The 72,089-nt window shown below is 38.5% G+C and overlaps 4 protein-coding genes and 4 pseudogenes across 5 annotated transcripts; 5 read left to right on the forward strand and 3 right to left on the reverse strand.

Moving 5' to 3' along the window:
- The first annotated feature begins 25,394 nt into the window (after positions 1-25,394).
- LOC104451900 (MDIS1-interacting receptor like kinase 2) lies at positions 25,395-29,128 on the forward strand. Its single transcript, XM_018875597.2, has 2 exons — positions 25,395-28,321; positions 28,680-29,128. Exons 1-2 carry the CDS (start codon positions 25,417-25,419, stop codon positions 29,063-29,065), a joined length of 3,291 nt encoding a protein of 1,096 aa, XP_018731142.2. The 5' UTR covers positions 25,395-25,416; the 3' UTR covers positions 29,066-29,128.
- Positions 29,129-30,169: 1,041 nt separating this feature from the next.
- On the forward strand, positions 30,170-32,686 carry LOC104449375 (annotated as a pseudogene). Its single transcript, XR_726547.3, has 5 exons — positions 30,170-30,349; positions 30,624-30,769; positions 30,859-31,077; positions 31,661-31,866; positions 32,165-32,686. The product of XR_726547.3 is annotated as an annexin D1-like (transcript).
- A 2,153-nt stretch (positions 32,687-34,839) lies between these two features.
- On the forward strand, positions 34,840-35,952 carry LOC120294440 (annotated as a pseudogene).
- Positions 35,953-38,793: 2,841 nt separating this feature from the next.
- On the reverse strand, positions 38,794-39,665 carry LOC104451902 (annotated as a pseudogene).
- A 3,344-nt stretch (positions 39,666-43,009) lies between these two features.
- On the reverse strand, positions 43,010-45,150 carry LOC104449376 (annexin D1). The gene is made up of 4 exons (XM_018875598.2): positions 44,983-45,150; positions 44,602-44,775; positions 43,873-44,064; positions 43,010-43,561 (listed from the first exon to the last, which is right to left on the reverse strand). Exons 1-4 carry the CDS (start codon positions 45,148-45,150, stop codon positions 43,265-43,267), a joined length of 831 nt encoding a protein of 276 aa, XP_018731143.2. The 3' UTR covers positions 43,010-43,264.
- A 7,193-nt stretch (positions 45,151-52,343) lies between these two features.
- On the forward strand, positions 52,344-53,874 carry LOC104451903 (annexin D2-like). The gene is made up of 3 exons (XM_010066461.3): positions 52,344-52,604; positions 53,196-53,408; positions 53,761-53,874. Exons 1-3 carry the CDS (start codon positions 52,344-52,346, stop codon positions 53,872-53,874), a joined length of 588 nt encoding a protein of 195 aa, XP_010064763.3.
- Positions 53,875-62,856: 8,982 nt separating this feature from the next.
- On the forward strand, positions 62,857-65,571 carry LOC104449377 (annotated as a pseudogene).
- Positions 65,572-66,519: 948 nt separating this feature from the next.
- On the reverse strand, positions 66,520-69,679 carry LOC104449378. The gene is made up of 5 exons (XM_010063510.3): positions 69,178-69,679; positions 68,968-69,041; positions 67,575-67,710; positions 67,179-67,484; positions 66,520-67,061 (listed from the first exon to the last, which is right to left on the reverse strand). Exons 1-5 carry the CDS (start codon positions 69,310-69,312, stop codon positions 66,789-66,791), a joined length of 924 nt encoding a protein of 307 aa, XP_010061812.1. The 5' UTR covers positions 69,313-69,679; the 3' UTR covers positions 66,520-66,788.
- Positions 69,680-72,089: the final 2,410 nt, after the last annotated feature.

The raw sequence follows: 72,089 nt of genomic DNA on the forward strand, positions 1-72,089 counted from the left end.
TCTCTTCTCTCCACCTTTTTTTCTGTTTGACTTTTCTCCTTCCCTCTCTCACAAATCGAAGCCCTCTTTTCTCTTTTTGCTCCCTTCACTTTTCACTTTTTTTTCGACGAAGATAAACCGCCCCCTTTGGTTCCGAAACCCTATCTAGCACCGACACCGACACCGATACGGACATGTGGCACGTGACACGACACGACATTACACGTCGACACGTCATTTTTTAAAAATAGAGAATTTCGACACGTATTAATTTACACAAAAATATTAAATAATATAATTCATTATTTTAATTTGTTACAATAATACACAAAACTTAGAGGAAAAAAACGTTGTTTAAATAAAAATGCTGAAATGATATTTTTAAATTTATTTATTTATCATATATAACATTTTTTATTACTTCTTTCAGAGTAAAATACTTTAAAAAAAATAAAACAATTCTAAAAAAATAAAACTGAAAAAAAAATTGACCCAGTGTGTGAATATTTATAGCAATTTTATTACTTATTTTATTACTTCTTTTGTGTATATTTATATTTTGACCCCTTAAGTATTAGAAATTTTTAAAATTGACCCCGTGCGTGTCAAAATCGCGTGTCGAATGGACTCGCGTGTCGGAGTGAGTCGGAAAAGTTGACCACGTGTCGGATTTTTCGACACTCGTTGACCGCGTGTCGGAGCGTGTCGGGACGTGTTGGAGCGTGTCGGACACGTGTCGGAGTGTCGGACATGACACGAAGGCTTCCGGAGAGTGTCCGTGTTACATAGCCGAAACCTCGCCCTTTACTTATAGAGGAAGGCTCAAAGTTATTTTTTGCGAGTGAGATATTCACTCAACAACTCCAACAATGAAAAGGCTTCAAAATCAAATAAAAACTGAATTTTTTTGAATTTTGAAATGAAGATATATTTTCAACAAGAAATTTCCAAAACCGAATTTTTATTTTATTTATTATTTTCTAAAATATTAGGTGTCAACATGTTGGATTTATATTTAACAAATAAATAACATTGAAAAAATCAATCAAATTAATATTGATCATCGCAAACAATTTATATAACATGCTCTGCAAATGAACCATTATAGTAAATCACCCATCATAGAAGGGAAAAACGGTATATGTTTAGAAGGTCCTGTTACATGACTGTATGTTTCAGCAATAAATATAAGGATAGGGTATAATGAGTGACTATTGTTATGATTAGTTATATGAATACGCATTATAACAAAATATTTTGTGGAATTGCATAGAAAAATGATATTAACAAATCAATAAAGAACTTATATAACGATAGATCATATTTAATAAATAAATGACATTAATATGTCTCAAATCTATGGTAGAAAACATGCTCGCAAATAGTTGAACAGTGCAGAAATATTTATTATAACATGATAATTTATATTTAACAAATAAAAAATAGTTAAAAATTTTATGACATGATATCCCAGGTATAATAAATAAATAAACAAATTTATACTAAATCTCTGCTAAAGTATCGATAATAACGTAACCCATCATCACAGAATATTGCTAGAACATATTATACAAATAAATGATATTAGCTAATCAACTAAAAAAAGTTACCAGTGCCTTGGTATTATTTCTCCAAGAAAGATGGGATAAACAACTAAGATGTCAATTTTCGTCGCAAGTGTGCTGGTTCACCAAGAAATGGCATATAAATCGGTATTTTTTCAGACTTGTCGTAGAAAAGATAAGGCACATCTTTTAAAGCGATGAAGACAAGTATCAATCAACGTTAACTGTATCAAATAATTATCTTGAAGTAACAATCTTTTAGGATAATAAGAAGTATATAGTGTCGATCCCGTGCAATGTATGGACATCTTGTTAACATATAAGAAAATGAGAATACTAGAACCTTCCTCTGTTAACGTGAAGTCATAAATGTATGAGAACATGTACATGTCATGCCCCGAACCTTCCCTCGTCGTGGGAAAATAACATTTGTAGGATTAATTTGCAACGTCCCACGAGATGCTACCGTCTCGTTACTTTTATATTTTAGTTAAGCACAAGCAAGAACGTGCAACTATAATACCCAACCAATAAATACTAAGCTGATAGTAAGGAAAATACATACACAAACACACTACTTATATTATGCTTCATTAGGATTGGAAGGTTGCATTTACAAGCTTGCTTAATTGGGCCATTCTGATTACATCCAAAAGGGATAGAAGGTTAGTCCTAACTCCTCTACAAGGATGGCGTCAAAAGCTAGTATCCCCATGGTTAGGCCGACGTCCTTATGGGACGAGGTCGGAATTAGTCATCGATTGTCTAGCGGATTCAACACCGTGACATCTGGTGAGGATTTGTCAAGGCCTTTAGGTGGTTCGACATATCTCGAAGGGTCCAAAATAACCCCCATTAAACCAGACATACCAAGTTTTGAACCAGTGAGGAACTAAATGCCCTACACCAGCTTCCACCCGCATCATAGTGGTACATTGTTTTAATTTTGCTGACAACCCATGCTCCAACGACATTTGTTGAGGTCAAATGTGGGGCCCTCTCTTGATTTAAGATTATGCCTTACCTTCTTCTTCTTCTTTTTTTGCTTTTCTTTGTTCATTTCGATCGATAATGATCGGACTTCCCGTATCCATACCCACTTTTGATAGTAAGTGCTCTATTTTGAGGAACAAAATTGGTGTCCCTCTTTTTCGAAAAATAGTTTATTTAGTAGATAGACGACTGATTATTATGTTAATGAGTTGTATATTCTCTTTTGTACTAGGCAATTATTATTTAAAAAATAACCTTAGCACGAGTAAGAGAAAAAACAATCATCTACTATTTTTAGTATGCATTTTTTTAATTATAATTTTTATATGCGTTATTACATTGTAGTTTGTATATTTTAACCTCTCTTCTTTCATTTTATTGAGAGAATCCAATAGTCCAATTTTTTGTTACTTTTCATGCCATCATTTCATGATATCCAAAATACGAAAAACTTGAGTACATAAAAAAATTTAAACATCAACTATTATCACAAAATGCAAAAGAAAATGCTCCCCAAAACATTGTTACGTATAATATTATCTTTGCTTTGATTACGCGATTGTTGACAAGAATTCATGACAACTGTAATGACACTACAAGACAACCCAATCAAACCATTTGCAAACTTATTTTTTTGTCAATTCTAAATGCATCGGAATTTTTCATAAAATCATCAATTAAAAGTAAAATTATCCTCAAGATACAAATGTACTGCAATAATAGCAAATTGCATATGCAACTTAATAAGAGATATTGTTCGTTCGATTGCTTGGCTCCCCTAAAAAAGTTTACTCTCGAAACTATATATGTATGTAGGAATAATTTTCAATGTTATAGTACCACAGCTCCAAATGAACTAGTTGACACGATTGATTGTTGTTCTCCATTCTTTGTTTCATCATCAACGGATATATTTTAAATATTTGGTTGCTCTTCAATATTGTCCTCCATAATGACTGGACTACAAAAAATAAAACAATGAAAGATGAGTATATTGTATATAATGTATTCATCAACCATAATATTCCACCTTTGAGTAAATTATGATAATTTTGTACCAAAAGTCGAAGTCAAAACATTGAAAATCATGATGATTTTATGGGAAAATAAAGTTAATAATTAGCGAAATAAGTTTAGAAGAAGACATATATAAAACGTTAAACTGTAATGGGTGTGGAAGAAGCAGACAGAGTGAAAAAAAAAGTTGCTTGAGACGATGTGTGTGGTTTTTTCTTTTAATAAAATAGATACAAAAGAAAACAAAGAAAAATGTAAGAAATAATCTTAAATCAAGAGTGAGACTCGCAATGAATAATGTAGTTAATTTAAGGTGAAAATAAGGGTGTCAAGAGCCAATAAACATGGATGAAATGCCTAGAGCCTTGATTTATCCTAATTTGCTGTTTTGCTTGTGACTTTCACACAGTTGTTCATTCCTATATTAGAAATTTGGACTTACTTTAAAGATTGCATTATCAATTATATTTTTTAAATGAACGTGTGTATGGTCCGGCAAGATCTCAAAACCCATGCGCGACCTGGCCCGCCCGTTAATCTGGCCTGAAAAATTTGTCCAAAGCCGGCTCAACAGGCCCGGAGGGGGCCTGCCTACCGCGTGCCTCATCTCCCTCATCTCACTCCTCGTCCCTCCGGTTTCCACTTCGGGAAGCCCGATGTAGGAATTGCACCGACACTCGTACCCCTCTCTCTCTCTCTCTCTCTCTCTTGTTCTCGCTTCGACGTGAACGCAGAGCCGGTGCTCTCCATGGCCGATGAATGCGATCAACTCCGAAAAGCATTCGCAGGGGCACGCTATCTCCTCGCCACCTTTCTCATTTCTTCGTGCTCCCCTGTCGTGCATGGTCCAGTCCGAGTGATCTTGTGGTGGCGATCTGATCTAGAGTTCTTGTGCTTTCTTTTTGGGGTGATCAGCTGCTAAGGTCGAGCTGTTTTTGGGTCCAGAAGTGATCAGGAGATGCAAAAAAATTCGATCGATCATTATGATTTCCTTTTGAATTCGACATGATTATCCCACTGTAGCTGCAACATGTTCACCAGTACAAAGTGAAGAAATTGTTTTCCTACCTTGAGCCCGGCATGTAGTGTGGTCTTGGAAAAAAAAATAACACTTTATTGTCTAATCTAATCTTTTCTCGTTTGATGATTCTCATGAACGACTTGAAGGATGGGCAACAAATGAGAAGTTGATCATCTTCATATTGGCTCATAGGAATTCGGTGCAGAGGAAGCTGATTAGGTAAACCTATGCCAAGAATTATGGCGAGAACCTCTTCAAGGCAGAAACTTGTATTTTGATACGGTTTGTTTGTCTCCTAGTTTTGTCTTCTTTCGAAAGATTATACAGCCATTGTTTTCAATTGTTTCTCATGAGAGACATTGGAGAAATACTATAATTGCTATCTATCTACTATTCTCATTTGAGACGTTGTATCTTAAAGGAAATTTGCCAGTGATCATTAGTAACATTGTGGGATAAATAAATCCTTAAAGAAAGTGAATCACGCCTCAAAATCCAATTTGATTGCTCTAGAGATCTGACTTCATTGTTCTACCCAATTTCAAGCCATATTTTTCCAGCAATTTTAAGGATTTATTTTGCAACAATGAAGTCAAGTGGATGAAAGTTATGAATCAAGCGCCGGTTGTCGACGCAATCCTTCATCGTCTGATCCACGCGTTCTTCGTCCATTCACAAAATCAATTGGATCTTCTGGTGGAGTTACTGAGGATCAAGGAAATCCGGAGGATCCGTGAGTCTTTTCATTTCTTTCCTTCACTTTTGTTATTTTTGCGCATGATGATTGGGGGACTCGATGACAAGAGAGATTTCGGCAAGAGCGATCCGCAACGAATTATGCGCACCGTGGGGGGTTTGATTTTATCGAATCCCGACATGGGTTGTGGGTCGCCATGAGGAATGTGCCAAAATGCTAATCTGAGAGTTCCTTCTTCTTCTACTTCTTCGTTCTCTCTTGTATGTTTCGGTGTTTCGTTGTTTTGTTACTGCAATTGGGTGTCTGCGATTTGATTGCTCTTCGTCTGGTAGACACTGCATCCGTTTAACTATGAATGTTTGGCTCGCTTCTGGAGATTCTCAGTCGGGATTCCCCATGGGTGGATGGTGCGGGATGCCTCAAAGTTGAAATGCCCCATGAGTTGGGATGCTCCGTGAGTCGGGATGCCCCGAGAATGTTGGAGATATAGAAGTAATAACGAATTAAATGCATTATCATGTGTAGAATATTATTTTAAATTAATTACCTTGTGCTAAAACATGGTATGCCATATGCATAAGTCTAGATGGAAGCATTGTTGGATGATGATTACTGTGATGTGTGAAAATGCGAAAGAAAAAGTCTACTCATGTTTTATCACATTTGCTAGATTGTTATGCATTTACTTTGTGTGCACCGGGTGAAGTGGTAAGAGGAATTTTCTAACTTAAAACTACAATATTTACTAGGCTTCGGCTCATTCCTTTATTTATTTTCATATGTGTAGGATGGACACAACTCAACCTTTGTGCTATGGAGTTCCTATCCATTATCAAGGTCTTTATGAAAGTTTGCTTAAACCTAAGTCTAGAATAGTGTATACCAAGTGTAGTTCTACTGCGTGGGTTGACGTGGGAGGTTTCATGGAGTGGGTCCCCTAAAGATTTGTCGCCTAGTATCGGAACCTGGACGGCGAGTTGGTTTGTCCATTGAAGGGCTTCGACCTTGATGATGGTGGCAACACAATGGAGGGAGAAGTTATCGATCCATGACTTTGGTCTGGACGTTTGTATAGGCAGGCTTTTGAAGTATAGTATGGAGATTGGTCTCCCTAACCCCTACCTAGACTTTTGTATCTAGCTCGTAATGTAGTAAAGTGGTGAACTTAAATGTGGTATAAATAAAAGAAGTATAATATGTTATCTATATTCGTACGGCTTTCTTTCTAATGGGATTTTGGAAAACGTTTGATTACGCTTCTGCATGCTAAAAGAGAATGATTTGTGCACAAGACTTGTTTGTTCTGGGCATCACACATATATTGGTAATAAATCTTTAAAAATAACTATTTATGTACAGATTATATATGGAATTATCTATATTTTATATATTTAAAAAGGCTCTCACTAATTTCATACCCAATTTAAAAACACAGCTTTAGCAGTTGAAATGTTTATAATGTCTTATGACCATTTCATGGTTATGATATCTTGTTCTCCACTGTCTCTTTTTTGTTATCATCTTTAATCAAAATCTCTCTCTTTCCCCCATCCTAAAATGACTTATGGTGCGAACTAGTTATAATGTGTATAGATTTAACGTTGATTAAACTAATTTGCACTGCTCCGTGATTAGCTTGTCTCATCTCCAAATCTTCACTATCTTAGTTCATTAGATATAAAACCCACTTGGGGAGATTTCGTGATGACTAGTTTCTACAGCTTGTAAGTGCCACCCAGAGATATATTCTTTCAGTATTTATGGAACCATTCTCATATCTTTAGAACATTTTGCAAGAGGGGTCGTTTGACCCCTCTTGACGCATCGATAATCTACCAATCATGGTTTTGTGGAGTGATTTTTAGAGCTTATATAGATGGAGGAAATTGAGGTTTCGAACCCAATTAAGATTTTAGCTTATTGGATCGCAATTGTAACTCTAGATCAAGGAAAGGAAATGCATTGGAAATTTGGGCTACTTTTTCGGTCCATGGAGCTGCTTCAGATGCAGGAAAATGATAGTGGCTGTTTCGAGGAAAGTGATGTTGAGGGTATTTGAGGAGTTTAAATTTAATGTGCTTGTATGCATGCATTTCCAGCCATTCAAGGTGGGAAAAATAAAAGTGTCCTTTAAGAATACTTGCTCATGATTAGGTTTAAAAGAGTTTAACAGCATCGAGATATTTATCTCTTCTTTTATTAATATTAATATATGAAGATCAATCTCATACTGGGTTAATACTTGACAAGTAAATAATACTCGTATATGAAATAGAAAATATTATAAGTTCAATCTCATATTGGATTCATTTTGACAAATAAGTAGCATTATAAAAATCAACAAAATATATATCCATCATCACAAACAATTTATATAACATGCTTTACAAATGAATCGATATGATAAAATCACCAAAGGGAAAAAAAAGTACATGTTTAGAAGGTTTCATTACATGACTACGTATATTTCCACAATAAGGATAGCATATATTGAGCAATTCTTGTTATGATTAAATGGTTATACAAATACCCATTATGACAAAATACTTTGTTGAATTGAATAGAAAATTGATATTAACAAATTGATAAAGAGCTTATATAAGACAAAAGACCATTCAACAAATAAGTGATATAAATGTGTCTAAAATATAAGATGCTCGCAAATAGCTCATCGATGTAGGAATATCTATTACGACATGGTAGTTTATATTTAACAAAGAGAAAATTGATAATATATATATATATATATATATATATATATTTGTATAACATGATAGCCCAAGCATAACAAATAATGATATAAATATGTGCTAAATCTCTGCTAAAGTATTGATAAGAATTTAACCCATCATCACAAAAATGCTAGAACATTATTTGCAAATAAATGAATATTACCAAATCAACAAAAAATATTACCAATGCCGAGGTATTGCTTCTCTAAGAAAGATGCGATAAATAACTATAATGTCAATTTTCATCACAAATGTTGCTTCGCCAAGAAATATCAAATAAATCGGCATTCGTTCAGGCTTATTGAAGGAAAAATTAGGCACATTTTGTAAGGAGATGAGGACAAATATCAATCAATATTAAATGTATCGATAATTAACTTAAAGTAACAATTAGTGCTCGATTGACGACCAACTTTTAGGAAAATATAAAACATATAGTGTTGGACCCATGCAATGCACGGGCATCTTGCTAATATATAATAATATGAGAATACCATAACTTTCCTCCATTGATGTCAAGTCGCAAAGGTAAGGGAATCCGTCGAAGTCCTTTATGTGCCGCATTTTTCTGAGTAGAGAATATCTTCTCTGAAATACAATATTCAACTTCACTGGGGTAACTCTTCTTGACTCGAGCAGGACTTTCTCGTTGCATTTTTGGAATTTCATCAAGCAATAGTGCTTTTTTGTTTTTGGGCATAGATATATTGGTTTAGCTTTCCCCACTTTTTTACCATTATTACATCCCAGTCCTTGCTCCAAAATGACCTATAAATCTTTGCAAATTAACAAAACAAGTTATGACATGAGTTGTGTGGATCCATAAGTAATATTTTTCTTAGCCGATGATTGTGGATTTATAAGTCCATTCACTCAATCAGAAGAAGAGGGAACGAAGATTGAATCACTTTAAGGTAGACCATATTATCGTTGATGCAAAAACCAAAATGAGCTTTGAGTAATTAAAGAAAGAACTAATAGAACTACCGAATTGTTTACTTGCACAGAATCGTGGCTTTTTAGAACCGTGACAAATTTTCAAACTTAGATACATATACAGGTGTTGATACAAATATCAATCCTGGTCGAATTGGGGTGGAGGTGGTTTTTCCAAGAGGATGGTGAAGAAATCTAAGGATATGTGGCATGGTGAGAGTTAGGACCTGTTTGATAATCATACTGTTTCTAAGAACAATTTCTGCTTAGAAATTCTTTACTATTTTTAATTCTGTTTCCTAGACAAGTTTCTAAGCATTCGAACGCGTTTAGTAACTGTCTAAAATTTCTATTCTCATAACAGAAAAAGAATTGGAATGCAAGGACGACCTTCAAATTTTTTTGTCATTAATTTTTTTTTAATTTATAAGTAATTTTATGAATTTTTTTTCTTCCCTTTTTTTTTCCCTTCTCTTCTTCTTCCTCCTCCTGCAGCGGTCGCTGGCAATCTTGCCAACATCAAGGGAGCCTTGTCGTCCCCTTTTTAGGTCGAGTCTCACCCTAGTGGATGAGGCTCGGCCTCACCATGGCCAAGTGAGTTGACCTCGTGGTGGCTGGGTGAGGTTGAGCCTCACCAAGCCAAGGTGAGGCCAACCTCGCCTTACCACAGCAAGGTCGAGCCTCGTTGAGGGCTAGTGAGGCTCCAGTGATGTTGTTGATCATTGCTGAGCCCGGCAACTAGCTAAAGGAGGAAGAAGAAGAAAAGAAAAGAGGGGAAAAAAAAAGAAAATAGCTTAATTTTAGAATTGTTCTAGGTAACAAAAAAATAACTTTTTTTCTATTTCTTGATTCTGTTCTAAATTTATTCCTAGGAGAAAAAAAAAAGTTAACATTACCAAACAAATTAATGTACTTTTTTTTTTTCAGGAAACAAAAGAACAGAAATAGCTAAGAGTTGATCGGTTACCAAATAGGCCCTTAAGCAATCATCGGATGAATTGGGGATAGCCCCCTCAAGATTCATATCCCCAAAGGTCACAAGGAGAGCAAAGTTACATTTGGCACTGCTTTGCTCCTTGGTGTTACATGATACCGCATATGTACACGTAAGTATATTCGGTACAAGAGAGGGCTCCCGCCACATTGATTCATTCAAGATCACTTCTATATGAAAATCTTGTACTTTCTTCAGGGAGGTCAGTTTTTGTAGATTCTGCTCCACTTATGAGAAATATTCTCGTCTTGTTTTCCCCTGTAAAAGCTTGGCATGATGAATGTAGCAGGAGGAATTCATAATTGCTACTTTGGCCGAAGCAAGAAACCCGATCATTTATTGAACCGAGGTACATTGCCCAAAAGAAAAACGTACTCAGGTATGTAAGAGTCGGTAGAATGAACAGAGAAAAGAATTACGCGTGTATAGCACTGAAGCAGAGATGTTTGTTGGCTTAAGAGAGAAAAAGCAATAGGAAATTTGCAATCATTTCAAGAAGACGATGGTGGAGGTGGAAAGGCGATGATGGGTCACAATCTGGTTTTTCCGGAAAAGATCAAATAAACTTTGAGAAAGCTAAGCATTGCTTTTAAACTTTAAGAGAAAGTGATCAATGGCTTCTCTACCTCTTTCTCTCTTTTCCACCACGAACTGCAGATTGATACGTGTCTGAAGGACAATTCTATATCCTCCAGCGGGGTGCTCAACAAAAGGATGAAAGGCCAAAAGAGGAAGAGAAGTAGAATAACGAGATGTCAGAAAGTTTTCTACGTCCACACTAAAAGGGGAAAATCACGCAGGAATTGCCTTCTGTAGACGTGTTGGAATTAAATAGGACGAGATATCACTTGTGGTTTTATTCTATATAATTTAGGACTAAGAAATACTCTAGCGTCGTAAGTTTTGTTTTTACCAGATTTATATTGGATTTCTTAAATGCGGACTCTTTCTATTTAGTAGTATCGACAATCAAATCGAACCACATAAATAATATCCAGTAATCTTTATCATTTCTGGTCGATATCTTTGGTAATTCCTTTTCCTTGTGTTAGATTCAAATTGCAAGGCTTGTCAATTGCCACGCTGTTTCACTACATTAGTTGTGTGGACCAGTAAGTATATTTTTCATAGTTGATGATTGTTAGGGGAGGAAGACTGAATTATTTAACGTAGACTAGATTATGTTGATGCAAAAACCATATAGAACTTTGAGTAACTAAAGAAAACTACTAGAATTCTGGGGACCATGACAAAATCTACTTTCTTCTTCCATGATTTCACACCTTACCTTTCAATTCCAACATTAAAGTCCAATGTTCAAATGCAACAGATTATGCTATGCATACAGACACTTCCACCAAGTCAAGCATTGCTTTTGGACTGTAAGAAAAGCATGTACCACGTACAAGTTAAAAAAGGATGAAAAGGAATATATAGGAAGAGAAGTAGAATAATTAGATATCAAGAGTTTGATGAGAGGGGAAGATTGTGCAGGAATTATCTAGTGCAATCTTCATTGAGATTGCGATATTGTGAGGTAACACTTGTAAGTTTTATCTTGGGTGTAATTTAAAATGGGAAAACACTTAAACAATTGTAAACTCTGTATTCATTGGATTCATAATGGATTTCTAAAATACTAGCTCTCCCCTTGGAACAGGTAGCAACACTCAGACCAAATTACATAAAACTCTAGTGTTTTTTTTTTTTTTTTTATCGTTTCTTGTTAATTTCTCTTGTAATTTTGTCTTCTCATGGTAGAACTTGTGGTTACATGTCATGACAAGTGGCTAGTTTGGTCAAACTGCTCTTATTGGTCTATAAACCTTTGAGTTAGTGGTTCCATGGGAAAATTACCAAAAAAATCCTAAACTTATTACAATTGTGTCAATTTAGTATTATTTTTTTTTTGGCCAATTCAATCCTAAACCTTTGGCAATTACGCCAATTTAGTCTGTCTTGCCAATTTTAGGCGATCGGTACCGACGTGAACACTAGCCGACACTAACATCAACAACTTTTAATATTATTTTATTTTTATTTTTATTTTTATTTTTATTTTATTTTTTTAATTTTTTTATTTTATTTATTTTTATTTTTTTATTTTTTTATTTTTTTCCTCTTCTTCCTCCTTTTCCTTTTTCCCCCACAATGGCTAGGTGAGGCCTTGGGATCGTGACCTAGCTGGCTTTGCCCAGATATGGGGGAAGCCACCTTGCCCACATGTCCCTAACCTCGCCATGGGGAAGAAGGAAAGGAGAAAAAAAGGAAAAGGAAAAATAAAATAAAATAAAATATTATTAAAATTTGTTCATGTCAATGTCGCCCAAACAGCCGGTGCTAGCTAACGTCCATTTCACCAAGTGTCGACCAACGTCTACGTTAGCACTGTTTGCCTAAAATTGGCGGGATTGACTAAATTGCCATAATTGCAAAAAGTTTATGACTAAATTGGCAAAAAAAAAAAATGTTTAGAACTACATTGACACAATTAGAATAGGTTTAGAACTTTTTAGTAATTCTCCCGTAATTCCATTGTTGCCTCTTCTAATAGGATGACTTTTGAGTGGAGGTATTTTCAATGTATTGCTAATTGGATTTACCCAACTCATCACCTATATATATCATGTACCGTTAGCCATACCTGTTGAGAACCACATATGATCAACCGTCCAGATGAGCTTGGCGTGCTACATACGACATCAAGAAGAGAATCAAGTAAAGTCATTGTGGAATGATCAATCAAAAAGTGGGAACAATTAAAGCAAATCAAACTTTCTTTTTGTGCACAAATATAATGTGAAAAGTCCTTTGAAAAAGCTAGACTTCTACATCCAACAACTCAATCAACGGAATACCACGGTCCATAGTGGTAAACTCTTTATCGAGCAATTTAGAATTCAAATTTTAGGATAATGTCGTCCATGTATCTAATAAAGCTACATTACCATGAATCGATCAATGAAAACAAGGGGACCTAGAGACGCAAAACTGACATTGATGCCAGAAGACCCAAAAATCAAACAAAAAAGAAAATTAAAAAAAAAAAAGGTAATGACCCACTGATGAAAAATCAAGTCAAGTCGACCACTTTTCTAGTAGCTTTGGAATCGTGTTTCATGCAATATGTACACGGGGAATTTGTCCAATCTTCTTCCATTGCCGTGTTTCACTTGAGTGGAGGAATCTTTTCATAAATCACTATCATTTCTAGTGGGGACGGGACTTTAATGTCACTTTTTCTTCCATCACATCTCCTGTCCTTGACGGATCTCGTACAATCTTCAGAGAATTTCTCGATGATGGCTTACTGATTTACGATAACGATTTCTACATAAAAGCAGAAACGAAGTATAGCTCAAAACAGCATTAGCATTTCCAAAAAAGAAGAATAAACTCGAAGATAGGTCTTCCTTGTGCATTTCTAGAGTTTCATGCTTTTTTGGCAATGAATTCATAGTATTTTAATGCAGGTTGGGATTGTATATTGGTAATATTATGTTTTTGTGTACTTGACTTTCATCCCGGTCCTTGCTCTAAAAGAGACTAACAAGTCTTTGCAAATAAAGGACTACATGTATTAGATATATCATGAGCATTGCACAAATTAATGAAAAGTATTATGGTAGTGGGCCAAGGAGAATGGAATTAATGGTTAAGTCCTCCACTGATGTCAAGGGTCTGTCCTCATTGGGAATTTGCCCCGTCTTCTTCAATGCCGTGTTTCACTAAGTGAAGGAATCTTCTCCAAAATCACCATCTCTTCAAGTGGGCGTGAACTTTTGTGTCACTTTCTCTTCTATCCCATCTTCCATCACTAGCAGATCTCTTCCATCCCATCTTCACGATTCTTATTATCAAAACCTCACATATGTTAAAATTCCAATTATTTTAGAGTTCATGGCTATGAAGTCCTACTTTGGTATCATTCTTATCACGAATAACATATGATACCCATTTGAACAAAGCAATTTTCCCTATTTTGCAAATAAATTATATTAAAATTACAAAAAAATTATATTGCATGATATTATAGCCCCATATTAAACAAACAAGCTATATGAAATTATCTAAATTAGATCATAACACATATTTCATGTACAAATGGAAATTAGAAAATTAATAATAAATTATCTACTAACACAAACAATCTATTGAAGAAAACAATTAACTTAGAAGGGTTTTGTAACATGATAGTGCATGTTCAGTAAATATAGGATGTTAAAAAATAGTTTTAAAAAAATTAAATAACGTGATACTTTCTATGTACTAAAGACATGACATTAGAGGATCAATAGAAAATTTTGATTATGCATGACTTTTTTATATTATGAGATCAATAAAATAAAAGCTGTCAAATAAAACAAGATGTTAATACCCTAAAAAACCCCAAATCGATACAATTGTCATAAATTTATCCAAAACTAATTTTTTCACCATGAAAAACACCAAACTAGTATACCTGTGACAAATTTACCTAAAACTAAGCTGGTATATTTGTGACAAATATACCCTTTGTGAAATTGGATTAATACCATAAAAAAATCACAAAAATGGTATAATTGTGACAAATGAAGAACAAAATTTTAAAATGGTATACTAGTCAACTCTCATATATCATCCAACTCAACCATATAATGGTAAAATTTAAAGGAAATTAATAGAGAGTAAATTTGTTACAAGTGTATCAATTTGGGGTAAATTTGTTAATTGTGTACCAATTTTGGGTTTTTGATAGTTACAAAATTAGTTTATGGTAAATTTATTATAAGTGTACCAATTTAGAGTTTTTGAGAGTATTAACCCCAAAACAAAAGAACCTGTCTTTACAAAATAACTTATTGTATAGCGTTGAAGGGTCATATCACATGATTGTGCATATTTGACGAATAAACATGAATGAAAATTTGATGACCCTTCCAACTAAATGCATAATCAGTGATAACTCTTATCACTTTGCAATTAGTATAATTGTGAAAGGAGTTGAATAATATATAGATACACATACAAAAATACTTTCACAAATAAATTATATTAGTCTATTATTAAAAAGAACTATATATAAAATGATAGCTCATATTTGATGAATAAATGATATTAAAGGATCATTAAGAAATTAGTTGTCAATTTTACAAATAAATGAGTACTACGACATCAACATAAAAGTTCTAGCAGAGAAAAATATAATTTCGTAGGGCTTATAGACCCTCATTTCATAATGTTTACAGTTGAAGAAAATATGTATTTATATATCATGCTTCCTTATGTCATACACATTATCACCAATGCATAATTAGAGATTACTCTAATGAGATCATTTTTTAAAATATTTTTTAAGTTGGACTAAAATAACGATAAGAACATTATCAATCCTAAAAAAAAAATATTAATTAAACATATCTTACAAATGAGTGAATATCATGAAATGATAAAATTGAATTGAAAGTTTTTGAGAGCATGTGAAGAGATGATTTGGATGAGTCTCAGTAAAATTGTCGAATAGAAAGTTTCAGAGAGTCTATCTTATCAAAATAAACAAATTCTACAGAAGGGCCTATACTTATGAAATTATAATAAGCGTGTCAAAAATTATAGCACTTTTGAGTTTTGATGAACACTTCTTTTATCGCGCAAAGCCAAAGTGGCATTCCCTTTTCGTCGTGAAAAGCCAAAGCAATGTTGTCACACTTCTAGACCCATACAGGCTGCAAGCCCTCGGAGCTTCATCTCAAAAGACAATAAACTATCTTTCAAAGGGGAGGCCCTAGCCTTCAATTATTGTTCAAGTTGTGATTTTGAATTGTGGCACGTAGTTGGTGCAATCCATATCATTAACTTGTATGTTTGTGTTTTCCAAAAAGAGAGAAAAAAAAAGAAATTTTAAAAATCATTTAAATTTTAGTAAACATGAAAAACTATATGTGAATGAACATGACAATATTTGTATGTTTTGAAACTTTCATGTGCTCCTAGTTAATAAACGGTCAGATTTGGATTAACTTAAAAATAAATAAAAAATAGAATCTATCCACTCATGTACGAAGTGGACTAGGCTGTAAAGTTAATACAAGCCAATATGAATTAATCGTCAGTATTAGAACAACTGAATAAATTCCTGAGTAGATATAAACCGATAAAATGGACCTGAGTAGGTCCTTAAACTACTTAAAGAAACCAGATAGACGGGAGAACCGTCCTGGGGTGAGAAACCCTGCTCTGTTTGGGACCTGTATTCCCCACCAGTCGGAAGACAAATATCGGCTAGGTGTAGGGAGAGTCAGAGCCGTGTCCCCAAGGCATTATATTGGGAGAAACTAGGCAGCCCATTGTCACTGTATATCAAACGGACAGGCATTGGTAGACCTAGTTGGGGAGGCTAGACCTCCTCCTACTCTTAGTGGAGGTGTTATAGGCTTAAACCAAACCCATAGCACTGAAGAAGCTAAGGCCAACTCCGGTTTAGAAATGTTATGCCTTTTTCATGATTTGACGATTTCCATTTTGGATTTATTCACGAGAGTCTTAACTTTTTCTTATAGAAAGAATAAGAAATCTGTTCATTTCATTCTCCAAAATTTGGAAACTCTTTTACTAGTATCCGTAGAGTTATAGAGATGTGTAGGAAACAATTTCTTCCATAATTATCTTTTATTATTTTTTGATATGTAATATATATATAAAAAATTACTTAAGCAACAAATAGAGGGTAATGAGAATTTATTAAAAGAAATATCAATCAAGGATGAAAAAGTTGCCAAAGTGAAACGCAAAAGCTCGCCGATAGCCTGAATTTGAGCCTGATATACATGGATAAAATATGGGGCACATGGGTGGAATAAACCCAGATTGGATAAAAATTAAATTAAAAAAATTAAAATTTAAAAAGAAAAGAAAAACCCAAAAAAAAAAAAAAAAAAAACAACAACAACAACAATTTTTGCTGTCTTCCAATATTGGAGTGATGGAGTAAGGCATATGACAAACATAGTGAAAAACCCACAATTCTTGACATTCCATGCAGATGTCTCTCTGCTCTCCAGTTGAGCAATTGATCCACCGAGGAATCGTTAGTCTTTTCAAGTCCCTCATGTTCACATTGGATGATTGTGATTTCGCACCTCCACGCGGTTCAATTATCCGAAATGGGGAATCAATTGAAACCGACATTTTCACTGGCCCCTCATCCACCACCCGACCAATTTGGCCATCATGACCATTCACACCTATTTGTTTGGCCATCATGACCATTCACACCTATTTGTTTCTCCTGATTTAACCTCGTCATCTGCTCCTCCTTTGTTGCTATTTTTCGCTATCGTCAACGACAATTTCCACCGCGTGATTGTCGCCGCTGTCGAGACGCAAAGAGTTGTGGCCAGGAGGAGGGAGGGGGAGAGGGATGGGGCCAGTGATTGACGCACGATAGAGGGGGCAATTGTTGCGCGGGAGACGTGGCTAAGATCCGGAGTGCGGTTTGGTTCGCTGAAGGGCCCACGAGAGAGGAGCTTCCGGTGGCTATGGCCGTTACCAAAACAGTGATGCATTGAAAGATTTTAAGAGATTTTCGGAGGACTTTCAGAGATTTTTAAAGATTCTCAATTCTATTTTAAGTGGCGCTAAACATAAGAGGTAATTTTTTTCAATAGGATTCCTAATCCTACTTTGTCTTATCCTATTCTAATTCAAATCTGGACAATCAAACATAGCTAAAATGATCTAATTTTTTTAATTGCGGTTTTAGGCTTATATTCCATTTTGATCTCCCTTCTTCGACGTAGGACTTCACTCACCTCCAGCCAAACATTACCATGAGCACAATGGTAGTTAATTCACTCACGCCACTCTCACTCAAGCATGCGGTAGGCTTTGATTTATAATATTTTATTGAGCTTTTGATTTTTTATTTATTTATATCAAGACTAAATTAATCAAAAAGACTAAATTGGTAAACCATCGAAGAGTTAAGGACTAAATTGAAATAATTAAAAGGTTTATGACTAAATTGACAAATTATCAAAAAATTTATAACTAAATTGACACATTTAAAAAATTTAAGGTGGAATTGTTGTACAATAGATTTAAAAATTTTCAAATAATTTTTTGAAAGTTGGATCTCACACGTTATATGTTAAATTACGTGAAGTCAACTAAAGGATCGCCATCGCTAAAGGCTAGAAAAGAAAGATGACATGGGATCAAAATAGAGATTGCACATGGCCTGCGCAACGTCATATCATAGTTGAATTGGCGTGTTGACTATGACCTTTGTCTTCAATCATTTCTCTAATTCATGAATTCTGAAACGGAAGGAGACTAATGATCATAGAGTAGCTGATCAATTTAACGAACTTTTTTTCCAACGGTGTTAATTGAAAATATACCAAATAATCATTGGACAAGGGATATTTATCTGCAACTTTATGAAACATAAGTGCCTCCGTAATTTTTGCTTACATACATGGTGTCGTCCCAAATAATTGCCTCGGCAAATACAACGGAGGAGAGTTAATGGTTATAACAAAATAAAAGTTCAGAAGATAATTGCGTATTAATTAAAAGTTTATGGACAAACTTGTATTACGTCCAAATTCAGAAAAGTCTTGGGTAATTTCCCTAGAATTTAAATTTTATCTCGTTCACCGGGAAGAAGTGATTATTGACTTGGTTGTGAGGTTGTTGACTCGCTGGTCCAATTTTTCCTATAAATAGGTCGATTGTACCTGTTCCATTTCAGCACATATTCGCCTAGAAACGAAGAAAAGCCCACCCGAAGTAACCTAAACCTGTCATGGCCTACGAGAAAAATAAAGCACATTTTGTAAAGTGATGAGGACATATATCAGTCAATAAATTTATATTACCAAATCAACGAAAAAAGTTACCAGTGCCGAGGTATTGCTTCTTCAAGAAAGATGCGATAAATAACCATAAAGTCAATTTTCATCACAAATAACCATTGGGATTCGCCCTAGTGGCCACCCTTCTAACATGGAAGGGGGAGGTAGGGACGAATAAGTTTCAGGAGTGGGTTTCGACTCCCACGCCCTGCAAGAGGCAGGACAAAAGTCTGAGGGTGAGTGTAGAGTAAGCATAGAGTAGGACTGACAAAAAAAAAAAAAATTCATCACAAATGTTGCTTCGCCAAGAAATATCAAATAAATTGGTTTTGTTCAGACTTATTGAAGGAAAAATAAAGCACATTTTGTAAAGCAATGATGACAAATATTAGTCAATATTAAGTGTATCTCATAATTAACTTGAAGTGACAATTAACGTTGGATTGGCAACCGACTTTTAAGAAAATACAAAACATATAGTGTTAGACCCGTGTAATGCTCGGCGATCTTGCTAATATATAATAAAATGAGAATACCATAACTTTCCTCCATTGACATCAAGTCGCAAAGGTAAGGGAATCGGTTGAAGTCCTTTATGTGCCGTGTTTTTCCGAGCAGAGAGAATCTTCTCTAAAAATACAATATTCAATTTCACTGGGGTAGCCCTTCTTGACTTGAACGGGAGTTTCTAGTTGCATTTCTGGAATTTCATCAAGCAATAGTGCTTTTTGTTTTCCGGGCGTAGATATATTAGTTTAGTTTTCCCCCCTTTTTTATCATTGTTACATCCCAGTCGTTGCTCTAAAATGACCTATAAATCTTTGCAAATTAACAAAACAAGTTGTAACGTGAGTTGTGTGGACCAATAAGTGATATTTTTCTTGGGCAATGATTGCAGAGAAAAGAATTGCGCATGCATGGCATTAAAGCAGAGATGTTTGTTACGTTAAGAGAGAGAAAGCAACAAGAAATTGGAAGTCATTTCAAGAAGACGATGGTGGAGGTAAAAAGGGCTATGATGGGTCAAAATCAGTTTTTCCAAAAAGATAAGAGAAACTGTGAGAAAGCTAAGCATTGCTTTAGACTTTTAGAGAAAGTGATTAATAGTGTCTCTATCTCTTTCTCCCTTTTCCGCCATCAATTGTGGATTGATACGTGTCTCAAGGATCATTATGAATCCTCCACCGGGGTGCTCAACAAAAAGATAAAAGGCCAAAAGGGGAAGATAAGTTTGGACCTGAGCAGGTCCTTAAACTGCTCCACCCTGAATCAGATATCCTAGGGTGCCCAATTAGCCCCATTTACAGGAGATTTAACTGGGATTACGAGATAAAGTCCCTATTGGGCTTCCCCGCCAACCCCTCCAAAGGGAGGAGAGCCCACCTCGGATCCCCGTGAAGCCCTTCTCCTAGCATACTAGGCTAGGTTCGGGGAAATGAAGAGGCCCGGGTAGACCCCCACCGTAGCGGGCTACCCGGGGTGGCGGCGACGACGTCAAAAAGTTTTTTCCGTCCACATTAAAAGGGAAAAATCATGTAGGAATTTCCTATTGCAGACATGTTGGAACTAAATATGAGATAACACTTATGGTTTTATTCTATATAATTTAGGTTTTATTCTGTTGAGTAATATCAACATTAAGACCAAATCACGTAAATCTCTGATATTTTTTTTTTATCATTTTTCATCAATTTCTTTAGTGATTCCTTCTTCTTGTGTTAAATTTGAATGGCAATATTCGTCAATTTTCACATTGTTTCACTACATGAGTTGTGTGGATCGATAAGTATATATTTCATAATTGATGACTGTTAATTGGTAAGTCCATAAGTATAATAAGAACGAGAGGGGAGGAAGACTAAATTATTTAACGTAGACTAGATTATTTTGATGGAAAAACCATATAGAACTTTGAGTAATTAAAGAAAACTACTAGAATTCCGGCGACCATGACAAAAGTCACTTTCTTCTTTCTTAATTTCACACTTTACCTTTCAATTCCATCATAAAAGTCCATCATAAAAGTCCAGTGTCCAAATGCAATGGATTATGCTAAGCATACAGAAACTTCGACGAAGCTAAGTATTGCTTTTGGACTTTAAGATAAGTATGTACCATGTAAAAGTTAAAAAGGATACAAAGGAAAAAAAAATAGGAAGAGAAGTAGAATGATTAGATGTCGAGAGTTTGACAAGAGAGAAAAATTGTGAAGGAATTATCTAGTGCAGTCTGCATTGAATGTGATATTATTGTCCAAAGCGGACAATATGTGTACCTTGGAGACCTAGGATATTACAAGTGGTATCAGAACCGATTCTCAACCGTGTGTGGGGCCATAGCAATGATGTGTGCTCCTAAGGGGTGGAGAGTGTGACAGCCCAAGCGGCGATGCGCAGGAATGAGGGATGGCGGTGCATCCACGTCTCGGTTCCCGGACATGCATAAGGAGGGGTATGTCTCTTGTCCCACATCGTTTAGGAAGGGAGTTCTGGGCTATCTTATAAGGTAATGTGATCTCTAATTGTATACACTTGTTTTCTTGGGATAGTATGGGTTGTCCTAAAAAGAACAAAACCATGAGAACTTAGCGTCCAAAGTGGACAATATATATAGTGTTACACTATGTGCCTTGTACATGCTAACGGAAAATATTATGGAGGATTAATGGTTGTAACAAAAAGAAAATTTAATTCATTTAATCTCTTAACTTCACCAAAAAAAAAAATTAATTCATTTAATGTTGCAAAAACTCAGTTCAGAAAATGCTTTAAAAAGGGGATTTGTTAGCATCAACCGACAAATTCAGGAACACTTGTCATGAAAATCATTTAAATATCAAAGGACAAGGTGATGGAGCAGCGATTTAGATTGATATTTCGTTAAAATGGGCAACTAATTACGCCGAAAAAATATGAAAATTAGAAAAGGGCCAACAATGGTAAACGAAAGTGAGATCTAACCTGTTATATGTACCACGTGAAGTCACGGAAAGGATCGCTGTCGCTTAAGGCTAGACAAGAAAGACAACATGGGTTCAAAATAGAGATAGGGTCTACCAATAATTGTATTGGCGTGTTGACCACGGCCTTTGCCTTCAAGTTCATATATTATTCATACTAGGGGATATACGGATTTTATAGTTGATAATTTTACCAACCTTTTTTTTTCTGACAGAGCAAAACGAAAATATACCAACTAATTATTGGACATGTCACTTTTGTGCTTGAGAGTTAGGTATGTAATCAAATAAGCCAAAAAGAGTCAGCTTCGTACTCTACGTAACTAAGAAAAATGCACGCCAGTCATTCAATGTCACTGACAAGGGATGTTTATTTGCAAATTTTTGTAACACAAGTGCCTCGTTAACTTTGATATGTCACAGACATAGTGTTGCACCAAAGAATTGCCTCGGAAAATATAACGGAGGGATAATGACCATAGCAAAATAAAAGTTCCAAAGATAATTGACTTGGTTGTTGACTTATGGTCCCCATTTCTTCTATAAATACGTTGGATGTTGTCGCGACCAAATTTTCGGGGGGTGGTGGACCACCTGTAGCTGGTAATGGATTGTTAGCAGACTTAACTCGGCCTCCCAAGCCCATACCAATTCGCGACTTTAGGTTCAAGTTTTTTTTAACATGCAAATGGATTTTATCTAGGAGTCGCCACTAATCTATTTTTGGTGGGTCGATTAAAACCCAAGCAAAGTAACGGAGTTTCACTTTACTCCTACAAACCAGATTTATGAGTTCGGGGACTTGGTTACGCTAGATTTCTCTAACGCCCTTTCGGTACCTTTCTCTTTTATTTTGAAAAAATGTTTGGCAGGCAGCTTAAATTGATTTTAAATTTAATTCTCTAACATGCAAGGCGATCATGCGGGTGCGCAATCCATCAATTTAACACCCAAGAAAGCAAATAGAAAATGCAGGACTTACCTCGTAGCAACGAAAGTATCTCGCAATGTTAATTCAAAATCCACATCAACAACCCTAGATATGGTTTCTAATTAACACGCAATTTCTCTTTTTGTTTTCACTTAATTAATGAAAATTATGCAATGTGCAATGCAATATTAACTAAATGACTTAATTCTAATGTCATGCGCTTTCTAATTAAATGGACCTAGCAAAAATACTAAATGACATGCATCTCAATGAATCTAATTCTAATGATGTGCATATGACATTTTTTTTGTATTTTTCATGAAATTTGGAATTTGGTGAAATGTGAAAATTACCTAACTAGATTGAGATCCTATTTAATTTATATTAGGAATTATGTTGAGCCATATTCTAATTTAAACTAAAATATTATCTTAATCTAAATAATCCTAAAATGCAATATATCTAAAAATGCCTAAACTTATAATAAATTAAAAAAAAATTATCTAAATTAAACTAAGTGCAATTCAACCCTAATATGCAATGACATGCAAAATATGCCCTAATTCTACATGACAAGTGTATGATGATTTTTTTATTATTTTATTAATTTTCGAAATTTATAATTGCCAAATAATTAAACGTGCAACTCAATTTAAAATCTAGCAACCTAAATTGATTTTTTTGAATTTTTTAAATTTGAAATAAAATTCCTATTCTAAACATGTAAACCCTAAAATATGCAATATTCTAACTCAAACATATCTCAAGATAAATCAAGTCAAGACAGACTATTCAAAATCACTAAAGGTATCATACATTATTCAGATCACGGGATAATATCTCGCTAATAAAATCGATAAATTGATCTTAAGCCTTAAAGATCAAAATATCAATTTTACTCCCACTGATTAATTATTTCATCTAAAGCCTTATAGATGAAATAAAAAACTTAGGCGCGGTTGCGAATTAGGCAACAAATCCTAATTGGGGTGCACTTATCACTCAAATTTAGGAATCATGCAATATTCTCAATCGAGTTGAATCGTAGAATATTCAAATTGAAGGCAAACGAGATAATTACCTAATTCAAATTATTGTACAAATAAGCTTCCCAAATTGGAACCGGCAAAATGGATCTTTGATGATGGATCGCAAACCGTGGTCGATGATGGTTCATGGTGCTTAACGGGGCATGATCGATGACACGCATCCAGTAATCCGGAGAAGAACGGTGGCCAAATGTCTTCTCACTTGGTCTTCTTTGTTCCTTCTCCATATGAACGTATTGGAAGCTACTGGGGACCACCTTTAAAAAACTAGCTAGCCACCTGGACGCCTGCAAAGACAAATCTATAAACTACCGAGATAGACCGAGCAAGAAAGGAGATAGTCAGTATTGAATCTTTGTCGGATGTTGCGATTAGGGATAATGAAACTTGGACAACGACTTCGTCAAGAACCGCAACAGGACACGGCGCAAGTGCAGGCGTGGCCGGACTTGTGAATTTCGGCGCAAGTACAGCCGAAGCAGCAGCTTCTCAGTGTGATTGTCGCAAGGCTATTGGTTGGTACGGGTGCCGTTCGTCGTTACGTAGTTGGAGGGAATCAGCGGTTTGGCCTCATGGTGGATCAACAATGGATCGGCGATGAGTGAGTCGCGGTGTGCTTGCAATGCTATCTTGGTGGAGTTCGTCACGAGCGCCTGCGGTGAATGGCACGGCAGCAAGGCGCCACGACTCACGTTGGCTTGAGACAGTGGCTGAATTTTCGAGCGACTTTGCCGACAAATAATCTCCACCGAGAATTTCGAAGTCACGATCCTTTGTCTCCAATCCCTCTGATGCTTCTTGATCTTTGATGGTCTGCTAGTCAACGACGAGCTGAGAGCTGGAGACTTCTAGATGCACCTGGACAACGTCTCGTCTTGACTTCACGCCGTGGCTACAGGACAAGATGATCTCACCAGGAAGGCTGCGACGTGCGCGTGAAGGTGAAGTCCGGACAGTTGCAGGGACGAAGCTGCTGCGCGAGGAAGGCGAGGAAGAAGAAGACCCTCTTTTCTCTTCTTCTTTTTTTTCTTTTTCCTGCTCTGCTGCACGTCTCTCTCTCTCTCCCTTGTCACTGTTCTTGCTGCACTTTTTTTACTTTTTCAGCAAAAGCAAGACCCTTTGACTCTTACAAAACCCTAAAAACGAAGGGGAATTTTTCTCTTTTTGGCTTCCGTTTCTTTTTGCCGAGCAATCGAGATGAAGAAAACCCTCAATGTGGCCGTATGTATCAATATCCGTGGCCTCCTCAAACAAATTGCACGGGAGGTATTATATAGGTCTAAAAAATGTATCTTTGCGATATACATTTTTTTCATTTTTTGTTCGCGCATGATAACCCAACCCTAAATATATCGTTCAAATATACTCATCTCGCGCAATCTTTCCTTTTTTATTTTTCACATATTCTATCCAAAATTTTCCTTTTTGTTCGAAAATGCATAAATGTGTGAAGAATCAACGGAATATGTGAAAAATTTTGCACTCGCCGTCGGTCCAATAAAATAAACAAAAATGTTCCTAAACTATATGCCATGTGATTTTATTTTTTCAGGGATAAAATTAACCCATAATTTTTAAATGTCTAAATGGGTCGCCAAAATTTAGGTGTCAACAGATGTCCATTTCAACACATATGCACCTAGAAAATAAGAAGGCCCACCCAAAAATACCCCAAACCTGTCATGGCCTCCGAGAAACAACTCTCAATGTTGTCCCTCGCTTGTGTCGTTCTCATGCTCGTGCAAGAAATGTCTTGTCTTGCTTCAACACGAAGCTCTTCTAAAATGGAAGTGGAGGCACTCCTAAAATGGAAGTCTAGGCTAGACAACAAGAGCCACTCTACTTTGTCTTCGTGGAACGGAAGCAGCCCTTGCTCATGGCGCGGAATCATTTGTGATTCTTTCGGGAGTGTTGCCAGCTTGAACCTTTCGCATTCTGCCATAGACGGTACGCTTCAACATCTCAATTTCTCCCATTTACCCAACTTGGTCGTCCTTGAGCTTACCAACAACTCACTCTTCGGAAACATCCCTCCGAGCATTGGCGATCTTTCCAAGCTTACTTATATTAACTGTTCTCAAAATAGCTTTTCGGGAAACATTCCAACTCAACTTGGGTCATTGCGCTCTTTACAAATTCTCGTGTTTAATGATAATAAGTTCACCGGTCCAATTCCTTCTTCCATGGGAAACATGAGCAGCTTGTGGAACTTGGATCTTTCAAGTAATGATCTCAACGGATCCATCCCTACAGCTCTAGGAAATCTGAGTACATTACAATATCTTTTCCTCTATGGCAACCAACTTTCTGGGCCCATACCTTTAGAAATTGGAGGAATGAGATCCCTAACCAAATTGCAACTTTTAGGCAATAATTTAACAGGTCCTATCCCGTCATCCATAGGCAACTTGACCAATCTATCTGATCTTCGCCTTTTCAAAAATATGTTATCGGGTCCTATCCCATCCTCCATAGGTAAGTTAATTAATTTGAATCATCTTTCCCTTTATCAAAATATGTTATCGGGTCCGATCCCATCCTCCATAGGTAAGTTAATTAATTTGAATTATCTTTCCTTTTATCAAAATATGTTATCAGGTCCTATCCCATCCTCCATAGGTAAGTTAATTAATTTGAATCATCTTTCCCTTTATCAAAATATGTTATCGGGTCCTATCCCATCATCCATAGGCAACTTGACCAATCTATCTTACCTTCTCCTTTTCCAAAATATGTTATCGGGTCCTATCCCATCCTCCATAGGCAACTTGACCAATCTATCTTACCTTGACCTTATCGAAAATATGTTATCGGGTCTTATCCCATCCTCCATAGGTAAGTTAATTAATTTGAAAAGTCTTTCCCTTTTCCGAAATGAAATGTCAGGCTTTCTTCCCACCGAGATGAATAATCTCACATCCTTCACAGTCTTACAGCTAAGTGATAACAAGTTTGTTGGCCAATTGCCACCAGAAATATGCGGTAAGCAAGCTCTTGTGTATTTTTCCGCAGCAAACAATCACTTCACTGGACCCATCCCAAGAAGCCTGAAAAATTGTTCAAGTTTGTATAGAGTTAGGCTCCAAAACAACTTGCTCAAGGGAGATATAACCGATGCTCTTGGTGTGTACCCCTCCTTAAATTACCTTGAGTTGAGCAACAATGAACTTTACGGTGAGCTACCACCAACATTAAGTCAATGTAGAAATTTGACGAGCTTTGAGATCTCCAACAATAAAATCTCCGGTGCCATACCACCTCAGCTCGGAAACATGACTCAATTGCAAAGACTTGACCTCTCTTCAAATGACATCATCGGGGAAATTCCTAAAGACCTAGGAAAATTGAAGTTGCTGCAAGAGCTTTTTTTGGACTACAACCTTCTTGTAGGACACATCCCTCAAGAACTTGGAGCATTGTCTAATCTAGAGAAACTCAACATTGCAAAAAACAACTTGAGTGGCTCAATTCCTACCCAACTTGGGGAGAACTCCAACCTTTTGTTCTTAAATTTAAGCGGGAATAATCTTGAAAAGAGTATTCCCATCGAGATTGGGAATCTTCAATATCTTCAACATCTTCAACATCTCGATCTGAGTCGAAATTTGCTCACGGGAGAAATACCCAAACAATTCGGGCTATTGCACATATTAGAAATACTCAATCTCTCACACAATCAACTATCCGGTTCAATTATGTCGACCTTTCGTGATATGACAAGCTTGACATCCATCGACATATCGTATAATGAGTTAGAGGGTCCTTTACCAAACATTCCAGCCTTTCGCAACGCTACAATTGGAGTCGTGAGAGGAAACAAAGGCTTCTGTGGAGTTATTACTGGTCTCAACCCCTGTACAGCAACAACGTTAAAAGGCAAAAACAAAAACAAAAAGTTGTTTTTGGTTTTGATTCCTACTTTGGGTTGCCTACTTTCTTTACTTCTTGTTGTGGGAGCTTTAAGTATTGGATGCCGAAGAATAAGGAAAACAAATGCTAGTTCAGCTGATGAAAGCAATGAAAACCCATGGGCAATATGGAGCTTTGATGGAAGAATGATTTATGAGAGCATTATTGAAGCCACAGAGGAGTTTGATGCCAAATATTGTATTGGTGAGGGAGGATATGGGAGGGTTTACAAGGTCCAGTTGCAAACAGGTGAAACTATTGTTGTAAAGAAACTTAAGGAAGTAGTTGACGTAGAAATGGCCGGTCAAAAAGCATTTGAAAGGGAGATTCATGCTCTGACCGAAACTCGGCATCGAAATATCATCAAGCTCTATGGATTTTGCTCGAGTTCTCGACATTCATTTTTGGTGTACGAGTTCTTGGAATCAGGCAGCTTGAAGGATGTATTGAACAATGAAGAGAGGATCGCAACATTTGATTGGAATAAAAGAGTGAATGTTGTTAAAGGTGTGGCCTATGCTTTGTCCTACATGCACCATGAATGCTCACCCCCAATAATTCATCGAGACGTATCAAGCAAGAACGTTTTATTGGATAAAGAATATGAAGCTCACGTCTCTGATTTTGGCACAGCTAAAGTTCTACAACCTTATTCATCCAATTGGACTTCCTTTGTAGGCACCTTTGGATATGCAGCTCCAGGTAAGTTGGTCTCTTCAAAATTTTACCCCACTTCATTTTATAGATAGGAAAATGATCATACATGAGATCCTCGTTTTTTAGCTCCCTTCCTTTTACACTTGTAAATTCCTAACAACAAGTCCAAGGCTATCATGCGATTTAAAGGTTCGATTAAAGATTAATTGAGATGAAGGCCACCAATTTTAAAACTGAAACTTTTTTCCTAAAGAAACGGAAAATTTTAAATCTCATTGGAATATAAAGAATGTATTGATTTATACTTAATTCTCTAGATTTTATTACTCAAAATCAGTTTAGATTTACAAAGCACGGATATTGCATAAAAGCTAGAAAAAAAATTGCTATTTTCTCTCTGCAGAACTCGCATACACAATGGAAGTGAATGAGCAATGCGATATTTACAGCTTCGGAGTGGTAACATTGGAAGTAATTATGGGATGCCATCCAGGCGATCTCATTTTTTCTCTCATGTCCACATCTTCATCACCATCAAGCAATTCAATAATTTCTTGGCCAATGAAGGAAGTTTTAGATCAAAGAGTTCCATTCCCCAAAGGTAAGGTGTTAGGCGAAGTGGCTTTGGTGACAAAGATGGCATTTTTGTGCTTAAATCCCAAACCAGAGTATCGTCCAACCATGCAACAAGTTTCTCGGGCAATATCATCGCAAAGCTCGATCATGTTAAGCCTATCAAAGGACATCAAATTGGAAGAACTAATTGATCCTAAATGCTTCACTTATTGAGATACTTCAGTCTTTCTATTGTGTAGCAAGCCATCTCCTATACTTTATTATCTTGGTTAATTCCATTATCAATTTCTGTAATGGTTCGTTGGTTACTTGAAAGCACTTGGGAATTACTGTCATTTGCAATTCCATCTCGGAATTGATGACCTACAGTTGGGACGTCCAATCCTTAAGAATAGCTTTAAAGATAATAAGATCATGATATTTTTTTATAAATATTACATTTGTTTGTTACAATTTGGCTTGTCACGTAGAATCCTAAACATTGACGGTGGAAAATGTGTTAAATTCAAAAACAAGCACAATTGGTGTATGTTGGCATCTAGTTTTTGAAGTTTGGTTCAACTATTTTAGTTGAATGCACACCAACATCAAAAGTTAAGAAAATATGAAGTGCAGATCAGAGTATGATTTTCTTAGATTAAATTATATGAGTAACTTTACATCCTTTGAAAAAGGGAGAATCAATTTTAATGAGGATTATTTTTAGAAATTAGTATCTCAGAATTTCTAAAACTCATCATAAAAATAAAAGTGAGTCTTAAAATATTTAAAAAGCACATTCGAGTTATAAAACTTCTGAAATTGGTGTAATATACTCCATTCATAAGTTCCGCCTACTTTTCCCAATGAGAAATGCTAACGTATCATATATTTTTTTAATTCTTTAAAGTGCGTGGCACAAATGTGGCACCAACTAGTTGTAAAAAAACTTGCAAAATTGAAAGTATTAAGGAAAAATGATAAATAAGTAAAACAAAAATGTTAATAAAAAAGCCAAAGCAAGGGCTACTGCCCTTGCCTGAACTTTGCCGATTTCAAAACCCTCGTCCTGACCCGACCGGCCCATTGACCGGACCCGAAAATCTTGTCCAAATCCGGCCCAACGGGCCTGGACGCTGCCGCGTGCCGACGCCTCTCTGTCTGTCGTCTTCCTCCGTGTCCCTCCGGTTTCCACTTCGAGAAATTGGACGTGGTGCACACGTGGCGCTCGTGCAGCGCCTCCTCGCTTATTGCTTCCCATGTTACGTGGCGCGCGTCCTTTCTCTCTCTCTCTCTCTCTCTCTCTCTCTCTCCCCTTGAAAGCAGAGGCTGACTTTCTCTGTCTCCGTTTTGTCTCTTCCTTCTTCCTCCTCTCTCGTTTTCGCTTCGACGCGTCCACACAAACCCCCCCACAACCACCCCGATCTTCCATTCCCTCAACAATGTCGACTCTCACCGTCCCGCAGCCAGTGCCCCCTGTAGCCGATGACTGCGAGCAGCTCCGAAAAGCCTTCGCAGGTTCGCTCTATCTTCTTCGCGCTGCCTCCTCCGATTCTCTTATCGCGTGTTGTTCGGTCGCCGATGGTCTTGCTCCGTTCTTAGTGTTCGGATCTGCGATCTGCTTGGAGATCGCGGTCTGATCGGAGTGATCTTTCGGTGGATCGGTTGTTAAGATCGAGCTATTTCTGGGTTTATTATTTCTCTTGAATTCGGAAAAAAAAAAAAAATCAAAGCTTATTGTCTAATTCAATCTTTTCTCTTCGTTGGATGATTATCATGTACGATCTGGAAGGATGGGGAACAAATGAGAAGTTGATCATATCCATATTGGGTCATAGGAATGCGGCGCAGAGGAAGCTGATTCGGCAAACCTATGCCGAGACTTACGGCGAGGACCTCCTCAAGGCATTGGACAGAGAACTTACCAATGATTTTGAGGTCTGATCTTCTTTAATTATTTGTATTCATCCCATGGAGACGCGTCCCTCTTTCTCTCAGATTAATCCATATTCATTCCGTATCGTCAGAGGCTGGTGGTCCTTTGGTCGCTTGATCCGGCTGAACGTGATGCGTACTTGGCGAATGAAGCGACGAAAAGATGGACTTCAAGCAACCAGGTTCTCATGGAAATAGCCTGCACGAGGTCTCCACAGCAGTTGCTCATGGCAAGACAAGCATATCATGCTCGATACAAGAAGTCGCTGGAAGAGGACGTCGCTCACCACACAACTGGAGATTTTCGTAAGGTACTGCTTTTACGCTTGCCTCATGTTGTTCCATGACATTTCCCAACGCTGATGGTTGTTCTTCCGAGCAACTTAGGTTCGTACATTTTGCAATAAGTACTCTGTACAATCAAGTCTATGTAGCGTTGTGATACTCAGAATAATTTCTTATTCCTGTCTGGAAAATATTCTTTGTCATTGATGAAGGCAAGTAAACTCAAATGTGTCTCTGATTCAGCATATTACAGAAAGTTTGAGAATATAAGTTGTCAGGTGTTCAATTTTTAAGACAGTTTTGGAGTTTTGCAGAGAATGCTTGTTGGAATGGTGGTGGGCTTTGGAGCAGTTCCTCATATTTTGATCTGTCAATTTATTAAAGATGGTTTCATGAAACTCTAGAGACCATATACGCTACTTCATTGGACCTCTTTCTATTGTGTCAAATGAATAACCAAGTCCATCATCAAAAGATTAGTCCTATGACAACCTGTGAAATAATTCTCATCTATCCTAAATCATTTCAATTTTCATTAGGTGTTGATGTAAGTAATTTCCTTGCCTGTAGGGAAAGAACTTTAATTGATATGGTTTCTTTGTCTCCTAGTTGCTGGTACCTCTTGTGAGCTCCTACCATTATGATGGAGATGAGGTGAATATGACTTTGGCAAAAGCAGAGGCTAAGATACTCCACGAGAAGATCTCAGAGAAGGCTTATGGCATCTCATAAGGATTTTGGCTACTAGGAGCAAAGCACAGGTCAATGCTACGATGAATCACTACAAAAATGAGTTTGGAAATGATATCAACAAGGTGAGTTGGAATTTCTATGAACTGGACCTTTCAAGTTCTTTTTCCTATATGTCTAAAGCTTATAGCTCCTCAAGGATGAAGAGTGCCAGGGTAGTATTCTTTTTGGTTAATAGTCATGTTGTTAAGAGGCAACTTCAAGATGTCTTGTTTCAAAAACATTGAGATGTGATAATATCACCCATTTCCGAGTTGTTCATTCACTTCCAGACTATAATGTCTGTACTATGCATCAGAACATATTGACTTTTCTTTGTTCTAGATTAAGGATTGTCTAATTCTTGATCCTTCATGTTCACAGGATTTGAAAACTGATCCAAAAGACGAGTTCCTTACTATACTGAGAGCTACAGTAAAGTGCTTGACTCGCCCTGAGAAGTATTTTGAGAAGGTTCTTCGTCTAGCCATCAATAAGCGAGGAACAGATGAAGGGGCTCTGACCAGAGTAGTTGCTACCAGGGCCGAGGTTGAAATGAAGTTTATAAGTGAGGAGTACCAGAGGAGGAATAGCATCCCTCTCGATCGTGCCATTGTCAAGGACACTACTGGAGACTATGAAAAGATGCTTCTGGCATTGATTGGCCACGTCGAGGCTTGATTTACAAGTACTCGTGAAGCTATTCCGATGGAGGCAATATCTCTTTTTTTGGTGTGTTTGAGGCGTTTCTATTTTCCTTGCTTTCCAACAACGTGTGGTTACCAACATGCCTCCTTGTAGCTATGCGAAGCAAATACACTTCTTATCATGGCGTTGGTTTATGTACTTATGAGAAGTCTTTGATTTTGATCTTTAATCGAGACAGCTAGTAAGTGATCATGAAAACTTTCTATCCCACCTCCTTCCCCTCTCTCTCTCTCTCTCTCCTTGGAGGCGGAGGCCGACTTCCTTTCTCTTGTTTCGTCTCCTTCTTCTTCCTCCTCTCTCTCTCTCGTTCTCACATCAACGTGAACGCAGAGCCGGTGCTCTCCATGTTGGAAAAAGTATTAGAATATATAAAATAATAATAATTATTGGAAATACATTATAAAAGATTAGAAAATAAAATGAAATGTTTGAGGCGTGCAAACACTGTCCTTAAGGATAATTCCGCCCCTCGGAGTACGAAACTCAATGTGTAAGTGATAACTCTATAAAAATAGAGTTATTTTACCTATTTTAGGCAACAATTAATGCATTATCTATGAGAAAGTATTTGGATTTCATTCTGATTATTTAAATTTTCTTTATTTATGTAGAATAATGAGATATGGAGAGGATAAGGAAAATAATGGCAACTATCAGGAATTCAAATAAAAGCAACAGTGGAAGATGGATATCAAATCAGGAAATTCTTGATTTTGTTTCCTAATGTTATCTGCAAGCGTTGGGAGATAGATATTTTAGATTTCCTATAAATAGGAAAGAGAGAAGCTCGGTTTTTGGGGGGTTAGATCGTTTTCGATTGTTCTGAAAGTTTTTCAAGTATTTTGAAGAGAAGACAAAAGTGATGATAGAATTCTTGTCATTTGATTCAAGATGCTGGGTTTGATCTATATTTTTATTTTTATTTCTTATTCTACTATCTAATTTTCTTTTGTTAGGGCTACGATGTAGCCTAACCATGATGATGTGAATTTCATGATTTTTATGTTTTATAATTGATTTCATTCATGTGAGTTATATATTATTGTGTTTAATGCTTTTGAGTGACTGGCCACCACTTGAATGATCTGATGTGCATGTTTGAGACTGAGAAGTGATAATATGCAATTGCTCATTATAATATATAACCATGAATTAAATGTGGATAGAGATATACCGTGTTATTTGTGTAGCTTTCGGTGATAAGGTGATCCAAAAGACTCATTGTAAACCGGGAATATTCATAGTTTTTAATGCACTCATGTTTATTTTAATTCACATAGAGATATAGTGAATTGATAAGCTGAGTAGGTTTGTTATACCTAGAGATAGGATAATAAATAGATTAGGAAATTCCACTATCACATGTTTGATATCGTTCTTGTATTCACAACAATCTGAAATTCATATCTAGTGGTTATGGTGAAATCGGATGCTCTAACATATTTATCTGATCGATTTACTGCATTTAGTCTACAAATTTCGTTTTTAATTTATTCTTAATTATATTTTGCTTTGTTAGATAAATTTTAGAATTAGTCTATTTTAGTATTTAATTGGTTTATTAATCATCGATCTCTGTGGGACGATACTTTATCTCATCATTATATTACTTGTTCGATACGTGCACTTGCGTTTAGAATTTTACGAATAGTAAGGCTTCGGCAGCTATCCTCCAAAGATATAACAGACCTTCTTCTATACTCCGCACTGAATATTAGAATGAAATAGAACAACTTTTGTGTATAACCCAGCAAAAAGAAAATGAAATATGTGAGAACATATTGTATCTATTAAGATTGTGGTTTGAAGTTTAATTTATATTTAAACAAGGAAAAGAGAGAGCCGTTAGGAGATCATCGTAAATCAATTAGTAATTAAAAAGATGACTGTTATAAAACAATGAAGAGTTTATGAAGTAATAAATCAAAAGTTATAAAGCCATTAGACGACCATTATACAACCATTAGAAAACCGTTATATGATCATTGAAAAAACCATTACAAAAATGATGATTTTCATGACGATCATAATTTCTAATAAATATTTCAAAACTACTGAAATATCCAACACTGCATGGCCGATGAATGCGATCAACTCTGAAAAGCATTCTCAGGGGCACGCTATCTCCTTGCCACCTTTCTCATTTCTTCGTGCTCCCCTGTCGTGGGGGGTACGGTCTGAGTGATCTTGTGGTGGCAATCTGTTCTAGAGTTCTTGTGCTTTCTTTTTGGGGTGATCGGCTGCTAAGGTCGAGCTATTTTTGGGTCCAGGAGTGATCAGGAGATGCAAAAAAATTTGATCATTATGATTTCCTTTTGAATTCGACATGATTATTCCATTGTAGCTGCAACATGTTCACCGGTACAAGTAAAGAAATTGATCTCCTACCTTGAGCCCAGCATGTAGTGTGGTCTTGGAAAAAAAAAATTACACTTTATTGTCTAATCTAATCTTTTCTTGTTTGATGATTCTCATGAACGATCTTGAAGGATGGGCAACAAATGCGAAGTTGATCATTGGCTCATAGAAATTCAGTGCAGAGGAAGCTGATTAGGCAAACCTATGCCGAGAATTATGGCGAGGACCTCTTCAAGGCAGAGACTTGTATTTGTCTCCTAGTTGCTGTTTTCTCTAGTGAGCTCATGCCGTTACGATGGAAATGAGGTGAACGTGACTTTGGCAAAAGCAGACGCTAAGACTCCACGCAAGGATCTCGGAAAAGGCTTACGGTCATGAGGATCTCATAAGGATTTTGGCTACTAGGAGCAAAGCACAGGTCAATGCTACATTGAATCACTGCAAAAATGAGTTTGGAAGAGATATCAACAAGGTGAGTTCGAATTTCTATGGACCGGCCCTTTCATGTTGCTTTTTACCTATACGTCTAAAGTTTTACAGTTCCTCAAGGACGAAGAGTGCCATTGAATATTATTCTATTATGAGCTTTTGGTAAGAAGTCATGTTGTCGCTGAAAGTAAGAGGCAACTTCACAATATCTTGTTTTTAAAACATTGGGACCTAATAATATGCTCATTTTTTAGTAATTCATTTTTCTACATCGTGCTCTGTTCTGACATGGGTCACTTCCTGACTGTAATATTTGGTATGCATCACAACAAATTGAATTTTTCTCTGTTCTAGACTAAGAATTATCTAATTCTTGATCGAATTGATCTGAAAGACAAGTTCCTTGCTATATTGAGAGCTACAGTTGAGTGCCTAACTCTCCCTGAGAAGTATTTTGAGAAGGTTCTTCCTCTAGCCATTAATAGGCGAGGAACAGATGAAGGGGATCTCACCAAAGTGTTAGCTATCAGAGCTGAGGTGGACATGAAGTCTATAAAAGAGGAGTACCAGAGTGAAACAGCGTCTCCCTTGTCTCCCTTGATCGTGCCATTGTCAAGGACACTACTGGAGACTATTAAAAAGTGCTTCTGGCACTGATTAGCCATGCTAAGGCTTGATTTACAAGTACCCATGAAGCTATGTCTGGTGGAGGCAACGTGTCTATTTCGGTGTTGTTTGGGTTGTTTCTGTTTTCCTTGCTTTCCAGTAACATTACTAGGATGCTTCCATGGAAAGTCATCAGTTATAGCTATGCAAAGAGAATACATTTCATATCCTGGCGTTGGTTTCTGTAATCCTGAGAAGTCTTTGATTTTGATCCTCAATCAAGACTGCTAATAAGTGACCATGAACTTGTCCCTTGCAATCATGGTATATCAGTGCTAGCAATTCAACAAACAGTGCTGCAGAAATTGCTGATGCTATGGCCGAGGGGCAACTATTATAAGGAGCAGAGGTTAAAGACTTGATTTCATTAAGTAGCTTGAGATACTACGGGCCTGCATGGTAATGTTTCTGTTCTTTTTTTGTTCCAGGGAACAGAAATAAAAAAAAAAATTTCTGTTCCGGGGAATAGTTTTTGAACAAAAGAACGCGTTTGATAACGTTTGTTCCGGGAATAAAAAATGAATAGAAACAGGTTTGGTAAATTTTATTATTTTTTTGTTTCTTTTAATTTTTTAATATTTTTATTTTATTTTCCATTTTTTCCTTTCTTTTTTATTTTTTCTTCTTTCGGCCGGCAGCCTCGCCATGGTTGGGCGTGGCTCGGCCTCACCGATCCGAGCGAGCCCGAGCTCGCCCGGCCAAGGCGGGGCTCGGCATCGCCGGCGTGGGCAAGCCCGAGCCTCGCCACCCTGCCGTCGGAGCCAAGCACCTGCGCCTACGACACCGACCGAAATCTCGCCTACCACTACTCCTCGCGACGCCACCGCCGCCGCCACTCCGCTTGCGATCTCGTGCCCCCCGCAGCAGCCTCCTCCGCAGACGCTACCGTCGCGCCGACCGTCGCGCCGCCCCGAAGCCCGCAGCTCGACGCCGTTCCAATCTCACCACGCTATTTGCGACACCATCTGCCAATCTTTGCCCGCGTCGCCCCATGTCGATCCCGAAGCCTCTAGTGCCGCGCCACCGTCGCACCGTCCTCTGGAGCCCCTCCCCGAAACCCTAGCCGAAGATCTCCCCTCGAGCGAGGCCGAGCCTCGCCTTGGCCGGGCGAGCGAGGCCGAGCCTCGCCTTGGCTAGGGCGAGCTTGGCCGCCGACGCAGGCAGCCTCGCCGCCGACGCAGCGAGGCTCGGCCTCACCGAGGACCGGCGACGCTCCGCGAGGTCGTCGACCCTCGACAGCGTCGCCAGCCCTCGACGGCCGATCGCCGGCCATGGCCGAGGCCGGCGACTGACCAAAGAAAAAAGAAGAAGAAAAAGAAGAAGAAAAGAAGAAGAAAAGAGAAGAGAGAGAAGAAGAGAAGCGTTTCTTTAAAATCGTTTCTGGAACAAAAGATAACTTTTTTTTGTTTCTCATTTCTGTTCTTTTTGTGTTCCGGGAACAAAAAAAACAAAAAAAGTGTTCAGAAACATAAACGAAAAATGTTTCCATGCAGGCCCTACATGTTTGTGTTGTCTTGTCAGACGATGTCAGCCGGGGGCTGGAATCTCAACCATAATGCTTAATGCTTGTGGTCATTTCAACTTCATGTGGAAACTGCAGATTCCATTGCCTTTCCCATCTCTCGTAACACCTCTTCTAGGTACAAACGCTATCCGAACCATCTATATTAACATTAAACCACCCACTAGGAGCCTTGGAGGTTGCTTCTGCAGTATCATGGTAAACTCCTTAGTTGCTCACCACTGCATCCCCACTTCCCAGAAGAAATTCAGCTGCTAATTCCAAATTGATGCGAGGCAAATCTTGACAGTAGAACCATGATGCAATGGCTATGGGAACATTTCACAGCAACCCCAAGGAAGCCTCATCAATTTATACATGGGGTTCAGATCAGATTAAAATCCAAACGGGGAAATACCAAAAGTCACGCCGCCTGTTGGGGGTGGGTTTCCAAGGGTGATTTCCAAGTTCAAAACTTGGAGTAGGCCCAAAAAAGGGAAAAGGCAGGGAAGCGAACTGATGGCCAAAAGAGCACCTACTCGATGGATGGACAACCAATAATTTCCCTACCTGTTAAGAGCAAGAGCAATCCCAGTACACGAGGTGAGGGGCATGACCATAGGTAGAATCCTCATAATAGTTTCGGTCCAGGCCAGACAGAGTTCATATTTTGATTGTTCTCCAATGTCCAAACCAAATCGGGCCTGTCAGCGGAGGATGTGCCTTCTCAAAGTGGAGAGGATCGTGTTGTAGCAAATTGTTGGACCTAGAGGAAAACAAAGATTCTTCCTTAGAACTTGCCAAGCCCCCTGCATTTGGAATTCTCATGAACTTCACGTGATGGCATGACCAAGCCCTTGAACAATACCGTCACCAAGAAGCACTTCCAGCAATAAGGGACTTTTCTTCGAATGGAGTTTGGGTTGGCATGGTTTTCTTCAAAGCAAATTGCCAAAGCCCTTGTGACTTGCAATCCGTTACAGCTCAATTTGAAGCAATTGGAAAGGCACACAATGGTGACATATCCTTAATATGCGGAGCATAAACAGAGTTTGAAGCTACATGTTGAACATGAATGGGATAGAAAGTTCTCTCAAAAAACTATTGATCTATTTGACACTTCTACTGGAAAAGAACCAGAGAATGCAATTTGAAGCACAAATTAGTTTGAGTTCTCTGAAGCTGAAGAAACCAATGCTATAAACACATCGACCTGCAAACAGTTCGTACATCTAGTCAAATAAGTACAAAGCTAAAACACAATTCCCAAACCCCAAACCCCGGAGGTGTCAAATGAGACCAAACCCCACTACGAATAACACGAGTCGAAACATAAAACTATTAGGCCTAAGCTTGGTTAAACCAAGGCAATGCTACTCTCGCCACCTGGAGGCTTGCGAACGCCACCTGAGTAGTCTCAAGACTCTGCCTTTCCATCTGCAAAGATGTTGTTGCGGTTAATCTCCCTCAAATTAGCCGAATTCAGTGATTTCTCCAGAGACATTGGAGGTGCATCACCCTTGAAGACGTTATTTCCAGAGAGGTTGGAGAATTTCTTGTCATAGATTTTACTTGGCAGTTTTCATCGCAGGTTCCTCATTGGAGGTAATACTGCTCTGACCTCCAGCAGGCTGATATAGTCAGAGAAGCTACTAGTGAGGCTATTGAACTCCATTGCTAAAATAAACAGAAGACCTGAGTAAACTTTAACAGGAAAGCATGTTAACGTAAATATAGATTTCACTCACATTAGACTTTAACGGAAGTCCGGACATGACGCGGTGCAGGTTCTGCCATGTCTTGATTCGGGTCCAGTGCCCGTGCAGCCAATGGCCTTAGCAAAATTTCTGGAGGAGCAAAAATATCATGTCCACTCAATTCCTTGCACTTGGCATCAGATATTTGCTTTTTCAACTTCATGTCGGACTCGCTTGCCAACGTTCCACTCAGTTCTCGCTGCTTTGCAACCTCAAGAAGAGTGGTAGGCTTTTTGGGAGAAATGCTTTCTTCTTCAGCAAACGAGATGTGACTGATGCCAGCAAGGGCTTGCTAGTAGTATCAACCACCAAAAGAGCTTACATCATGATGGACTCAACACCAATTTAATAGGTCAAAAGCAATCAGCATAGTAAAACATACCTGGTACATCCTTATTCCTGTTTTGTTATTTGAAGCAGGGTTAGCACTTCCAGGTAGGGGTGTCAACAGTTCGGTTCGGTTCGATTTTTTTGAAAACCGAACCGAACCGAACCGTTAAAAAAAAAACTCCGAACCGAACCGAATAAGACCCGAACCAAATACGAACCGAACCGAAATTTCGGTTCGGTTCAGTTCGATTCGGTTTTTCGGTTTTCGGTTTTTAGATTTTGGTTTTTGGTTTTTGGTTTTTGGTTTTTTTGGCGTCGAACTTATCAGAATTGAAGACGGTGAGCCCTTCCTCCAGCTTCGCGCCGTTCTCCTTCACCGGCGTCCCCCACGATCGTGCCGCCTTCGCCGTGGCCATCCTCGATGGAATCGCAGCGCGAGCGTTGGGCTCCCGTTGATTGATGTCTGGTTCCTCTCTTTCGTTTCACTTCTTTGGGCTGACCAGTCTCAAGAAACTTCGCAGCAAGCGCGCACAGACACGTCGCATCTTCCACATTCAATTCCATTGCCCCCAAAAACCTCCCCTGCCTCAAATCGAATGGTCCGAATTCCGATCAACTGAAGTAACAACAACAACAGGGGTCCGTGACTCGAAGAGCAAGAACCCAGGCAGATCTAAAGCAAAGTAATGATTTGAGCAGCTGATGGCGAGAGAGAGAGAGAAAGAGAGAGAGAGAGTTGGTGGGGGAAGAAGAGAGAGGGTCGAAGAAGGAAGCCTGCCTCTTCGAGCAGTGAAAGCTAAGAATCGGAGCTGGCCTGAAGCCCCGCGGGAGAGAGAGAGCCAGAGGAGACGGGATTTGGGAGAGAGTTTTAATTTTATCGGTTTGTAGTTTGGTTCGGTTCGGTTAACCGATAAAAACCGAACCAATAAAAAAAAATATCGGTTTTTTATGAAAACCGAACCGAAAACCGAACCGAACCGAAAAAACCGAATTTTTCGGTTCGGTTTTCGGTTCGGTTCCTGACACCCCTACTTCCAGGTTGTAGTGAATCATCCTCCCCATTGGCAGCAAAATCCCACTACCAGTAATCTCTTTCATCTTGTAGCCAGAACAAGGTTTCCTGGAAGATTACAAAAGCACTATTCTATGGAGGAGAAGATGAGGAAAAAGCCACAATAAGCAGTACCAAAGCGCAAAGGCACTATGAAAGCTTATGAAACTCTCTTGATAAGGAGGATATAAAAAGGTCGCGTGTATCAGTGTGTGCCCACGAGCAAATACGTAAGCTCGTGTGTGTTTGCGTGGGTGCATGTGCATTTGTGTCAAATATCCATCCCCATTCAGTTTGTCTACAAAATTAGATAGATAGATAGATAGCCAAGTAACTAGCTTTTTAGATGGACATGTTTTTTTTTTTTGGTAAATTAAGTAATATATAAATGGGGAAGACCAAAAAGTATAAAACGAACCGGCTTCAAAAACTTGCACCCAAGATGAATAGGCTCATTTTGAGTGGAAGGAAGCCGAGAAAGAGCCCAAGCGGCATTTAGACGGACATGTTTGTGGGTGCATGCATTTGAAATTGTATATATAATGACTTTTCTGCATGTACATGTTATACATGGATTTAAGCTTTTCCTAATTTAACAACATATAGTTGTTTCTATCGCAGCACTTCGGAAGGGTGTCGACAATGCATCATGTGAGACTTACCAATCCTGAGCAAAATGCCCTCTCCATTCCATGCATTGACTAAGAACAACCTAGTTTTAGACGGACTAGAGCTTTTACATGTCAATAAAATATTTCACAAAGCGCAAATTGAAAAGACATCAAAAAGAAGTTAACATTAGTTAAGCACCTATTATAATTGTATCTAGATCCGAGTTGGGTAGATTGTCAATGAGATTATCAGATCGGCATTTTCATGACTGCAGAAGCTCGGTAGACATTGAAGGAACTCCACATGATAGTCGCCAAAGAATTGTTTACTTCTCGAATCTTGACATCTAACGAACTTACTCTTTCCATCTAGTCTCTACTAATTATGGAACGGGATTGACTGAACTAGCTAAATTAGACACGAGGGCTTGCAACAGAATCAAGTTCAAGAAACCAACCAGACTTCTAAGGCCAAGGACAATGATCAAGCTCAACCTGACGAGGCATCTGAGGTTCTAAGATCCACCCAATTGACCAAGATTTCTCCATTAACAGCCACCCCAAAAAATTACCTTTTTTTTTTGTAATTTAAAAGGGAGGTGATAAAGATTATTATGTCCGAAATAAAGTTTCTTCCTCATTTCCCGCAGATCGATCACTACACATCACACTGAACCTATATCATACGATCCAACCATAATTTTTTAAGATAGAAAATCCAAAGCAGTGGAGAACATTAAGAATGCTGACAAATACCTAAAACGGCGAGGGAGAGGGAAAAAAGAGCATTTTTTAAACTAATTATTTTAAACGTTATAAATGATATTTTTTGGAAAATAATTTACAAATCATTTATTTTTCATATAACAGACGAAGCTTAAATTTTTAAGCTTTGTTGACTTACATCCCAATCTTTGCACTAAAGAAGATTGATGAGTCTTTGCAAATAGAGGGCCACAAGTTGTGATGGGAGACGTGGGGATCACAATTCACAAGAAGTATCCTTCTTTGTTAGTGACCGTTGATTTACTAGTCAAAGTCATTTAATGAGAACAAAGGGGACGGTAGTCGAAAAGAATGAAACTTGCTAAGCCTGTTGATAAATCCAAGTCACAAAAGCAAAAGGCGAAAGAAGTTTTAATTCGGAAACCAAGAAGAACTCAAGGCCCGCCGCATCGATTGACAAGGCTTCCTTAGTTCCTTGGGCTTTGCTGCGAAGTGTTCCATCGACTGCACCACGTACCAGTCGTCGAGGTTTGCCTTGCTTCTCTTTGGAATTAGCAGCTGATTTTTTGCGGGAAGTGGGGATGGAGCGCTCGGCAACCGAGAGATTGCCATAAACTGCAAAAGCACCTCCAATGCTCCTAGTAGAAGATTCAATCCAGAGGGTTTAGATACCATTTCGAGCCTACAGGAGGTGTGATAAGAGATGATAAAGGCAATGCGATCACACAAAAATGAAATCACCGCATTTATGGTTGAGATTCCGGCCCCTATATAGACACCAAACACAAACAGGTAGCTCTCAAGCCACTAAATAAAATCAAAACTTTAACCTGCGGTCCCTGATTATATTTGTTCCTCATCAAGTAAAAGGCCATAGCAGCAGTTTCTGCAGCATTGCTTACGAATTGCTCGCACTGCTATAAGCCTATAACATAGATCACAGTCACCAGCAGTATCGATTAAAGATCAAATTAAGGACCTCTCAGAAGCACGTAAACCAATGCCACGATAAAAAAAAAAATAATAATAATAATAATAATAATAATAATAAAGTATTTGCTTCACATAGCTAGGAGATGCCTTTGTAACCAGGCATGGTGAATACCTACAAATTTGTAACATAGACACCAATGCCACGATAAAAAAAAAATAAAGTATTTGCTTCACATAGCTAGCAGATGCCTTTTTAACCAGGCATATTTGCTTCACACAGCTAGCAGATGCCTTCGTAACCGGGCATCGTGAAAACCTACAAATTTATATGACAGCAATGAAAACATAGACACCTCAAACCACACCGAGGTAGGCACATTGCTTCTACCAGACAGCTTCACAAGTACTTATAAATTATGGGTCTGCATGGCCAACCATGGCCAGAAGCATTTTCTCATACTCTCCATGAGTGTCCTTGACAATGGCACGATGGAGGGGGACGTTGTTCTTTCTTTGGTACTCCTCAGTTATTAACTTCATGTCGACCTCAGCCCTGGTAACAACCACTCTAATCAGAGCCGCTTCATCTGTTCCTTGCCTTTTGATAGCCAAACAGAGGACCTTCTCAAAATACTTCTCAGGGCGAGTCAGGCACCTGACTGTAGCTCTCAGCATAAAAAGGAACTTGTCTTTTGGATCAGTTTTCAAATCCTGCGAACACGAAGGATCAAGAATTAGATGATTCTTAGTCTAGAACAGAGACAAGTTCAATGTATTCTGATGCATGCTACCTAAGGTTAAAGTCTAAAACTAGAACAGAGCACAATACAGGGTGATGAGTATCTTGAAAATAGGTGATATTATTAGGTCTCAATATTTTAGAAACAAAATATCATTAACTTGCCTCTTACTTTCAGTGACAACAATATCCAAGGGTACTCTTCATCCTCAAGGAACTATAAACTTTAGTCATACAGGTAAAAGCAACATGCAAGGGCTAGTTCATAAAAATTCAAACTGACCTTGTTGATATCATTTCCAAACTCACTGGAGTGATGTGCTTTGCTCCTAGAGGCCAAAATCCATATGAGATGCTTGTCACTGTAAGCCTTCTCTAAGATCTTCTCACGGAGCATCTTAGCCTCTTCTTTCGCCAGAGTCAAGTCCACCTCATCTCCACCATAACGGTATGAGCTCATAAGTGACAGCAGCAGCTAAGAAGCAAAGAAACTGTATCAAAATGCAATTTTTTCCTAATAGGCAAGGAAATTTGTCTTACATTCAACACAACTAATGAAAAATAAAATATTTCCGGATAGATAAGAATTACTTCATGGGTTATCCTGATAATGGACCTGGTTTTTCATTTGAGATAGGAGAAAGAAGTCCAAAGAAGTGGCATATAGTCTCCATAGTTTCGTGAAGCCAAAACCAAACAGGAACTACTCTCAATCATACCACCATCCTGACAAGCATTCTCTACAAAACTTCAAAACTTTCTTAAAATTCAACACCCTACAACTTATATTCAGACTCCCTGTAATATGCTGAATCCCATACACCTTTCGATGTTGATTGCCTTCATCAATCACAAAGGATATATCACGGGACAACCATAAATATATTAATCTGAACATCACACAGTTGCAGAGAGTACTTATTGCAAAGGTACGGAAAAAAGTTACTCAGAGAAAAATCATCAAGATTGGGAAACTTCATGGCACAATTCCAGGCAAACGTAAAAGCAGTACCTCACGAAAATCTCCAGTTGTGTGGCAAGCAACGACCTCTTCCGGCGACTTCTTGTAACGAGCGTGAAATGCTTGTTTCCACAGAAGCAACTGCTGCGAAGACCTAGTGCAAGATAATTCCAAGAAAGCAAGGCTCGAAGTCGAAGTGATCTTTGTTGCTACATTTGCAAAGTGCTACATTCGCAAAGTGCGCATCACGCACAGCCGGAGGAAGCATCTCAAGGAGCCGCAGCATCACATCATAATTAAGCTAAAGGATGCAAAGAATTTAGAAAATCATGTAATGTTATATCCACGGCTTTATGAACATATCGTACAATCACATATGGAAGAGGGACATATCTCCATGAAGTGAATTTAAATAATTAAAGAAGATCAGACCTGGGAATTCGGAACATCTCTCTCCAATTCCTCCAATGCCTCCTCCAAGTTCCTGGATAATTGCCCCACGCCCGTCAAGACGTTGCCAAAAATCCCGATAGATTGTAGACATATCGGGATTTTTGACCAATCGCACGGTTCGGTGCAGCAAAAGGCATCAAGCGCCATGCTTCATCACCTTTAAAGAGAATCATCAAACGAGAAAAGATTATATTACACAATAATGTTTTGACTTTATTTTGGAGCTCATACTGTGTCCAGGTTCAAGGTAGGAAACACTTTCTTTAATTGTACCAGCGAATAACAGCTACAGGAGACATCCTCTGCACAGTTTCTTTAAGTCGAGGGATGTCATTGTCGACCCTAGGCCAGAGAGATCTGCTATCCAGGCTCGTGGGTTTGGGCAAAATTTTTGGGGCCCGGTTAATGGGCGGGCCGGGCCGTGGCAAGGGTCTTGAAATCTGGCCTGCCCATACATTTACGTTAAAAATATAAGAATTATGTTTTATTAATAATGCAATCTTGATATTTAAAGTTTATAAATGCTAAGCCTACGGTTGGTCATCCAGACATCTAAATAGAATAGAACTTGATAGAATAAGATATGAAATCCAAGAATTTTGCTATATCCTATTCACTATTTAGTTAATCGTAATAATAAAATCGGACATATTCATATCATATCATTTATATTCTTTTTATATAAACGACATATCAGCATAAATGAATCCTAAAAATGATAAACGAACCTAAAAGTTGGAGACACTCTTTGCCTATCAATTTTTATTTTATTTTTATTTTATTTTCCTCTCTTTTTTAATTTTTTTAATTTCTTTTATTTCTTTTTCCCCTTCCATCATTCTCTAATAAAATTTTATTAAATACTAAATTGTGCTAATATACTTAAAATATGTAATAAATATAAATATATACTTATACTTATATATTCGAATTTAATTCTATATCATATAAATTCAATATATAAGTAAAAACTAAACTAAATTAAAAAAACTAAATTATTTTTTTGTAATTTTGATTTTCTTATTTTAGAATTCAAATATTATTTTATATATATATAATTTCAATTTTGTTAATTTAAGAAGTTTGTTATTTGAAAAAAAAAATAACCTTCTGATTTTGGATATTAGAAAAAGCCACCAAAATCACGAACTTTATCAATTATGACACATTTATCCCAAACTTTTTTGTAACACAAACTTGTACCTATGTGAGAAATTAATCCTAATTTTTTCAATGACACAAAAAAAAACCCAAACTTATACTTTTGTAACATTAAAAACCCTAAATTTTTATTTTGTCACATTTGCCCCCAAAAATATAGTGTCATAGAAAAAAAGTTTAGGGTTTTTTGTCTCACAAAAGAAAAGCTTGTGGTTTTTGACTTCACAAAACAAAATTTTGGATAAATATGTCACATTGTATAAATCTGGGGTAAATGTGTCACATAGATAAAAGTTTAAGATTTTTAGTATCACAAAAATAAATCAAAGTAAATGTGTCACAATGGGCATAATTTAATATTTTTGGCGGCTTTCATCCTAAACCTTTTGACAATTATTTGATGTAGTCTTCCAGTCAAAATTGACTAGAAATCGCTAACATAGAAGCGGGTCCTTAACGTGACAAGGTTAATGTTGGCATAGATGATTTTTGCAATTAATTATTAAAAAAATTAAATTTTTTTTTTTTTGGCTTTTACCCTAAACCTTTTGACAATTATTTGATGTAGTCTTCCAATCAATTTTGACTGGAAATCGCTAACGTATAAACTGGTCCTTTACGTGACAAGGTTAATGTTGACATAGATGATTTTTGCAATTTATTATTAAAAAATTGTATTTTTTTCCTTTCATTTTTTTTTCTTTTCTCTTCCTTATTTTCCATCTTTTCTTTCTCATTCTTTCCTTTTTTACCTTGACCAAAAAAGGAAAGGAAAAAAAAAAAAAGGAAAAATTCAGAAAATTTTTAAAAAATTACAAAAGCATTTACGTCACTATCGACCGCGACCGTGCCACGTAACATAGATAGCCTCTGCATTTAATTTCTAGCCAAAATTGACTAAAGGATTATATCAAATAATAATTAAAAAATTTAGTACCAAATTAGCTAAAATTGAAAAGTTTAAGATCAAATTGATTACTGTAAAATAGATTCATACTTTTCTCGATAAATATTATCGAAGCTACAAAAAGAGATTTAAAAAATCGAGTGTTTGTCATAGAGAGTGAAATTTTGTGTGTGGAAAAATGAGGATCATTTTGAGCAAGAGAATGACACTACGTTGAGCGCAGGGATCAGTCTAAGCAAGAGAATGACACTACATTGAGCGCCAACGTTGATCTCAACTATGGAGGAGGATGAGCAAGAGTGCATGGACCAAAATGACGAACCTTCGCTTCCTGCATCCCCTCAAGGAAAGCGTCGATCCCCTCTATGGGACTCCTTGTCAACACAACCTGGGCACTTCAGAGTGCCATCCATTTGCAACATTGATGCCAAAGTCTCTGATTGCCCAACCAATTAAATTTTTCTCTCACACTAATCCTTTTTTCCATGATCAAACTCTCGAACAACTTGGGCTCCAAGTAAATGGAGCAACTATATAAGAACTTGTATGACGAACAAATAGGCGGAACAAATTACGTTAACGGAAACATCTTGCTTTTCGAGTCTCTCACCAATCTCTCTAGCTCCCTCTCTCTCTCTCTCTCTCTCTCTCTCTCTCTCTCTCTCTCTCTCTCTCTCAACAGAACAATTTTTAACATACAACGCAAAAGGCCCAGATCAGCCAATCCTTCGGAATCAAACCTCCGACCCTCCTAAAAAAGCAAAGGAAAAAGGTTTTACCAAAAAGATTAAATTTTGGCTCACCTCGCTTGCTCTGGATAGCTGTGTCGAAGTCGCGAGCTGCAAAAGAGAGGAACAAACTGAATTGCGTTCCTGCGGCACCGATGGTGGTGAAAACGAGAGGCAAACTGACTAACGACTGGCGAGGGTGCGGCGGATCTAGGGTTGCTGCGATTGAGAGAGAGAGAGGGGCAAGGTTGCAAGAACTTGGGAAAGTTCCATGCGCTTAGGGTTTTCTTTTTTAAACAATGGACAAGAACCGGTTCCAAAACTAGTCTGGTTCCCAATTCACTTAGAATCAGGAATCAAACCAATTTCAACCGATTCCCAAAAAGTGGAGCCAATTCCCGAATCTATTGGATCTATTTTACGTGTGGGCCAGTCCGATTTTTGGATAAACCCTATCTGCCATAAGTGACGGCATTTCTCATTTTCTCTCTCTTGGGAATTGTCTTGGTTGTTTGCGCTCTCCCTCGACGGTCCCTCAGTAATGAGCGATGTCATGAGCGATGTCGTAATGAGGGACACAATTGTCACGAGCCGATCGATTGGTATCGTAACCGTGCGGTGACTCAAGCTCTTTTGAATCGCCTAAGCCAAGCCTTACTCGATCGATCGCACACTCGCTCGCTTTACCCAAATCGTAGAGAGAGAAAGCTTCTACAAAGAGAAGCTCTGGACAGAAATGAGTTTTGATATTACTGAAAGGATTGGATGATTACAAATGAGGGAAAGGGCACCCCTTCTTATACTAAAGGCCCTCAGATTATATCCGTTGATCTAGAATTCGTCCGGCGGATGAGATTGCACCGCCAAACCTACCGACACTAATGACAGCTACCAACTACCGACATTAATGGCTAGAGACTTCTAGAATTTGGCGTAATGACGGTGTCACCTGCCCTTCAAAAGTTCCGAAAGGAGACTTGTTCAGAATCCAAGTAAGCGCAAGAGGTCCTCCACAGCAAGGCACAGCCCTTTAGCTCCAGAAACCTCTTAGCCATGACATTCTCCCCCACTCATTCGAGCAATGCCCTTGTCGCTCATAGCTCGAAAGGCGGCCTTCTTGGCACGAGCACGGGCTCTCTTCTTTTGATCTTGCTTGGCTTGAATGCTCATGAATGATGGACCATACCCTTCTATCTTTAGCTCGGGCTTGGGCATAGAACACGGTGAGTACTCAACCTCGGGGAAGAGCACTTGGATCGGCATGGTATGAGTTGGAGTAGGATCCAACTCTTCCTTCGACGTCTCCATGGACAGCGGCTTGTGCATGCACTTCTCAACCTTCAAGCTCTTGTCAAGACGATGGATCGTGGCAATGGTCTTGGTGTTGACCACTCCTTTTATCATATGGATCATCAACGGGCATTTTGGATTGAGGATCATGATGCACTTGGTCCTCATGTTGATCATAGACCTCACGCTATGGAAAAACTGCATTCCTAGAATGAGATCATAATCATCGAGAAGGATTATCTCGAATGCCAGCTTGCCTTTTCATCCGCCGATTTGGACGTCCACGTCGAGAGTTGATCCTACGCCTTTGAGCCCATCCGAGTTGATGGCCTTGAATGAATTCCCGATCAACTCAACGCGAAGTCTTAAGGCTTTCGCCACCTCAGTCGACATGAACATGTTCGACGCACCCGTGTCAACCAAGGCATAAAGCGTTTGGTCTCCCACTTCGACCCCCACGAAGAACATGTCCGAGTTTGAGGTAGCTTCCTCTTCTTTGGATGGCGATCGAGCTTGGACGGAGTTGATAACCTTCATGCTTCCAAGCCGGATTTGCCACTTCTCTTCTTTAGGCTCCTCCTCCTCTTCTTCTTCGATGGCAAGGAGAGCGTTGATTCTTCCTTTATTTGGGCACTTTTGGGTCCAATGCGGACCTTTGCAAATGAAGCAAGGAGAAGGTGGGGGTTGATCAAACTTACTCGTCGTGTAGTCCGTTGGTCAACCCTTTTGGAAGGACGGCTTGGAAGTTCCTTCTCCCCATGTTTTGACTCGGCCACCTTGATCATGCTCGCCTCGAGGAGTACTTCTTCCTTCATCCTCAGAGGATCGATCCGACCTCCAATCTCTTGCTCGATTCTTTGGTTCAGCTTTGGTGAGATCAATGAGGGACTCGACCACGCTTAGCATTCCAGTAAGAGTACTCACATCCCATCACTTGAACTCAAGTTGTGCCCACAACTTCAGTCCATCCATGAACGCTCCAAGAGCCTCCTCCTCACTTAGGTTGCGAATTTGGAGTTTGAGCTCCGTGAACTCCTTCACGTACTCTCGGATCACGCCTCTTTGATCGAGGCGATGGAACTTACTACGAGCATCTTGTTGAGCAAACTTAGGGAAGAAGTAGTCTCAGAACTCCCTCACGAAGTCATCCCGTGTGTCCATGGGATTGGTGCTACACTTAGTCTCATCACACTTATTGCGCCACCAAAGCATTGCGGTATCAGAAAGGAACATCGAGGCAGTTCTTACCTTAATCGACTCGTTGTGGATGTTGACAGCACCAAAGTACTACTCCTCCATGCTTCAAACAAAGTTGTCCACCTCCTTGGCAGATCGGTTGCCTTTGAACTCTTTAGGCTTCGGCACGTCAAGCTTGGGCACCGCTTGTGTGGGCATCACTCCATTGGTGATGCTCCATTTGCATAGGGCGAGCTTGGTCTTGAGCTCTTGGATTTCCGTCTTCATGGCTTCGACCTCATCCTTATGAAGGCTTTCTTCCTCGATCACTTGGACGCACTCCTTCAACACATCGATTGATGCTTCAAGGGCTTCGTCCTTGTCATGCAATGGGGCTATAGCTTCGTTGAGGCCGGTCGTGAAGTCTTCACGGAGTGAGGTCTCAACCTCCATGATGCGGTCTCACACATCGTCAAGACCTTCCATGAATTCCACCATGACACTCCAAACCTTCGTGAGCTTCTCATCCAACGAAACTATGGCGTCCATCGAGGCTTCTCTTTTCTTCATTCGGCCACGAATCTCCTTGACTTGAACAACCTCCCATCCATGACAGCTTCTTGGCTCGACATTCTCTCAAACAGTTGGTACTCCTCGATCTCTCGAAACGGATCCCTCATTCGCTCTGATACCACTTGTCACGGGCCGATCGATTGGGATCATAACCGTGCGGCAACTTGGGCACTTTTGGATCGCCTAAGCCAAGCCTCGCTCAATCGATCGCACACTCACTCGCTTTACCCATATCGTAGAGAGAGAAAGCTTCTAGAGAGAGGAGTTCTAGAAAGAAATGAGTTTTGATATTACTAAAAGGATTTGATGATTACAAATGAGGAGGAGGGCACCTCTTCTTATACTAGAGGCCCTCGGATTACATCTGTTGATCTAGAATTCGTCCGGCAGACGAGATCGCACCACCAAACCTACCGACACTAATGACAGCTACCAACTACTAACATTAATGGTTAGAGACTTCTAGAATTTGGCGTAATGACGGTGTCACCGCCCTTCGAAAGTTCCGAAAGGAGACCTGTTGGGAATCCAAGTGAGCGCAAGAGATCCTCCGCAACAAGGCATGGCCCTTTAGCTCCGAAAATCTCTTGGCCGTGAGACAATGCCCTCAGTCCAAGATCCTAGGCAAATATGTAATGCATTCGCAAGACTTGACTGTCCCTCAACAATAAGCGATGTCGTGAGCGATGTTGTATTAGGGGACGCAGTGCCCTCGGTCTCGAATCCTGGGCAAATCCGGGATGCATTCGCAGGACTTGACGGTCCCTCAGCAATAAGCGATGTTGTGAGCGATGTCGTATTGGGGGACGCAGTGCCCTCGATCCTAGATCCTAGGAAAATCTGAAATGCATTCGCAGGACTCGATGGTCCCTCAACAATGAGCGATATCATGAGCAATGTCATATTAGGAGACATAGTGCCCTCGGTCCCAAATCCTGGGCAAATCCAGGATGCATTCACAAGTGCCCTATCATGTTTTTTTTTTTTTTTTTTTTTTTTTTTTTTTTGTAAAAAGTGCCCTATCATGTTGTTGATATCATAGATTGTTTTTCTAAGGTTTGAATTAATTATCTACTCAAAGATCGTGTGCTGATCAAGTTAGAGTTCTTGCGCTTTTATTTTTTGGGTGATTGGCAGGCAAGATCGAGCTGTTTCTAGGTTGAGGAATGAATCAAACTTTTCCTCTAATGTAATCTCTCTCTTTTTTTTTTCATTTGATGATTTTCATGAATGATCTTGAAGGATGGGGAACATAAGAGAGGTTGATCTTATCCATATTGGCTGTTGGCACTCCTTAGGAGAAGAAGAGTTTAAAGCAACACTATATGATGATCCATGGAGGGGACATCTCCAAGGCATTGGACAGTGAAGCAACTTTCAACGTATGATTTTCTTTAATTGTTTAAATTCATTTCATGGAGACGCGTCCAAGAGCAATCCCTAGTCGTTCCTTTATTTCAGTTGATTATCGATACATGATTATACCTTTGTTCATGAAATTTAACATGACGTGTGATCTTCAAAATTCTTTCCCTCTCTATGATTTCCATCAAATTTTTGTGGTCTTGTGTTTGCTTGAGGCTTCTGAACGCGATGCGCTCTTGGCACATAGAGCAATCCTAAAGGGGGATAATGATGTTCTCATAGAGCTAGTTTGCACAAGGTCTCCCCGGCAGTTGTGTTTGGCAAAAGATGCATATCAGGCTCTATACAAGAAGTCAGTCAAAGAGGACATTGCTCAAGCCAGGGCTAGGATATGTCATGAGGTACTGCTCTTATGCTTTCCTAAAGTTGTGCCATGAAGTTTCCTAATCTTGATGATTGTTATTCGGATGAACTCTCTTCCACACATTTTGTAGTAAGTATTTTGTACTATGAAGTCTCTGTAACTGCGCGACGCTCTGAGTAATAGATTAATCACTCTTTTGTGAAAGTATTCTTTGAGATTCATGAAGGCAAGTAAGAACAAAGTGTGTCTGAGATTCAACATATTACAGAGAGTTGGAGAATACAAGTTGCAGTGTTTTAAATCTTTAAGATGGTTTTGGAGTTTTTATTAGAATGCTTGTCTGGACAGTGTTATTATTGAGAGCAAAACCTGATATTTTGGCTTGTTATTTGCTTGGTTATGGTTTCATGAAACTGTGGAAACTATGTGCCACTTCAATGGACCCCTTTCTCCTATCTAAAATGAAGAACCAGGTCCATCATAAAAAATAAAAATTAAAAATTATAACCCGTAAAATAATTATTGTCTATCCTAAATCATTTCATTTTCACCAGGTGTTAAAATGTAAGTTGATTTCCTTGTCTGTTCGGGATAAACTACATTTTGATATGGTTTTTTTGCCTCCTAGCTGTTGTTACCTCTCACCAGCCCATATCATTATTCTGGGCTGAAAGTGGACGAACATGAGGCACAAAAAGATGCTCCGATGCTCCATGAGAAGACCTCGGAGAAGGATTATAGCAACAGGGATGTGAGATGGTTTTTGGCCACTAGGAGCAAAGCACGGCTCAAGGCTACACTTGATCATTACAGATGTGCTTATGGAAATGATATCTACAAGGTGAATGGGAATGACTATCAATCGGCCCTTTCATATTGCTTTTACATATAGAGCTAAAGTTTACAATTCCTCGAGGATGAAAAGTGCCTGTGGTTATTGTTCATTTTATGAGCTTTTGCTCAGCAGTGACGATGATGCTTAAAAGTAAAAAGCAACCTAATGACATCTTGTTTCTAAAATATTGAGACCTAATAATATCATCTATTTTCAAGATATTAAGTACCCTACATTGTGCTATGTTCTGGCATAGGTCGCTTCTAGACTATAATCTGGTATTATGCATCAAAGCATATCGAGCTTCTCTTTGTTCTAGACTAAGAATTATCTAATTCTTGATCCTTCGTGTTTGCAGGATCTGGAAGCTGATCCAACTAATCAGTTCCTTCATATACAGAGAAATACAATCGAGTGCCTGACTTGCCCCGAGAAGTATTTTAGGAAGGTTCTTCATGTGGCCATCATGTAAGAGTTTTCCTAATGTATACTATATTAATTGATATTGTAATTTACTATTTTATGGGTACTATAAAATGGGGTTTGGTCTAATGTGAGATAAAAGGTTTCTTAATTAATCTAATATAGGACTGGCTAGCGTGGGCCAAGTTGAGCCTAACCCGTAATAAGGGGGCTTGGTGCTTAAGTCTCTTCTCTAACCTTAATTCTCACATGTATCCTCACATAAGGAGCGTTAACCCAGCGCTAAAGAGTGAGGGGGCCGTCTCATTGAGCCATTGATACGGAAGGCAATAAATGAGAAGGATTTGCACGTGAAACATCAGTTTTCCGCTTCCGCTTCAAGAACGATGGACCTCAAAACAAGTGCGTTAATCTTTCTACTCAATTATGCATGTTCTTATTCTGGTTATTGAGATCTTGGGATTACGCAATTTGCATCCAACACGTCATACTAGAGCAACCATAACCCTAAAACTCGAACGCATAGAATTTTTGTCCTAATTTTGAGATTTTCGTGATTTTTTGTTCAATAAAAATCAAATTAAATCACAAATTCGAATTGGGCTCGATGAGACAAGCAGATCCGTGGGCGGCACGTCGCTGGAGGGGGCCGCACGCGCCCCCACAAGCCCCACGTGCAGGGCGCAGCTTGCACGTGCGACGCACGTGCGGTGCTGACGTCATGATGATGTCGGTGACAAGGCCAAACTCGATTGGCAACCAACCCAACCCGTTGACCCAACCAAACCCGACCCGATCAACCAATCAAACCGAACGGCTGGACCGGGCGGTCGAGCTAGGAGCCAGTCAAACCGGTTTTGACCGGTCAAGATACGCCCGCACGTGATCTCCATGCGCATGCGCCACTGCGGGCATGTGAAGCCTTCGATCGGCACATGGCTGGTGGTGTTAGATTCGTATGACTGTCATCTATGTTGTGGTGTATTTATTTTATATATTTGATGATTTTATGGATGTGAAAATACATACGAAACCTTAAATACGTTTATTTTTTATATATTTTCACGTATTTTTCTTGTATTTTTTATGATTTTGGAAATACAGATATTGGGTTACAGGTATGTTATCACATAAATATTATAAAGGTGTTATTCATTGATAATATATATAAATTTTAATTTTTATTAATGAATAACGATATTATCAATGAATAAAGTAATGTAATTAGCATGATATGTGATTTTGGTGATTTGTTGCCCCTATCACTGAAGTTAAAATCACATGTATATGGTGTATGTGAGAAGTAAAGTTTATATCCCTGGTATGAGAGAATTTCAAGGATTCAATTGAGTAGTGACCACCAAAGTGGCACGCTTGATTAGATTTGAGAAATATCGATCTCGTATAATGTTTGAGATGTCTTATAATTTAGTGCGTAGTCATAATCCTAAAGGAGGTGATTGTGTATTAGTTCATGGAGGGATACATGATGGTGTGGTGGAGGAGTGACTGATCACAGTGGTTCATATGCCCAAAGGTGATGAATTCACGAAAATTAGAATATATTCTCATAATCACTATCATGTGGGGAGTGTACAACCGTATGTCATGTATTCTGCTGAAATGTGATTATATGATTTTGCATGTAACTCTCTGGATGTCTACTTGTACGTCAAGTTACATAGTGCTTACATGATGTTAATTATATTCATTGCTTGTTTTTCAGTCACATTTTCTGTAATTAATAACTCCACTATTATTAAGGTTTTTATTGATTCGAATTTTAAGTAATAGACATATGATTTGTTGCTTGTGAAAAGAAATTTTACTGTCCACAAAAACACTTGAAAAATGGTTTTTCAACTTACTACACTACAAAAAAATGCTATAGAAGACGATAAAGTTTTCACTCTAAAAAATGGGTGGACAGTTAATAGATATTAAGAAATAAATATTTCTTTATAGTATTTTTAAAAATTATTTCAGAGTGAACATGGCAACTGGAGGAAATTTATTTTTCTCTATATACTACGAGGTTAGTGAAAGGAAAATTATTTTTCTTATACCCTATGTATTCTTTTACCATGCAAACGGAGTTTGTAGCATGTTTTTCAGTTGCTACTCAAGTTATTTGGCTCTGGATGCTCATTAAGGAGTTGGTTGTTTTTTAACTTTATGGATTGATCCATACGGTTGTATTGAAACAATAAATTTGTAGTATTTTTATTAATAACAAAGATCTGAAATGGTCTAAATATATGACAATCAAATTTTTTACCATAAAAAAACGGTACAGAAAGGTAACGTTATAATATAATATATTAATGTAGATGATATGGTTGCAAATCCACTAACTAAAAGTCTATGCCCATATGTATTTGAGCAACATGTCATTAGCATGAGGGCCTAAGAGTATCTTGAGATACTGTTGTTTAATAGGAGCTATTTTGGCTTTACACTAATAAAGTTTACATTTGTGTTCATTACATTTTGTAACGGTTTGATATGTATCAACTTTTGCATTCAAAAAGTATTTTTGAATGTATTATTATTATGTTGAATACATATTGATAAAAGTCTCAGGATATTATATAAATCTTGAGTGAAGGCTAGGAACATTCAGTTATTAACCTTGTGCATATGTCTTGTTATATATAAAGAAAGGTTAACCGTAAGGACAAGACATATGTGAGTTCATTATAATCATAAAAACATTCTCTAGTGGCATATGATTTTTGTGACGCTTAGTAAGAGAATTGTGACTGACAAATGGGATCTCTCTATATGAGAGATGTTATCCATTTGTCACACTATCATATTGAATCCATATCAATAAAGTTGAAAGCACTTGTGACTATGGAAGGCTCTGTGTATATACATACAATTACTACCATAATTCGATGTATGAGACTTTATGGGATAGGAATGACTATTACGAATTATCTCTGGATCAATGTACGCACATACAATACAATTTCAATTAATATAATTTAAGTGGGAAAATGTAAGAGTTTTCCTAATATGGACTACATTAATTGATATTGTAATTTATTATTTTACGGTTATGGTAAAACGGGACTTAGTCTAAGGTGAGATATAAGGTTTCTTAATTTGTCTAATACAGGGCTGGCTAGTGTGGGCCGAGTTGAGTCTAGTCCATAACGAGTGTGTGTTAATATTTCTACTCAATTATGCATGTTCTTGTTCTAGTTATGGAGATCTGGGGATTGCGCAATTTGCATCCAATACATCAATGCACAAATAAGAGATGGAGGGACTATAGCCAAAGTGCTTTCTACTAGGGCCGATGTCAATATGAACCTTATACTAGAGGAGTACTATAGAAAGAACGGGCCCGACCTCCTTCCTCAGCTTCAAAAGCTTGTGGCCCTGGTGCATGATTTTTAATTGCTCTTGAAGCCACTATGTCTGACAATTTATGTAGTGCTGTGTGTTTAGAAGTATGTCTGTTTTCCTTGCTTTCTTAATGTATCGAACATTGTTGTCGAAAAGTTACTGCACCTGTCAGAAACAAGAGCAATCCTAGTACGTGAAGCGAGGCATTACCATAGATAGAATCCTTGAAATATTTTTGTTCTAGGCCAGTCAAAGTTCCTAATCTAGTCGTCCTCCAATCTTCAAATTGTTAGGGAAATCCCTTATGATGTTTTGAAGATGACAAAATAAATCAAAGACTACTAACATGTTTGATGGTTAAGTAATAGATTATGCAGATAATAGAACATATAAAGGATATTATCAAAGACTATACTTGGAAGAACCAGAAGACTGAATGTAACTCATGTCCAAAGTATATTCTGAAGATTTCTAGACTTCTGTATCAAGGTCTGAAGACTGCCAGAATTTAGTGTCAAAGTCTGTTCTACATCAGAAGTCTGCTCACTCTGACAAATTCCAGACTGAACGTGAATGAAGAACCAGAAGACAGACTCTATGCTGAAACTGAACCAGAAGACAGACTCTATACTGAAGCTGAACTTATTCAGACGGTGTTCATACCTTAAAGCTAAATCTGTTCAGAAGCATAATATGTTCAGACCCAGATTGTAAAGTCTATTGCACTCAAACTCAGATTGTAAAGTCTATTATTCTCAGACTTTACATCCAGATTCGACGGAACGTAACTCAAGCCCCAATCATATAACGGCTAGTGATCTAGTTTGAATTCTACATCAAGATTGATTTGATTGACTCAATTTAATTGATTGACGATTGGATCTTGAAGATAAGAACTTTCTATACGAAGAAGCTCTACTTATGGAAACCAAGATTCTGTTTATATGGGCGATCGGAATCAATTTGGGATTCTACTTTTGTCACTCAACGGCTACCAAATCTTCTAGACATAGAGCTGTCCAATGGGTAGATTGGAAGACGATCCTCGAGATACTGTCCAACAGCTAGTTTGGAAGTGGAGGAGTATTTAAGGAGTTGAAGGACCGATGAGCAAGTAAGAGACGGAACGTAGAATTTATAATTCCAAAGTCCGAGCGATCTTTGTTCATACACTTGTCTTTGAAGAGCTTAAACGTTTGTGATCGTGAGAGAAATACCAAAAGAGTGACTTAGTGAAATAGTATGATCTACTAAGTGTTTGCACTCAAAATTGTAATCTCTTGTTGATTGCATAGTGGAATCCAGCCAAGAAGGCTGTTAGCGTGGGAGAGTAGACGTAGGCTTGGATTAAGCTGAACCACTATAAATCTTGTGTTCTTATTCTCTTCCTTAACTCCTTTCTTTTACTCGAAAATTATTTTATTCTACATATATTTGCCAAGGTTTAGTTTAAACACCTATTCACCCCCTCTAGGTGTTCATACTAGCACTCTCACAAATCAAATCACACCTGTCAATATGACAATGCACCTTCTCAAAGTGGAGAGGATCTTGTTGTAGCAAATTGTTGGACCAAGAGGGAAAGACAGAGTCCCTGTGACTTGCAACGCTAAGCCCTAGAGCGATACTGTCAAGCCCTTGAGCGATACCGTCAGCAAGACATGTTGATCTTCAGAGAATGCCATATTGCCAAAGCCCTTAAGCATTACTGTCAGCAAGGCTCATTGATCTTCAGAGATGTCATCATGTTTTCCTTGCTTTCTTAGAAAACCATTGATCTATTTGACACTTCTACTAGAAAAGAACCAAAGAATGCAATTTGAAGCGCAAATCAGTTGAGTTCTCTGAATCTGAAGAAACTAATGCTATCGACATACCGGTCTGCAAAAAGTTTGTAAATCTAGTCAATAAGTTCAAAACTAAAACACAATTTCCAAACCCCACACAATGGAACTGTAAAATGAAACCAAATCCCACTAGGAATGACACAAGTTGAAAAATAAAACTGTTGGGCCTAAGCTTGGTTAAACCAACGCGATGCTGCTTTCGCCACCCTGAGGCTTGCCAATGGCACCAAAGTAGTCTCTAGACTTTGCCTATCCATCAGCAAAGATGTCATCGCCATTAATTTCTCTCAATTTAGCCAAACTCAATGATTTCTCCACAAACGTTGGAGGCACATCACCCTTGAAGACGTTGTTTCCGGTACACCCGTTAAACGGGTGGGTCGGGTCGGGTTTGGGTTGGGTCATAAATGGTCTAACCCAAATTGACACATTTATTGCAATGCAAAATTTTTTATCCATACCCGACCCAACCCGTACTCGACATATACTCGACCCATTTAACGAAACCTAGAAAAGCTTATATATATTTTTAAAATGGTATTGTTAAAATGGTTTTATACAACACAAATTAATGGACAATTTTAAAAAGAAAAAAACTAAAAATATATACTTTAAAAAAATCGAATTTTAATTATTTTTAAAATTTTAATTTTTAATTATTTTTATTTTTATTTTTAAGAATATAATTTTTCTTTTTTTTTTTTTTTTTCTTTTTTTTTTTTTTTCTTCTTCTTCTTTGGCCAGCCACCAACCATGATAACAACCGGCAACCAGCCACACCGACGTTGGCGAGCTCAAGGCTCGGTAGATCGGCGAGGCTCGAGCCTCACCGAATGTCGATGAGGCCTCCGCCTCACTGGATCTAGCGAGCTCGAGCTCGCCCGCCGGATCTGGCAAGGCTCGAGCCTCACCAAACGTTAGTGAGGCCTCCACCTCGCCCATTGGCGAGGCTCAAGCCTCGAGCCTTGCCCGACGCCAAAGAAGTTCGAGTCTCGCCGATCGGCGAGTCATCTACCTTGCCAAACGCCGGTGAGCTCGAGGCTCGCTAGATCAGCGAGGCTCAAGCCTCGCCCTACGCCAGCGAGACTCGAGTCTCGCCGAACGTCAAACAAGGCCTCCGCCTCGCCGACGCCAGCAAACTCGAGGCTCACCTAGCCGATCACTAGCCATCACCAACTAGCCACCGTAAGAAGGAAGAAGAAAAAAGAAAAAGGAAAGAAAAAAGAAAAGAAAATTAAAATAAAAAAATAATTATAATTTCAATTTTTATAAAAAAAAAAATTGTGAAGTTAAAAATGGAAGAGGGAGATTGTGTGATTTTGGTTGAAAATGGGTTCTAAATCCAACCCATTTAAGACCATTTAAGACCCACCTATCTTAAACCTTTCATTACTAAATACATTTAATTAGCTTCTTCAAAAAGCAAGTGACCCATATATGATTTAAATGGGTCATATATGGGTCTAAGGCCCATTTTGCCACCTCTAGTTTCCAGAGAGCTCAAAGAATTTCTGTCATAGATTTGCTTGGTAGTTCTCATCATAGGTTCCGTATTGGAGATGATACTGCTCTAACCTCAAGCAGGCTGATAAAGTCAGAGAAACTATTAGTGAGGCTATTGAACTCCACTGCTAAAAAAAACAGGAGAAGAAACTTTAACAGAAGAGCATGTTAACGTAAATACAGATTTGACTCGCATTAGAGACTTTAATAAAAGTCCGAACAATAAAGAGAGGATAATAATATTTGATTGGAGTAATAGATCGAATGTTGTTAAAGGTGTGACTTACGCTTTGTCCTACATGCACCGTGAATGCTCTCCTCCTATATAATTCATCAAGACAAATCAAGTAAAAACATTTTACTAGATGAATAATACCAAATTCACTCTCTAATTTTGGCACGGCTAAGGTTCTAGAACCTTATTCATCCAATTAGACTTCCTTTGCAAACACCTTTGGATATGCAACTCTAGGTAAAGTTGGCTTCTTCAAAATTTCACCCTCCATTTTTATAGATAGGAAAATGATCATACAAGACCCTCATCCTTAACTTCCTTCCTTTAAACTTCTAAATACTTAACACCAAGTCCAAAGCTATTCATGCTATTGGAAGGTCCAATTAAAGATTAATTGAGATGTAGGTCACCAAAGTGAAACTTTTTCCTAAAGAAATGGAAAATTTCAAATGCCATTGGAAACTAAAGAATGTATTGATTTATACTTGATTCTCTAGATATTATTCACTTAAAATCAATTTAAATTTACAAAGCATAGATATTGTATAAAAGCTAGAAAAAATTGTTTTTTTCTCTTTGTAGAACTCGTATGCACAGTGAAAGTCAACAAGAAATGTAATATTTATAGTTTCGGAGTGGTCACATTGGAAATAACATGGGAAGACATTCGAGCAATCTCATTGCTTCTCTCACCTCCTCATCTTTATCATCATCGAGCAATTCAACGCTTCTTGGCCACTGAAAAAAGTTCTAGATCAAAGAATTCCATACTGGAAGGTAATGTGCTAGGGGAAGTCACTTTGGTGACATAGATGACATTTTCGCACTTAAATCCCAAACCAAAGCATTGTCCAACCGTGCAAAAAGTTTCTCGGGCAATATTAGCGCAAAGCTCGATCATTTTAAGCGCATTGGAGGACATCAAATTGGAAGAACTAGTTGATCTTATACGCTTCACTTATTGAGATATTTCAGTCTTTCTGCTGCAACCTATGTAGCAAACCGTCTCCTATACTTTGTTTATAATAGTTGATTCCATTATCCATTTCGGTAATAATTCACTAGTTACTTGAAAGCACTTGGGAATTACTGTCATTTGCAATTCCAACAAAGAAGAGAGAGCCTACAGCTGCGATGTCTAATCCTCAAGAATGGATTTAAAGAAACAAGATCATGATATTTCTTGCAGCTATTACATTTACTTGTTACAATTTGGCTTCTCATCTAGAATGGTAAACATTGACGATAGAAAATGTGACAAGCACAAACGAGCACAATTGGTGTAAGCTAGCATCTATTTTTTTGAAGTTTGGTCCAATTATTTTAGTTGAATACATGCCGACATCACAATTTAAATAAAAATGAAGTACAAATCAGAGTATAATTTGTTTACATCAAATTATATGAGTAACTTTATATCCTTTGAAACGAAAGCCAACTTTAGTAAGTATTATTTTTCATAGATTAGTGTCTCAGACTTAAAACTTATCGCAAAATTGCAATTGAGTCTTAAAATGTTAATCAAGTCATAGAAATCGTCAAGCTGTGTCCTTCATTAGTTCCGTCCATTTTGTCCAAGGGGAAATGTTGACGGGTGATTTTTTATGATCTTTTAATGTGCGTGGTGCGAATGGGGCACCAACTAAGTGCCATGTCAAAAAAAATTGCAAAATTAAAAGAATTACGGAAAAAGGATAAAAATAAAAATAAAAGAAAAAAATCATAAAGCCAAAGGTTTTTAATTTAAAAAAAGAAGAAGGTGCTAAACCAAGGGATTGGGTTGTGGGGAAGGCTGCTGCCCTGGAATGAGCTTTGCCGAAGAACTTGGGGGCATCATCCTTTCCCAAATGAACGTATGTGTGGGCGGGCCAGATTTCGAAACCCTAGTCCTGACCAGGCCGGCCCATTAACCGGACCTGCAAACTTTGTCCAAATCCGGCCCAACGCGTTCCTCGGGTTTCCACTTCGAGAAGGTGGACGCAGCGATCGCAACGACACGTGGCGCTCGTACAGGGCCTCCGGGCTTATTGCTTTCCACGTTACGTGGCGCTCTCTCGCGCTCTCTCTCTCTCTCTCTCTCTCTGTTTTGTCTCCTCCTCCTTCCTCTCTCTCGTTCTCGCTTCGCCGCGAGCACCTCCCCACAATCTTCCATTCCCTCAGCAATGTCGAGTCTCACCGTCCCGGAGCCGGTGCCCCCGTGGCCGATGACTGCGAGCAGCTCCAGAAAGCCTTCGCGGGTTCGCTATCTCCTTACCACCTTCCTTTCTCTCTTCTTCGTGATGCCTCCTCCGATTCTTATCGCGAGTCGTTTGGTCGTCGACGATCGTGTTCCGTTGTTCGTGTTTGGATCTATGATCTGCTTCGAGATCGTGGTCTGGTCGGAGTGATCTTTCGGTGGCGACCCGTTCGAGAGTTCATGTGCTTTTTTTCTTTTTTTGGGTGATCGGCTGTTAAGATCGAGCTATTTCTGGCTTTACTATTTCCTTTTGAATTCCAAAAAAATGTCGAACTTTATCGTCTAATTTAATCTTTATTCGTTTCGTGATTATCTTGAACGATCTTGAAGGATGGGGAAGGAAGCTGATTAGGCAAACCTATGCCGAGACTTATGGCGAGGACCTGCTCAATGCATTGGACAGAAAACTTACGGATGATTTCGAGGTCTGCATCTTTCTTTAATTATTTGAATTCATCCCATGGAGAGATGCCCTCTTTCTCTCGGATTAATCCATATTCATGCCTATATTCTCGTTGATTATCGAACGTGATTGTATGTTCTGTTCATAAAGCCGTGGATATAACATGACATGATTTTTTAAATTCTTTGCATCCCTGTAATTTGCATATCAGCAGAGGCTGGTGGTCCTTTGGACACTTGATCCGGCTGAAAGTGATGCGTACTTGGCCAATGAAGCGACGAAAAGATGGACTTCAAGCAATCAGGTTCTCGTGGAAATAGCATGCACAAGGTCTCCTCACCAGTTGCTTATGGCAAGACAAGCATATCATGCTCAATACAAGAAGTCGCTGGAAGAGATGTTGCTCACCACCCAACTGGAGATTTTCATTAGGTACTGCTTTTACGCTTGCCTGAACTTGTTCCATGAAGTTTCCCAATGCTGATGATTGTTCTTCTCAGCAACTTATGTTCATACATTATGCAATAAGTACTCTGTACAATGAAGTCTAAGTAGCTGTGTAATACTCAGAATAATTTCAAATTGCTGTCCTGGGAAATATCGTTTGAGATTGATGAAGGCAAGTAAAATAAAATTTGTCTGACTCAGCATATTACCAGGAGCCTGAGAATATAAGTTGCAGGGTGTTCAATCTTTAAGACAGTTTTGAAGTTTTGCAGAGAATACTTGTTGGGATGGCGGTGTGGTTGAGAGCAGTTCCTGATATTATGGTTTGTCATTTCATTGAAGATGGTTTCATGAAACTCTAGAGACCTAGTTCATTGGAACCCTTTCTCAGATCTCAAATGAAGAACCAGGTCCATCATCAAAAGTTTAGCCTTATGACAACCTGTCAAATAATTATTATCTATCCTGAATCATTTTATTTTTCATTAGGTGTTGAATGCTTGTCGGGAAAATACTGTATTTTGATACAGTTTCTTTGTTTTCTAGTTGCTGTTACCTCTCATGATCTCATACCCTTATGATGGAGACAAGGTGGACATGAATTTGGCAAAAGCAGAGGCTAAGATACTCCACTAGAAGATCTCAGAGAAGGCTTCAAGCCACAAGGATCTCATAAGGATTTTGGCTACTAGGAGCAATACGCAAGTCAATGCTATGCTGATCAATACAAAAATGAGTTCGGAAATGATATCAACAAGGTGAGCTGGAATTTCTATGAACCGGCCCTTTCATGTTGCTTTTACTTGCATGTCTAAAGTTTATAGTTCCTCAAGGATGAAGAGTGCCTGTGGGCACTTATTCTTTTTGGTTAGCATCCGTGTTGTTAAGAGGCAACTTCAAGATGTCTTGTTTCTAAAACATTGAGATGTAATAATATCGCCTGTTTCCAAGTTGTTCATTCACTTCCGGACTATAACCTTTCTACTATGCATCAGAACATATTGACTTTTCTCTGTTCCAGATTAAAAATTGTTTAATTCTCGATCCTTCATGTTCGCAGGATTTGAAAACTGATTTGAAAGACAAGTTCCTTGCTACACTGAGAGCTACAGTATAGTGACTGACTCGCCCTGAGAAGTATTTTGAGAAGCTTCTTCGTCGAGCCATCAAGGAACAGATTAAGTGGCTCTGACCAGAGTGTTTGCTACCAGGGCTGAGGTTGACATGAAGATTATAAGTGAGGAGTACCATAGGAGGAACAGAGTTCCCCTCGATCATGCCATTGCCAAGGACAATACTGGAGACCACGAAAAAAATGCTTTTGGCATTGATTGGCCACGTTGAGGCTTGATTTACAAGTACTCATGAAGCTATGTCCAGTGGAGGCAATATGTCTATTTTGGCGTGGTTTGAGGTGTTTCTGTTTTCCTTGCTTTCCAGTAACGTACAGTTACCAATATGCCTCCCCAGAAAGTCGTCAGTTATAGCTATGCGAAGCAAATACATTTCTCATCATGACATTGGTTTATGTACTTCTGAGAAGTCTTTGATTTTGATCTTTAATCAAGACTGCTAGTAAGTGACCGTCAACTCGGTTTCCTTGCAATCGTGTTATAGCAGTGCTGGCAATTCAATGAACAATGCCACAGAAACTGCTGATTCTATGGCCTTTTAGTTAATGAGGAACAAATATTATAAGGATCAGAGGTTAGTCTTTATTTCATTAAGTAGCTTGAGATACGACTGGTTTATGTTGTTTTGCCAGAGGATATCCATTGGGGTGGCAGAATCTCAACCATGAAGCTCGATGCTTGGGGTCATTTCAGCTTCATGTGGAAACTACAGATTGCACTGCTTTCTCAGCTTTTATAACACCTCATTTAGGTATAAATGCTATCCGAACCCACTAGGAGCCTTGGAGGTTGCTTTTGCAGCATCATGGTAATCTCCTCAGTTGCTCGCCACCGCATCCCCACTTCCCACAAGAAATTCAGCTGCTAATTCCAAATTGATCCGAGGCAAATCTTAATTAGTATACCATGATGTGATGGCGATGGAACATTTCACAGCACACCATAGGAAGCCTTATCAATTAATCCATTGCGGGTTTAGATCAGATTAAAATCCCAAGAGGGAAGTGCCAACAAGCACACGGCCTGTAGGGGATGCGGCCTGTTGGAGATGGGTTTCCAGGGGGTGATTTCCAAGTTCAAAACTTGGAGTAGGCCCAAAAAAGAAAAAAGTAGGGAAGCAAACTGACGACCGAAAGAGCACCAACTTGATGGATGGACAAGCAAAAGTTTTCCCACCTGTCAAGAGCAGGAAGAGCAATGCTGGTACATGAAGTGAGGCATGATTGTCCTCCAATCTCCAAACCAAGTCGGGCTTGTCAGCAGAGCATGCGCCTTCCCTAGAACCTGTCAGCAATACCGTCAGCAAGACACTCCCAGCATTAAGGGACTTTTCTTCACATGGAGTTTGGATCGGCATGGTTTTCTTATTTAGTATAAGTAACATATGCAAAACTTATTGCCAAAATCCTTGTGAGTTGCTATCCATTACAGGTCAACTTGATGCGATTGGAAAGGTACACGGTGGTGACATATCCTTAATATGACGAGCATATTTCCAAGCTACATCTTGAGCATGGATGGGATAGAAAGTTCTTTTAGAAAACCATTGATCTATTAGACACTTCCACTGGAAAAGAACCAGAGAAATCAATTTGAAGCACAAATCAGTTTGAAATCTCCTCTGAATCTGAAGAAACCAATGCTATAAACACACCGGTCCGCAAACAGTTCGTACATCTAGTCAATAAGTTCAGAGCTGAAACACAATTCCCAAACCCCCACACTCCGGAAGTGTCAAATGAGACCAAATCCCACTAGGAATAACACAATTTGAAACATAAAACTGTTAGGCCTAAGCTTGGTTACACCAACGCAATGCTGCTCTCGCCACCTGGAGGCTTGCGAACGCCACCGAAGTAGTCTCTAGACTCTGCCTTTCCATCGGCAAAGATGTCGTTGCCACTAATCTCTCTCATTTTAGCTGAGCTCAGTGATTTCTCCGCAGACGTAGGAGGCGCATCACCCTTGAAGACGTTGTTTCCAGATAGCTCGGAGAATTTCTTGTCATAGATTTTCTTGGCAGTTTTCATCACAGGATCCTCATTGGAGGTAATACTGCTCTGACCTCCAGCAGGCTGATGAAATCGGAGAATCTATCAGTGAGGCTATTGAACTCCATTTCTAAAATAAACAGAAGACCTGAAGAAACTTTAACAGAAGAGCATGTTACCGTAAATATATATTTCACTCACATTAGAGACTTTAACAGAAGTCCGGACATGACGCGGTGCAGGTTCTCCCATGTCTTGATTCGTGTCCAATGCCCGTGCAGCCAGTGGCCTTGGCAAAATTTCTGGAGGAGGAGCAAAAATATCATGTCCACTCAATTCCTTGCACTTGGCATCAGATATTTGCTTTTTTAACTTCATGTCGGACTCGCTTTCCAACGTTCCACTCAGTTCTCGCTGCTTTGCAACCTCAGGAAGAGTGGTAGGCTTCTTGGGAGAAACGCTTTCTTCTTCAGCAAACGAGATGTGACTGATGCCAGCAAGGGCTTGCTAGTAATATCAACCACCAAAAGAGCTTACATCATGATGGACTCAACACCAATTTAATAGGTCAAAAGCAATCAGCATAGTAAAACATACCTGGTACATCCTTATTCCAGTTTTGTTATTTGAAGCAGGGTTAGCACTTCCAGGTTGTAGTGAATCATCCTCCCCATTGGCAGCAAAAATCCCACTACCAGTAATTTCTTTCATCTTGTAGCCAGAACAAGGTTTCCTGGAAGATTACAAAAGCACTATTCTATGGAGGAGAAGATGAGGAAAAAGCCACAATAAGCAGTACCAAAGCGCAAAGGCATTATGAAAGCTTATGAAACTCTCTTGATAAGGAGGATATCAAAGGTCACATGTGTATGAGTGTGTGCCTGCGAGCAAATACGCAAGCTCGTGTGTGTTTGCGTGGGTGCATGTGCATTTGTGTCAAATATCCATCCCCATTCAGTTTGTCTACAAAAATAGATAGATAGATAGCCAAGTAACTGGCTTTTTAGACGGACATGTTTGTGGGTGCATGCATTTGAAATTGTATATATAATGACTTTTCTGTATGTACATGTTATACATGGATTTCAGCTTTTCCTAATTTAACAACATATAGTTGTTTCTATCACAGCACTTCGGAAGGGTGTCGACAATGCATCATGTGTGACTTACCAATCCTGAGCAAAATGCCCTCTCCTTTCCATGCATTGACTAAGAACAATCTAGTTTTAGATGGACTAGAGCTTTTACATGTCAATAAAATATTTCACAAAGCGCAAATTGAAAAGACATCAAAAAGAAGTTAACATTAGTTAAGCACCTATTACAATTGTATCTAGATTGGAGATGGGTAGATTGTCAATGGGATGATCAGATCGGCATTTTCATGATCGCAGAAGCTCGGTAAACATTGAAGGAGCCCCATGACAGTCGCCAAAGAGATATTTACTTCCTGAATCTTGACATTTAACGAACTTACTCTTTCCATCTAACTACTACTAATTATGGAAGGGGAATGACTGAACTAGCTCAATTAGACACGAGAGCTTGCAACAGAATCAAGTTCAAGAAACCAACCAGACACCTAAGGCCAAGGAAAATGATCAACCTCGACCTACAGAGGCATCTGAGGCTCTAAGATCCACCCAATTGACCAAGATTACTCCATCAACAGCCACCCCAAAAAATTACCCTTTTTTTATGTAATTTAAAATGGAGGTGATAAAGATTATTACGTTGGAAATGAAGTTTCTGCCCTCATTTCCAGCAGATCGATCACTACACATCCACACTGAACCTATACCATACAATCCAACCATAATTTCTGAAGATAGAAAATCCAAAGCAGTGCAGAACATGAAGAATGCGGACAAATAGCTGAAACGGCGGAGAAAAACCAAATTGCCACAACTGACCCATTCCGCCAAATGAAACACAAAACATCATCAACAAACAGGGAGAGGGAAAAAAAGACAAGAAGAGCAGATCTAACCTTTTGTTCAAATCCTCAGCTTCCTCATCAGTCACTTGACCTCCAAACACCACCTTGCTGATCCCATCCGAAGGCTACCCATCATTCCCCAGAACAACCCATCAAAGGAAATCCAAAGACCCAAAAAAGAAAAAAAACGCAGAAGCACACTTATCGCATCAAATAAGAAACTGAAAAGAAAGATCAAGAACGAATCGAGCAAGCGCGTACCTGGTGAGACCGAGCATTGGAGCGAGAAGAAGCCGAGCCGGGCGCGACCGAATCGTGGGGAGGAGGAGTCTCGGACCACGTGAGCAGATCTGAAGTCGAAGTGTGAGGCTTCCTCACCGGCGTGTTCCTCTCCATTTTCTTTTCTTTCTTCCCCGACAGCAAACAAGCGAGAAACAAAAAGTAGCCACGAAAGAAGTCACGCCAAACAAACCTCTCTCCCCTCGCAATGCAAGAACCCGGAGTTCTCTTCTGGGCAGAGAGGAGAAGCAGAGAGGGAAGAAATAGAAAAAGCAGAGGAGGAGGGGGGGTAGGGGTGAAATGACGGGGTTGACCTCGAGATCTCGAAGATTCGTGGGTAGGGGGAGGTTCTTGCTTTGCCTTTGAGCTCGAGCAGGAGCTTTGAATATATAGAGAGGATAGGGGAAGTGGAACAAAATGTATATTGGAGTAGCAGCTACTCTTCTCCTCTCCCTCTCTCTCTCTCTCTCTATCTCTGTGTCTCTCTCTGCTGATGCTGCTGCTCCTTTTTTATAAGCAAAGAAAAGGGATTTGAATTGAATGCGTGAAGGAAGAGAGAGAGAGAGAGATGGGTGGAATTATTGTATTAACGGATAAATTTTTAGGTGATGATCGATCTGGGGTATTCTCTGTTTTCTCCCATCTTTTTCAAACTCGGGAGGAGAAAGGGTGGGCTTATCCAAGAAACAACAAATCAACAAAAGATACGAATTTGAAATTTGGAACCGCCCTCCTCCGTGACCGCAGATTGATGCGCCCCGGCATGTGCTAAAGGCTAAAGCCCACCAAATCTCACCCGGAATTATTATACTTCCGATTGGCAGGTATTTTAGAGCCTAATCTTGCTCTTGACTGAGCTACAATAACCAGTGTTGTAAACTACTACGGTGTGTAGTTTTGTAATGTCCAAGTTATATACGTGCAACACCTGAAGCTAAACGAAGCAGTCCCTAATTGTGGTCGATGACTTTCGAGGCATTGCAATTATAAGGGACTTGTCGATCACTTTATAAGAGTCACATAAAAATGCATTTGCCTTTAATTCACTTTTCGAATTCTACCTCTTGCATGTTTAAACATATGGACATGTAAACTCTCGGTTTGAATTTTGAAAGGTTTTTTTTCGATATCAACTAATTTGATACTATGCTGTATTAAATGACCGTCCTTTTAAGCAATCAAACTAAGAAGTTGGAATCGTGAGAAACTTGCTTGCCAGCTCAACACGGCGGACTTGTGGTCATAAAACCTATTTTAGTCAATTGATATTATGACATTAAATTTCGATGTTGTGTCAGTAGAATTTGGAATTATTAGTACAATTTTATCCATATGATTTTTATCGTTGTAACTCTTCCGCCCATGAATTGGATCCTTTATGCTCATTGGACATTGGATAGCCAAACACTTGGTATTCTCCGTTATCATAAATTGAGGAATAAACTCTACATCTATTTCTTTTTCCCACTTTTTGCAGTCTTTTTCTCACAAAAAAGAATATAATGATCCCGTTTGGGGAAAAAAAAAAAAAAAGGTTCGATCTCGCTAACCTGGAGTGGTGCTTTGATGTAGTAGAACAATGGACCTAATTTTCTGCGGCCCAGGCTTTGTATGGCTCTTGACTGGCCCACTGTTCGAAGCTGGTTAAGGTGGGCCGGGCCCAATATTGGGCCACATAGGCCCAAGCCCAATTGTGGATGGGTCCACCCGAGGCCGGCTTCACAGTTAGCTAATTATTTTGCAAGGCATACAAACAGCAGCAATCGAGGTCAACGCACCATCAGCAGAAACTTTGGGGGAAGAATAATGCTAGTTGCTAGGTGTAGAAAAGTTCGTATTAAAATATTCATTTTACGAATTGACGTCCGTGAATGCCAATTGGCACTGAATATGGTCCCGCTAATTTCACAATAGACTTCCCGATCTGTCGTATTATTTGATAAAAGCATTGTAAGTGTGACATTACTCTTTAACAATAGGTATTAAAATATGAATAAAACGAGCACTAAATGACCTATGTAGACACGAGCAGATGATACCAAAATGGTTAATCTGTTCAATATCCGGCATATATTGCTAGCATGCACACATACATAAAAAGGTGGTCCTTAAACATACGATGCATGGTATGAAGCTATTAGATGAGCCCGATGCATAGAAAATTCAAAAGGTTTCTTGGTAAAGAGGGCCCTCGAAGGCAACTTGTCGAGCAAACAATCAAGGGAACGTTACGATTTTTATTGATCCTATGGATCTTGTATCATATTCATTTGATATCTTGAAAATTAAAATAATAATAATGAAGTATATTTAACAAGTGCCGCGATGGCGGTCCCTATGAATACCTAATATGACAATAACATGAAAACGCAGTTTATTTTAAAAATGTCACATCTACGCCTAACACAAGACAAAATTGCTGCACTAGAGTTAGAGCCGATAAAATACATAAATAAATAAAAAGAAAGAAAAAGAAGAAGAAGAAAAAAGAATCGTTCTTTAACAAAATAATTTTAGTAAAATAGAATAGAAATTATAGAATAATTTATTTTCGTGATGATGCTAACATTAGTTTTGGCTGAGCAAACAATGTACGTCTTTTAGGGCGTGTTTGATGATGTCTTTATTCAAGGGAATAATTTTTTAATAGAAATAGTTTTTTCTTTCTATTCCTACGAACAATTTCTGAGTATAAGAATACACTTGATAACTATAAAAATTTCTACTCCAAGAATATAAATACGTTAAGTAAACTTGTATAATTTTGTTGTTTCTTTTAATTTTTCAATATTTTTATTACATTTTCCTTTTTTTCTTCTTTCTTTCTTTTGGCCGGTTCTTCGGCCTCAACCATGGTTGGCCCTCGGCCGTTGGCCATGGTCGGCCATGGTCGA

This window comes from Eucalyptus grandis, chromosome 6 (assembly GCF_016545825.1).
Source record: "Eucalyptus grandis isolate ANBG69807.140 chromosome 6, ASM1654582v1, whole genome shotgun sequence".
In the NCBI taxonomy this organism is placed as follows: domain Eukaryota; kingdom Viridiplantae; phylum Streptophyta; class Magnoliopsida; order Myrtales; family Myrtaceae; genus Eucalyptus; species Eucalyptus grandis.

Excerpts from the sequence above, each read along its gene's own strand:
- LOC104449378 (XM_010063510.3), bottom strand. The coding sequence starts at position 69,312 with ATGGAGAGGAACACGCCGGTGAGGAAGCCTCACACTTCGACTTCAGAT. Across the intron at positions 67,711-68,967 it reads GCTGAGGATTTGAACAAAAG|GAAACCTTGTTCTGGCTACA; the intron begins GTTAGATCTGCT and ends GTAATCTTCCAG. Across the intron at positions 67,485-67,574 it reads CTGGAATAAGGATGTACCAG|CAAGCCCTTGCTGGCATCAG; the intron begins GTATGTTTTACT and ends TGATATTACTAG.
- LOC104451903 (XM_010066461.3), top strand. The coding sequence starts at position 52,344 with ATGACGTGTGATCTTCAAAATTCTTTCCCTCTCTATGATTTCCATCAA. Across the intron at positions 52,605-53,195 it reads GGGCTAGGATATGTCATGAG|CTGTTGTTACCTCTCACCAG; the intron begins GTACTGCTCTTA and ends TTTGCCTCCTAG. Across the intron at positions 53,409-53,760 it reads ATGGAAATGATATCTACAAG|GATCTGGAAGCTGATCCAAC; the intron begins GTGAATGGGAAT and ends TCGTGTTTGCAG.
- LOC104451900 (XM_018875597.2), top strand. The coding sequence starts at position 25,417 with ATGTTGTCCCTCGCTTGTGTCGTTCTCATGCTCGTGCAAGAAATGTCT. Across the intron at positions 28,322-28,679 it reads CTTTGGATATGCAGCTCCAG|AACTCGCATACACAATGGAA; the intron begins GTAAGTTGGTCT and ends TTCTCTCTGCAG.
- LOC104449376 (XM_018875598.2), bottom strand. The coding sequence starts at position 45,150 with ATGGCGCTTGATGCCTTTTGCTGCACCGAACCGTGCGATTGGTCAAAA. Across the intron at positions 44,776-44,982 it reads GAGATGTTCCGAATTCCCAG|CACTTTGCAAATGTAGCAAC; the intron begins GTCTGATCTTCT and ends TTGCGAATGTAG. Across the intron at positions 43,562-43,872 it reads TTGGAAATGATATCAACAAG|GATTTGAAAACTGATCCAAA; the intron begins GTCAGTTTGAAT and ends TCGTGTTCGCAG.